Raw genomic sequence first — 72,089 nt, 5'->3', positions numbered from 1 at the left:
TCTTTATACACACACATCCAAATCATGTTAAACTAACATTTTTTAAATGAAATATATAGACTACATATATTCAAACAAGATTGCATGCAAACACAATCTATGTTTAAACCTTTATAAAAATACGTATACAATGTCATAGTTTTTGTTTTTATTTATTTATTTACTTAATTACTTTAAATCAGACATGACATTGAGGCGCTATTACCTAGAACAGTTTACTTACAGAAATAGTGGTATTCACTAATATATTATAAATTTCACAAGACATAGTAAAGATATTTTTTTTTTGCTACAGTTAGTCATTCAATACAATTTGTTCATTAAGAACATATCATATGTACTGAACTGATGCAATGTATCTTATGTAAATAAATTAGTTTAATGGTTTTACAGAAGGCACTAAGGATTTCAATTAAAAAAAATCAATATCTAAATTAAAAATAGAGCTATATACAAACAAAGTTACTAATTTGAAGCTTTTACAATTGCAGTGAAGACCAGTTTCCTGAAAAGAAGCAGCTGAATTCGAAGAAGAAAGAAAAACTAAGAAGTTACCTGTTAATTTAAAAAAAAAGTAAGTAAAATATCACCATAATATTTGTATTATTAATCAAATATACTATAACATTAATACAAGCTATTTTGGTTTCTAAAAATAGAGATTTTGTACCATTTTGTCCAAAAATGTCCATGTCTTAAACAGTAATTTACAGCCAGAATGGCCCACAAATTTCTATTTTTGGACACACAAATTACCCAACTGAACCGCTACAATTTTCATATTATAGAACAAACAACTGTTTTAATTGTATACATTAGATTTACTATTTGTACTTTTCCACACCACTAGCTTACTTTTTTTTTGTCATCTGAACCCCAGTTTAGTAACACATAAATTCAAGAATACCTATCCCTACTAGTTTTAGTTCCCAATGCACAATCACACACCATTACATTCATCTTTATCATCTTACTCAAACACTCATGCACACAGCACACATACATTCCAGAACACCCCAACCCATATCTTCTTTATTTTTTTCAACAGACCCTAAAGAATGCCTACCAAAAGTCAAGTCCGTAGAAAGCAACGCAAAAGTAGAGCAAATGAAAATAAAGGTGTCCAACATAAGCATCCATCTCTAGCAGAATTTGTCAAAAAAGTTGAAACAAAACAGCTAATACAATCATTTAGTGAAACACAAGAAGTTTCACGTACAACAACTTCGCTTCCTCTATCAAAATGTAAAAGAAACCAAAAAACAATTAACAGAAAATCAGCTATCAGTACAGATAAAACATATAGTGCAAAGTAAGCATACCAAGAAAAGTATTTTAGCCAAAATATACCGTCAAAAAGTCCTTCAAAATCTTATAAAAACAGGAGAGAAATCAGGTTCAAAGCTTAAAACCTATTGTAGGAAATTAATCTTAGAAGCATTGATGGACAGTGCAATTCTTCTCAAAAGAAATTTATTTATTTTACTGTTAAACAAAATAAAACCACTAACAAAACTAATAACTAAATTACAAAAAAGACTTCTCAATAAGCGAAATGTCAACAGAAAGAACTTCTTAAGTATCTGCGGAGGTGAATGGAATCACACTATGAGCACAGAACCATATTTTAATGAAGAAGCGTACAAACAAAAGCAAACAAATACAATTGCCATAAATAGCAGTGGTCGAGGTTATGAAAAAGTGAATAATACCATAATGGAACAAGAAGTACTCCTTACAAAAATATGCCCTGAAAACTTAGAATTACCCCTCCATTCAACTGAATCAGAAAGTCTAGTGTACAAATGGCCATGCACGTCAATGTGTAACATTCCCAAACAATGTTTCAAATCTTTACGCCAATTCCTCAATAAATATGTAAAAAGCAAAGACAAAATCAAAATTAAATTACTGCAAAATATAGATACCTGTCCAGTGCGCAAGTACACAGGACTACAAGGACATTCATTGGCCTGCATTACAGGACCTACTTGTAAAACCACTTTCCATGATTTCAAAAGGATATCAACACATCATTCAACTATAAGAAATCTAGTCTATAAACTGTACTATGCTAAAGTCCTGCTTTAGCACTAGCAACGTTAAATAACATCCTTCTACATGGTACAGCAAAAGACCTACTTGAAGAAATTCACTATATCCAGAAAAAATATATTGGAAGTGAAACCCATTTACAGAATGAAATAGCTTTAAACCAATTAAGCAACAATTCTACACATGGCAACCTTTTGCTAAACACATACAAAAAAGAAATACTAAAATTTAAAAGTACATCAGCTGAAGTACCAAACCATGTATGTGTATGTTGCCGTAGAATTTTTTATAAAAGTAACACAAAAACTGTGGACCTATCAAACAAAATAGAAGACAATGAAGATACTAAATGGTTTGAATTAGCTCTCTACCTTGTAGCAGAAAACAAATATGAAATAACTGAGCCCTTAATACTTTGCAGTTATTGCACTACAAAACTTGACAACAACCAAACTCCTACACGTTCTATCACAAATAATTTGGAATTATACCCAGTACCGAAACCTCTACAACAACTTAATTTATATGAGAGCATCATAATTCAAACAGTACACCCATTTCAAACAATAATACGCCTTCAACCAAAAACAGCAAAATTACCTCCCTCTGAATTGGTAAAAGGCATTTGTGGAAAAGTAGTTTATTTACCATTAAATCTAAAAGAAAATGTGCATACTCTAGGAGTGCAACGTCCAATGCAGCAATCTTTAATTATATTAGTAAATGGAGTACCTACAAAAGACAAAAAAATATGGCAACAGCTGGTAGATTTATATAAAGTTAGACAAGCCTTCCAATATCTTAAAGAGAATAGTGAATATTACAAAGAAATTAATATTGAAGAAAACTTGAAAGATACAACTGAAATAATTCAAGAAACACAAGAAGCTGGTCAATTTGAGCTACTAGATCCTGCTACAATATCAAATACTTTATACCATTATACATTTCATCCTTTGCACTGTAATGACACCGTACAAGATGTACTGGAAACTTACCAAATGCGTCAAACAAAAGGATCGCCAATCAGTATATGGGAAAAAAGTATAGAAGCACGTGCTTTTCCTCTACTCTTTCCTACTGGAAAAGGAGGAAGGTATGATGATAGACCTATTCAAATATCAGCTTCAGAATACCGCTCATTACGGATGTATTCTGAAGATCCCAGATTTAGACAAAATGTGGAATACATATTCCACCTACTCTTTGAAAGTGAACTAGCAACTTTATGTTACGGAGTTGCACACATATTAAAATCAGGACCATACTTTCAAAATATGACAGCTACACAATTATTAGAGAAAGTGCAACAAAAGGATGAGGTTTTAACAATCAAATATTACAAATCTATTAGCAAATATGCGTGGTACTAAAGAGTACTGGTTTCGACGTCATGGAGATGTACGTTGTATGATCAGAAACCTTGGCCCACCCACTTGGTTTGTTACATTACGTTGTGCAGAAGATGGGAAGATTTACATGACTTCCTACGCATATCAAATAAAAACAAAACAAACATAGATATTCTAACACCTGGAGAACTTTGTTCTTTGGATCCTGTTAATGTTTCAAGATATTTTCACCATCGCTTCATTGCTATGCTACATTTTATTTGTAATAAAACTGTTCCTCCACTTGGAGAAGTGCAACACTTCTTTTGGAGAAAAGAATACCAAGCCAGAGGAGCACCACATATCCACATGCTTTTATGGATTAAATACGCTCCTAAATTTGGTCAAGACAGTGATGCCACTGTTTTACAGTTTATTGAAAAATATGTCACTTGTGAAATTCCATCAGAAGCCACAAATAGTGATCTTCATGCACAAATTTTACAATTTCAAAGACACAAATGTGGAAAATATTGTCGTCGCAAATACAAAAACAAAGGCAAATACTACAACAAATGCCGATTTGGTTTCCCTAGACCAGTTACAAATACAGGTCAAGTAAACAACCTCATGTCTTCAGTTAGACATAGTGTTAAAGGTAAGTCACCTAAAAATACATATTACATAAAAAGAAAAGAAGAAGAAAAATATATCAATGATTATAATGCAATCATTGCCCACTTATGGAATGCAAACATAGATGTGCAGTACATTGCAGACAATTCTACTGCAGTTGCACGATATGTCACAGCATACTTAACTAAAGCAGAAAAGACAGAGCTCCAAGATCTCTGGAATGACCTGTCATCAGATAAAACAGTATCTCAGAAATTATACAGCTTGGACATAAAAATGCTCACCCATAGAGAATGTGGATCTTATGAAGCAGCTGATCGTTTAACTGGTACTTCATTGTATGGTAAATCTGAAAATATAGTATAGCTAAGTCTTGGTCCAGCTAAATCTAGAAAAAGAGTTCTAAAATCATATGAAGATATAGAAACAATAGCCAAACATGATCCCAACAGCCAAGACATTTTAAAAAACAATTTATTGGACACATACTACCCAAACAGAAGTATTACTTTGCAAAACATGTGTCTATACCAAATAGCCCAAAACTACACATACAAAAATAATATGAAACCTGATGAAAAAAAAGGTAAATATAGAGTGACAGACTGTGAAGGCAGCTTAGTTAAACTCACTAAACCAAATTTAATTAATCATATCAAATTGTCATTGAAGACTCCTCAACATAAAGAAGTATATTACATGTCCCTGCTACAACTCTTCAAACCATGGAGAAAAGAAGAACAATTACTAGATAACTATGACTCATATGAGGATGCTTTCAAAGAAAATGAAAGCACTATAACTGATGCAAACTTTACACAGTACAAAACAATGTTGCACAATGAACAGCAACATGAAGAAGAACTCCAAGCCCAACTAGATAAGGACACTCCTGACAGTAGTCAACCTTCTGTAACAGGAAGCCAAGAACCACTGGGAGAACCACTAATAATAAATGAGGCAGAATTAGCTATGATAGAAGTAGAAAACACCATGTGTCAGTATGAAGATAAAGAAGACTTAACTATACTACAATCAAAACTAAACAATGAGCAAAGTAGCATTTTTCAAGAAGTAACAAAACACATTGCACATGGTGTAAAACATGAAAATAAAGAATGTTCCTGCCATAATTATAAACCTATACTACTGTACGTCAGTGGTGAAGCTGGTTCTGGCAAAACATTCCTAATCAAAATCATTAGTAAATTCCTTCAACAATTGACAAACAACAAACTGTCAGCTGTTGTCACTGCCCCCACAGGTTTAGCTGCCTACAACATAGGTGGTGTTACATAACACCGATTACTATTATTACCAGTAGAACACAAGAACAAATTAGACTATTACAAACTTTCTGCAAAGCAGCAATGGAATTACGCAGAGTATTGAAACAAATGAAAATGCTACTAATAGATGAAGTGAGCATGGTCTCCAACCTGATGTTAGCTTTGATTCACCTCAGATTACAAGAAGTACTCAAAACAGACTATGAAGATCTCTTTGCAGGAAAACACATTATTGTTTTTGGAGATCTGCTTCAATTAACACCAGTAAAAGGTGAACCTATTTTTAAAACATTACGGCACAAACTCTGCCGTAAAACTGTTGGCAGCATTGGAAATGTCAGCCTATTAACAGAATTAACAGAAAACATGTGCCAATCTGCAGATCTAACTTATGCCAACATTTTAAAAAGTTTGAGAGTTGGTATACTTTCTAAAGAAGCAGAAGCAACATTGAAAACCCGGCACATTAATGCACTTTATGGCGATAATGCATGTGCTACATATGTTATGGAACAATTTGCCCACAAAAATGTCAATTGTATGGCCTTAATGCCAACTCTTGCAAGCTGTCTCAAATTCAATGAAATAATGTTAAGTAAAGAAATGCAACCAATAATGGAAATTAGCGCCACAGACAAACTAGATGTACATGGTATGACACTACCCATGTGTGACCAAGCCACAACAAGACTAAATAATTTAGAAAAATCAATCTCAAACACAGCAGGCTTAGAAAAGATGTTAAAATGATTCTTAAATTGCGGAGTAATGCTTAAACATAACCTTGACGTGGACCAAGGACTAGTTAATGGAGCACTGGGTACAGTTGTTGGCTTTCAAACATACCCACGTGACAACAAAATTCAGTTTGCCAATATACTCTTTGACAAACTTTCAGAAGTAAAACGGATAGGACGCTCAACAGCTAGATTCCTTCTCTTCAAAGATATGTATGTACGCAGAGAACAATTTTCTCTAACTCTTGCATACGCAGTCACGATTTATAAATCACAAGGTCTTACCCTAGACAAAGCAATGATAGATATTGGTAACACAGTCTTTAAAGAAGGCATGAGCTACGTAGCATTATCACGCTTACGTACACTTGACGATCTATTTCTAATTAACTTTGATGCAAGTAAAGTAAACACGGATATTCCTTGCATTTTAGAATATAATAGACTTCGCTCACTATACACTCCCCATCTAAACACATATTCTGTTCCACAAAAACTAAAACGTTGTAAAAGAAAACTAAATCAAACAGAAATGCAACAGGACGTCACTGCAAATCCTCCAAAGAGAGTAAAAGAAACCAATACTTCATCATGTACCACAAACAAAAAAGAATCAATTAGAGAAAGTAAACCAAGTACTTCTTTAAAGAAGGAAGACAAACTCCAAAAACAGCAGTTAGATACAGAACTACCTGGACCATTTAAATTCTCAAATATAGTTGGTGTAAGTTGCTATGCAAATATAGCAATGAATATTCTATTTCAATTACCACCAATTGTTGACAACATTTACTTACACAGTACAGACCGTTTGTGTTTGCAAATGTTAGTACTTCACAGAAATGCAGCAAACAATCCTGACAACACATATAGAGTTTTTGGAATAAGACGACAATTGGACTACTGTGCTGGAATGGTGAAATTCACTATAAACTCACAGGAAGATCCACAAGAATTTCTAATGTACTTACTATTAGTACTGGAAAACAAAAACATTCCTATAAATGAAATCTTCCAGATTTCATACATGTGGAAACATACATGCACTCTGTGCAACAATGTGACACAAGAAGAAATTCCCAATGAACGCTTCATATATATATATCAATACCAAATTGTGAATCCATTCCATTTCAGCAACTTGTACAAAATGCAAACCATGGTAGATTATGCTCTACCTGCAATTCAGATAATTGCTCCACGTTAGTAATACAAACACATAGTAAATACGTAATACTAATGCTTCTACGTTACAATGCAAATGGTACCAAAAACAACTGCAAGCTGACTGGATTCACACATAGTCAAATATCACTTGGTAAGAAAACCTTCACAACTGTATTTGTATTTGTATTTTATTTATAACGCGCAAACCAACAGGCCCGGAGGCATCAGGGCGCAATTTGTACAAGGTTACAGAGATGCAGGTATAACAGAGAATCATTAAACATTTACACATGGGATCAGATATGCAGGTATAACAAAGAAACATTATATACATTTACAAGAGGATCTTATATACATATGTACAGTAGTTTCAGTGCCGATAGGTGATAGTAGCGGTCGGCAAGTCAGGGTAGGTCAGGAAGAAGCGCGAAGCCAGCCTTAAAGCTGGTTGAAAAGCCAAGATCTAGTATTGGCTTTGAAGGTATTGAAAGAGTCTTCCGCTCTAATTGTAACAGGGAGGGAGTTCCATAACTTGGAAGCTAAGACGGGGAAACTTGAGCCCCCTGCTTTTTGCAATTTAAATCTGGGGATCGCTAGACAGTGGGATTGGGCTGTTCTTAGAGGTCGGGAGGTAGAATGGCGCGACAGTCGACTACCAAGGTAGATCGGGGCTTTGTTGGCTAGGCATTTGTGCGTAAGGGCGAGTGTTTTGAGTGAAATTCTCTGTTTGACAGGTAGCCAATTTAACTTACTTCTGGTTTCTGTGATGTGGTGGTGTCGGGGAATGTTTAAAGCGGCACGAATGGCGTTGTTTTGTGTCGTTTGAAGTCTGTTCAGGTTCTCTTGGCTGGTGCCAAGATAAAGAGCACTACAGTAATCAATTTTAGCCATAATAAGGGTTCTCGCTAGCGTAACGCTGTTAGACGTAGTGAGGAATGGTCTGCAAGCTGCGATAAGTTTGCATGTGTATGCAGACGCAGATCTGACAGCATTAGTTTGTCGGGTTAATGAGAGTGTGGCATCAAGGTAGAAACCTAACGTTTTGGTATCTTTTGAGACACGAATGATATTACCATCTATGTTGAATGACTGATAGGACGGCTCTAGTTTGCTCAGGCGTTGTGCAGTGCCCAAGATCAGGAGCTCCGTCTTGTCATCATTCAAGCACAACTGATGTTGGGCCATCCAGGCTTGGATGACCAAGTAGACGTCGTTAAGGGCCTTGGTGTCACCTAGATAATCACCAGTGATGGGGATGAGTATCTGGGTGTCGTCCGCATAGTTAGTATAGGAGACACCCAGATAGTCAAGCACATCAAAGAGTGGTTTCGTGAAAATGTTATAGAGTGTAGGTGACACACAAGATCCCTGAGGAACGCCACAGTGAATCGGGGAAGGGTCCGCGGCTGCGGATGGGGCAAAGACTCTCATGGATCTGTTGCTCAGGAAAGATTTGATCCAAGCCGCAGCCGAGGAAGAGAAGTTGGCAGCGGAATGGAGGTGCTCGCACAGGATCTGATGGTTGACCAGATCGAATGCGGCTGAAAGGTCGAGAAGTAGTAGCATTGCTAGTTTGCTTTGATCCTTTAGAACCTCGATTTGAGTTTTAAGGTCTAATAATGCGGTCTCTGTCCCGTGTCTGGGGCGGAAACCAGATTGTCTGTCCCGTGTCTGGGGCGGAAACAATAGATATAATCTACCACGCAGGAGCCACAACCATTTCAGGGCGCTACACGGCATATATAAAAAAGAAATGTGGATGGTTTGAATGTAATGATAGTACCATTACTCTAAAGCAGAGATTACCAGCAAATCTTAAAAACGCTTATTTGATGTTCTTAAAACCAAAATTTGATAAATAAACTGTATTTAAACCTTTAAGTAAATTTGTGTTAAAAAAATATAAACTGTTAGAATACTCCAAAAGCTATCTAACTGCTCAAAGATTCTACAACAACTAATCAGATAAATGAATACCACTAAATTAGACCAAAAAATAAACAGTTAGAATACGCCAATTGGTATCTAACTGTCCCAAAATTATAAATTTGTGTTAAAATAATATAAACTGTTAGAATACTTCAAAAGCTATCTAACAGCTCAAAGATTCTACAACAACTAATCAGATAAATGAATACCACTAAATTAGGCCAAAAAATACACAGTTAGAATACGCCAATTGGTATCTAACTGTCCCAAAATTTAACAATATCCAAATAGATAAATCAAAACCACTAAAATATATTTAAAAAATAGACAGTTAGAATACGCCAATTGGTATCTAACTGCTCCAAAATTTTATAATAGCAAAACAAATGAAGAATCTGTTACTGCTCCAAAAAAAATACAACAAAGCAAAATATAAAGCATTAGCCAGACACAACAAGTGAACACTGAAAACAAACAAACAAATAAACTGTAGCATAACAGAAAAAGGTTTTTTTTTTAATCCAACATGGATTTTTTTTTCTCCCACAGACCAAATGATTTTATCAACAAATACAGAAACTGGGCAAATTGCACAGTACTCTGATTTGTACTCTACTAAATATGAGGGTCGAAAAAAAATAAAAGTATATTGCTTATACAATGTAATAAGTCATTACAAAATACTAATACTAACATGCTATTTTCTTTTATCACAGAAATGAAGAAGAAAAACATAGACTCCCATTACGAGACCAAACAGTAAGTATACAATAATAAGGACAACCATAGCAGCATATCACATCCATAGTATCTAATACCTTTGTTCCTTATACATTTGTTTTTCACCCAAAGTTATAAGCAAATATGAATGTGATATGCTGTGGTGGTTGTTGCCAGGCACCCAAGACTCTATGCCCTGGCAACAACCACCACAGCATATCACATCCATAGAGTCAAACATTTCAACTATGATCTATGGGAAACTTTTAATGTCCGCAAACAATGTGAGTGTTCTTAGAACACTTTGAACTTGCCAGCGAACAATACGACCACCGTTTTCAGGACACCCCCTACGAACATTTCAGAACAACGCGATAGTTCTTAGAACACTTTCAACTTAACAACGAACAATACAGACAGCGTCCTAAGGACACCCCCTACGAACATTCCAGGACACCGGGAGTGTTCTCAAAACGTCTTCAGAACACCACCATCTTGTTTATTTGCGAACATTTCAGGACACTGCAAGTGTTCTTAGGACACATTCAACTTGACAGAGAACAATACGGACAGCATCCTCAGGACACCCCCTACGAACATTCCAGGACACCGGGAGTGTTCTTAGAAGCTTCTTCAGAACACCACCATCTTGTTTAGTTGCAAACATTTCAGGACACCGCGAGTGTTCTTAGGACACATTCAACTTGACAGAGAACAATACGGACAGCGTCCTCAGGACACCCCCTACGAACACTCCCCGGACACCGCGAGTGTTCTTAGAAGTGTCTTCAGAACACCACCATCTTGTTTATTTGCGAATATTTCAGGACACCGCGAGTGTTCTTAGGACACATTCAACTTGACAGAGAACAATACGGACAGCGTCCTCAGGACACCCCCTACGAACACTCCCCGGACACTGCAATTGTTCTTAGAAGCATCTTCAGAACACCCCCATTTTGTTTATTTGCGAACATTTCAGGACACCGCAAGTGTTCTTAGGACACATTCAACTAGACAGAGAACAATACGGACAGCGTCCTCAGGACACCCCCTACGAACACTCCCCGGACACCGCGAGTGTTCTTAGAAGCGTCTTCAGAACACCACCATCTTGTTTATTTGCGAACATTTCAGGACACCGCAAGTGTTCTTAGGACACATTCAACTTGACAGAGAACAATATGGGCAGCGTCCTCAGGACACCCCCTACGAACACTCCCCGGACACCGCGAGTGTTCTTAGAAGCGTCTTCAGAACACCACCATCTTGTTTATTTGCGAACATTTCAGGACACCGCAAGTGTTCTTAGAACACATTCAACTTGACAGAGAACAATACGGACAGCGTCCTCAGGACACCCCCTACGAACATTTCAACACACCGGGAGTGTTCTCAAAAACGTCTTCAGAACACCCCCATTTTGTTTATTTGCGAACATTTCAGGACACCGCGGGTGTTCTTAGAACACATTCAACTTGACAGAGAACAATACGGACAGCGTCCTCAGGACACCCCCTACAAACATTTCAGGACACCGGGAGTGTTCTCAAAAACGTCTTCAGAACACCCCCATTTTGTTTATTTGCGAACATTTAAGGACACCCCGGGTGTTCTTAGAACACATTCAACTTGACAAAGAACAATACGGACAGCGTCCTCAGGACACCCCCTACGAACACTCCCCGGACACCGCGAGTGTTCTTAGAACAGTTTCACTTTGCTTGCGAACAAAACGGACACATATTGAGTCTTTAACACCCCCCAGTCAGTTTATTTAGAACATTTCAGAACACCCGTGATGTCCGCAAACAAATCAAACACAAAAAGAACGTCTAACACATAAAAAACACAACTTTCATCCTATCTCATACACTCCCACCCTCCCCAAACACTCCCCAAAACACTCCTACACAACAACACACTCTACAAAATACACATTTTGAACAAAGTTTCACCGCGCTGTCCGCGGACGTCCGCGAATCCAAGATGGCGGGCGCTACCGAAAAATCTGACGCGCTTCACGCTCCACGCCATCCAATCAGCGAACACGTTGCATGTCCGCGAACATCACGCAAGACGATTGGCCAATCAGGTCACTGTCCGCGGAACGAACAGGGAAGTGTGTCCGCGAACCGAACACAGATATCACACATTTTTTTTTACCTACTTTTTGGTCATTTTAAAAAAAACTACTGGACAGATTTTCACTAAATTAGCAAAAGCACGCTTTCGGGACCAAGCCGCTGCTCCTGGTCCAAATTTGGTGGAAATCCGTCCAGCGGTTTGGGCTGTAGGCGCGAGCAACATTTTTTTCCCATTCAGTCTATGGGAAAAAAAATGTTTAGGGACCCCCCCTATAACTTTGCCCCCCTGGATGAATCCTCACCAAACTTTGCAAGTGACCCAAATACTTTTTTTGCAAAGTTTGGTGAGGATCCGTCCAGGGAGAGCGAAGTTATAAGCCACCCAAAAAGTGCTCTTCCTATGGAAACAGCAACTTAACCATAACTACATGGCCACTACCGTGGCCATGTAATATATATATAAACGGAAAGCGGTTGGTGTGGAGTTTTATTCCCCCCCCCCTCCTTCGTTTGCTGTTTGGTGGATATTGGGCAAGCGTGGCTTTATGGAGAGTGCAGCTCGACTTGGCTACCCTAAGGTAGAATTGATAATATCTTTAAACGCTGTGATCGTGTCAGCGTGGAGCGGAGCACCAGTGTTAAGGTTGGAGGAGGAGCGCACAGTGTACACGGAGAAATCGACGGTTTGTCCTGTAGCTGCTCGGATTACGGCAATACAACAGAAGCACGGGAATACGGAGGCGGCAGCTGGAAAACCCATGAGCAACGCAGAACCGCAGGTTGAAGGACAGGCGGTAAGGTGGAGCTGGGTGAGTACAGCAGTTGTTTTCTGTAACGTGTAAGCGAACAAAATTTGCATTTGTAATTCTTTTCTACTCGGAAAAAGAACACGACTTGAGAAGTGGATTTAAAACTCTTCTCACTAGTTCCATAATCAAAAAGCCCTCCACTTCTAAATCAGCAAAAACAAAAGGAAAAAACCACACATTTCCACACGGGCAAAGTATTTGGAGTGTATTAAACTCGTGACTACTCTTAAAGGGACACTTGAAAAATATGGCAAACTCCCAGGAGCAGAGAGAAGCAACACGGCGGGCACAGGCCCTTACACTTTTCAATGAAACTTTAAAATCGACCACAAAAAAAGATATACCCACAGAAGCAATACCTAAAAATGACAGCGAGATAGGCCTGCTAAAAGAACTTGAAAAATTACAACGTAAGGAGGTTAGCAAATGGTGGGAGGAGCACTCCCTAAAAAATTATGTAGAAGTTGGGCGAATACCGAGAGGACTGAGGATTTTAACAATTCCATCCTTCGAAGAACAGGACCCACTGATGTTAGAAGAATGGAGTGGGGCCACCAACCAATGTTCAAAAACCTTCCTTCTATTACTTATAAAGTATGCAGGCAGTGATCGCGAGAGGCTACTGGAAAAAATAACAAAAGTGGAAGAAAAATTAAAATTGATTACAGAAACCGGTGATGGGAAGAAATTGAAAGATTCAATGGAAAGAAACTTGCTTGAGTATGAGGAAGAAATAAAACAACGAAAACAAAGAAAGTTTTTAAGAGACAAGGAAGATTATGAAATGGGCAGAGTATACACCTTTGCAAGAAGGTTTGATCAGATGAGATTAACATCTTCCAGAGCAGCACCGATAACCACCGAAACTATACCAACAAGTGCAAGCGAATCCCTTTCAATGTCAGAGTCTGACATAACAGGGAGCGACACAGAAGAACCACAAGTGCGCAGAAATTTTTTAGAAGAAATGCGTTTGCTACGCCAAGATGGCAAAAAGAACAAACAAAAAAGAGGTGGAAGTGCGAATCGTGGCAGAGGAAGAGGCGCCCGAAAAAAACGAGGAGGGGAAAACGGAGCAGGAAATTCCCAGAACAATACTTCGGGCAGATCGCTGCGCTCTGGCAACTGAGCGAGGCTGATATGCAGGAGGATGGCAGTTTTAAAATAATAAATTTGTCTGATCACACCTTAACAACAACTCAACAAAAAGTTCTGAGTTTGGGACTAAACTACTGTCCTTCTGCTAATAATGATTATGTGGACACTAGGATAGATCTGGACCATTTCATAAGGAAGATCCGCCTCAGGAAATTTTTTGCCAACAACATGTGGCAACAAAAGAAAAAGGAAGTACAGACAGGAAAAACAGAGATTATGATTAAGGAAATGGACATACTTACCGATCTTATGGAATTAGAGAAAGGAATGGACATGGAAGAAGAAAACTTATCGACTGATCTTGCAGAGATAGGGATCAGAACTGATTGGATGGCAAAAAGTAATCTGAAATCGAAATCCAAATTCAATCCCACGACAAACGTAGCCAGCACTATTGGTGTATTTCAGAATCTTGTTATAGAGGACTTAAAAAGCTTACGCCGAAAAACTAAAAATGTGAAATTCAAAGATAACCTCACAAGAAATGAAAGAAAAGCATTAAAAGAACTGCAGGAGTTGAAGAACTGCATTATAAAACCCTCAGATAAAGGACACAATATTGTTTTGCAGAAAAAAACAGAATACATTAAAGAGGCGTATAAACAGCTCAATGACACCAAGTGCTACACGAAACTAAAGGATAACCCTATGCCAGCATTAGAACAAACAGTGAAATCCTTCCTAAAGAAATATGAAGAAATGGGTATTATATCGGAAGAAACATATAAATTTCTCTATATCAGTAAAGCCATAACCCCTACTATATATTTTCTACCCAAAGTTCACAAGAATCTGCAACAACCCCCAGGGAGACCAATCGTGTGCCTAATCGGCTCAGCATTGGAAAATATATCGAAATATATTGACGAGGTATTGTTCCCTTTTGTGTGTACACTTCCTTCATACGTAAAAGACACTACTGATTTCCTGTGTAAAATAGAAAATATTCCCTGGGAAAAAGACTTTTTAATGGCCACGATGGATGTTGTCTCCCTCTACACGTCGATAGGACATGAGGATGGGAAAACAGCATGCCTACACTATTTGAACACTAAATCCTTGAATTTCCTGAAACACAACGAGATGGTGATGCAAATGATCAATCTATGCCTTACAAACAATGTCTTCCTCTTTAACAATGAATATTTCAAGCAGATGCAAGGAACGGCGATGGGAACAACTTTCGCGCCTTCATATGCAAACCTCATGATGGGGTCGTGGGAAGAACTTGAGGCTTGGTCAGATGGGAATCAGGTACATACGCAAAATGTGGTTTTATGGTTAAGATACATCGATGACCTGTTTGTTATCTGGAGAGGCACTGCAAAGGGCTGGTTAGAGTACGTAACGGTATTGAACCAAAATAAAAAAAACTTAAGATTTACGGAAACTCACAGCCGGACACTAATCACCTTTCTAGATGTTAATATCAGAATTGTGAATGAGAAAATAACCTGCGAGCTGCATCGAAAGAAGACTGGCTCTAATACTCCTCTACACGCACATAGTGGACATCCTAAACATGTGATCTGGAGTGTGCCCTATGGAGAATTTGTGAGACTCAGAAGAAATAACACCACTTTGGAGTCTTACGATAGAGAAAGCAAATTGACGGCAGCAGGTTTCAAAAGGCAGATGTACCCCAAAAAAGTCATCGAGAGAGCCTTCCTGAAAGCCAGAATAATTGAGAGACACACCTTATTAGCTGGAAATAAGAATAAAGATCGATTAGAAGGAGAAAAGAGCACTCGATGCATTCTTACTTTTGACAACCAGTCAAAAAATATTAAACACATTTTGCAGAAACATTGGAGCATTTTGCTAACTGACCCAGATCTGGCCAAAAGCCTCAAACCCCATCCCGAAGTCACTTTCAGAAGAAATAGGTCCTTTAAAGATATGCTGGTTCCCAGTTTTATGGCCAAGGAAGAAGAAAAGATAGAAGGAAACTGGCTAACAGTGAAAAAGAAAGGCTTTCATAAATGCACACGCTGTAATATATGTAAATTTGCAATTGACGGCGACACTTTTAAACATCCAGTGACAGGACACAAAACAGAGATCAAACAACGGATCACCTGTGAAACAGACTATGTAGTCTATGCCCTCACCTGTGCATGCCATAAATACTACATTGGCAGCACAAAATGCAAATTAAAGATCCGAATACAACAACATGTGCGAGCCATCACACACAACGATGTGAACTACCCCATGGCTAAACATTTCTATGAATGTCACAACAAAGAAATAGACAGTTTTAAATTCTTTGGGGTATACAAAATAGAATTGGGCCCCCGGGGAGGTGACAGGGAGAAGCAATTGAGACAAAAAGAAACAAGGTGTATACTAGATTTTGAAAGTAAACATCCCAACGGGCATAACATTGATGAAGAGTTATACACCTTTTTGGGCAGCTAAAGGAATATTCCTGTCCCTTTCTTTCCTCCTAGTGCTCTGTAACGATATACGAGATCAAATAGTTGGTTTTAAAGTTTTTGTGTTTTAAACAATTTTTTATGATGTTGGTAATGGTGTGTTTGCTTCGGAGCACATTTGTTGCTCTGCACTATTTTTTCTATACATATGGTAATGGGGGAGTAGAGAAGGGGAGAAGAAGAGCAAGGAGAGGCTAATTGGGAAGTAGATTTAACTAGAGAAACATAGTCTGCAAACTGGATATCGATTTACTAGTGTTGTTATGTATTTGGGGATAATCTTCCATTTATGGTTGGATATATCTAGAATGTTATCTCGATTTCAATGATTATGCGGGAATTGGGATTTCCCTTGCACTAAGTACTTCATTAAACAAATAGACAAACAAGTGACCAAGCAGAGATCTAATACTATAAATCATTATACCTGGGACACTAATATTATAGTGACTAAAAGACCTAACTGATTAAGGGTATGCTATAGAGATCCTTGTTTTGGGGTTTTAGATACTCATTAATACCCCACCAAGGTAGTTATAGATGTTTTTAACTATGCACTAGTCACTTTAAAATCGGAAGAAATAAAGTAAAAAACTTGGGTGGTGAATATTCCATACCCCCGCCAGCTGCTAATGCACAATGCACTTTAAATTTACTTCTAGGAACAAAATGCTCATTCGTATGATTGTATGTCTGTTAGGCAAACTCACTAGGCAAAGATGTCTGCCATGGTTTTGCACTAAGTACAGATAAATAAGTGACCAAGCAGAGATCTAATACTATAAATGATTATACCTTGGACACCAATATTATAGTGACTAAAAGACCTAACAGATTAAGGGTGAGCTACAGAGATCCTTGTTTTGGGGTTTTAGATACTCATTAATACCCCACTAAGGTAGTTATAGATGTTTTTAACTATGCACTAGTCACTTTAAAATCGGAAGAAATAAAGTAAAAAACTTGGGTTGTGAATATTCCATAACCCCCCCCCCAGCTGCTAATGCACAACGCACTTTAAATCTATCTTTAGGAACAAAATGCTCATTCGCATGAATGTATGTCTGTGAGGCAAACTCACTAGGCAAAGATGTCTGCCATGGTTTTGGCACGTAATGCAGATCACTAAATGAGGCCTTTTTTGATTTCTATGTTGCCTGCCTGCCCACCCCCTCCTTTCCCTCTCTCCTCCTCCTAGTCTCATGTTTTAAAGTGGTGTATGGTGGAGAGGTTGTTTGTTGTGAAAAAGCGGCGAGTTGGCCGCGAAACGCGTCACGCCTCGAGTGGTGCACTTGGGAGGACCCATATTGGGGCCATACTTTCTATTTTCTGAAATGGATTTCCATGATTTTTAAATATTTTTTCCCGTGTGGATCAATAAAAGAAGAAAATTGACAAAACGGAAAGCGGTTGGTGTGGAGTTTTATTCCCCCCCCCCTCCTTCGTTTGCTGTTTGGTGGATATTGGGCAAGCATGGCTTTATGGAGAGTGCAGCTCGACTTGGCTACCCTAAGGTAGAATTGATAATATATATATATATATATATATATATATATATATATATATATATATATATATATATATATATATATATATGCACAATTAATGAGTTTATTGACAACCAAGCTATTGCCCGGATATGAGGAATAATGATGAGCACTATGCACTTTAGAAATTTCTGGTTTTACTCAAAACCAATGTTTACAGCACTATGCACTTTTAAGTATCATGTTTCCTCTCTGTTTTCTTATATCTACAGGACAAATGCTTAAAGAAAAGGAGATCTCTCATTGAATTTGTTACAGCAGCTTATTCATTTTATCGTTCATTACAGATGGGGAAATCTAGCCGGTTTACTGGCAAGCGAGTTAATAAGATACCGAGCATGCAGTATTTCTTGCTTTGACCACTAGTGTCACAATATTTTTGTTAATATTATTAACAAAAACTGCCGGTTTACCAAAAAATCTGTTATTTGTTATTTAACATCAAACATAACGAGAATGACTTCAAATACAGACCAAAATGGCCGCCTGCAGTTACACAGGAGAGAATCCATATGGATTGAGGAAAAGTCGAAAGAGAAGAGGGACTAATTGTATTGCACAAAACCATAGAGTTTGAAACTTTCTTCTTTGACTGTATTTAAACGCTGTGCAAATCACTCACCTTTATATGTGATCAAGCAACAGGATCGTTGCAAAACGCGTCAGTTCTGTTATGCCTTTAATAAAAATGGATATGGCATAAGAAACCTTGTTGGCGAATGTTGGATTTATTTTGAAGACCATCTTTGACGTCTGACAGCTTTGAGTGCCGTCCTCGCTGGAAAAGTGGAATTACTTTTTCCTTTTGTTTTGAATATATATATACTTTAATTAAACACACCATCACCAATACAACAAAATAGACAACACTTCACAAAAAACCACCTTTGTAGAAGAACAGAGAGGAAGCAACGAATGAAGAAAGTAAGCCTTCTGAGCGCGTGTGTCCAGGGAGGATAGACAAGTACCAACCACGGAAAGGATATGTCTTGGTAAAATAAGGTGAAATAAACAGTCTCCAGTGTCCCAGTGGACAGATGGTGCAGTACATGGTCAATGGCACCTAGTTTTGGTTCTTTAGTGGGCTAACAATGTAGATCCTGTTGTCAAACGTTGATGTGAGTGGATCAAGCTCAGTTCAGGCACATTGGATGGTGTGGGCCCAAACAGCAAGAGTACATCTAGTAGGGACGAATATGGTTGCTCTGTGTGGTTGAAGGGTTGCTCTCAGTGATGCAAGTCATGGAAGAACCAGAATCTCTTCACAGTTGGACTAGGCCGAGTCAGACTTTAGACTCTGAGAGGGGTAGATACATGATTCTCCAGCAGTTCGAGTCTGCGGGCAACAGTCTGCGAAATGGTGATCTGGGGGCATTGATGTGTGAGTAGGTTAGGTGGCTATTCAAGGGATAGCCTGGTCGAGCTATGGTGGTAACCCCTGGTCAGAGTTGCCATTTGATTCTCCTGCAGTTCGGACCAGGTCCCGGCATTGAGCAGTGGATTTGGGCCTAGCATGTGACAGACTCAGCTAGGGCATGATGCAGCGTCAAACTGATTTGAAGTGCAAGCAATAGTTTGGATCAGTGGAGGAACGCAAGAGCCAGTGTTGACGTTGTCTTTTTCATTCAGGAGTGGTGGGTTCAGTGCGGCAGAACAGGGAGATTCAGCTGTTCTGGTCCTTCAGAGGATGTGAGGCACACTTTGAGGAACTCAAGGACATTATGGTCTGTTCAGGGTTTGCTCTCACAGCATTAGGACATTCTGGTACAGATTTGCAGCTCATGACCCCCAGTACAAATTCACCACAAATTTGCCTTGGGAGTGGGAAGGTGACAGATTTCTCTTCTGCCTTGGACGACTCCTTCTTCACCTCTGAGGCTGAGGGTTTTGATAATGATGACTTTTCCAAATGAGTTTCAGCGAGTTCTACTCAGATGTAGTTCAAAGGTGAATTTCCTGAAGGGTGAGAGACCCCCTCTCTAAAAAGCACAAGTCGTCAGTTGATTGGACTAAAGCTAGCCTTCCTAGTGATCCAAACCCATCCCTTCCAAAAAGTGGACTTTGCCCTTCTGACATCATGCCAGAGATGTTTTGCCCCAGAGGAAGTGGAGAGAACAAGAAGGAGAGAATAAAGCAGAATGAAACAAAATGGTGGAAGTCTCCTTCCCATGAACAAATCCCTACTGCCTACTTTAATCCCAACCCCTTCCCTTCCCACTATGAACAAAGGATCTTTGGAGATGAATCACCCTGGTGTGAGGCTACTTCTTTTGAATGGGTGTGCTCCTTTTATGCCTGGGCACAGGACAGCGGCCTGCACACTATGGTTTTTGCATGGAGCCTCCGAAAGGGGGACCTGATCAGTAGATTACCCTTTTGGAGATAGAATTACCTGTATTGTCTAGTAATAAAAATAAAAAAAGACAGGGCTTTGTAGCCTTGCCAGATGGCAATTCCTCACAGAGGCACACACACTCATAAACAGTGATTTCCCTGTGGGCAGCTTGTGAGAGAGTCATGCTTGCTTGGGAGTAAGCAACAGTAAGCAACAGAGATGTTCGACTGTGAGTGACATATTACTGTGATTTGGGAGGGTGGGAGACATATTATTCAAGACCCAGTTGGAGTGTTTGGATGTTCACCATATGTCCAAAAAACAGATTCCACACTACGACTACCCAACTTCTACATGCTCAGATTGTGGGTATCCACATATATACGGTATAGAGAACTGTCATGCATCATTTAGACAGAGGCACAAGGTGCACTAGAAAAAACTTGTTCACATTTTAATCAGCATACACAGTAATTCTACAAAATCAAACCAAAAACATATAAAATACAAGCATTATTTCCAATTAACACAGATGTTTGTCCAATTCATATCTCTACCTCTCTGGGTGGCTGTTGTGATGCATTGCAGGACCCCATCTAACCAACTAACCACATTCAAGCAGCACTGAAAAGGGTCAAGAATTACTGGTTGCAAGAATAACCTATGCCCAGATACTTTTTCCCCCATAGCGAAATTGAAAAGCTGGGACCCTGTATACGCACAGTAAGTGAAAATATCTTAAGGTGAAATATACAAATGTAGTTCAATTGACCTAGAGCATTGGACTTAAAAAAATGTAATGAACACCAGAACAATAACCCAAGCAAGGAAATGTTCCAATACATATGCTGGCAAAGTATACAATATAATCCGTGCTCACCTTTTAAACCCAGCAATCTGAAGTGAAATATTCCCTGGAAAACAAAATCCCAATGTGAGACAAGCATTTGTGGTCCTGTGGGTAAGCATCTGCACTGGGAACATGACAACCTGGGTAAAATCCTGGTAGTCACATACTTGAGCAAGCTTGCCAACCTCAAAATAACCCAAGGTGTTGCATCCACCCTCTGAAAAAACAACCACATGTATACTTTAATTGTGTCCTGAAAAGCAGCAACAATCACGGAAAAATAAATGCACCAGTCTGCAGGATTGCAACCTTTCTTGTCACATCCTCGCAGAAATTCATGACTCATTTGTCCTCTCATCAGTTCCCCTCCTCACCCCCATGTCTGACTTTCAACAATATTCTGCTGTATAAATATAACTTGAAAAGTAGATATACCATAGAAAGGTACGCACACAAATATATGCATCCTTATGGAACTATGTTAGGAAAAAAGTGTACAATTGGGCATTTTTCCTGCCATCTTGACTGGGAGACTACAAATACCAGAATGCAATTCAGCAAAAGGCAACAAAAATTGCCTTTGGGTTTTGAAAGGGTTACATGTTGGTGTTTCTGTGATGGACAAATCCTGGGTTCATCTATGATGAGATGAAAATATTACATTCTGTCAAAAATAAACACTTTTTGGTGTTAAATATGAACATCTGAAAAATAATGTAGTTTGTTATTTTAAAACTGTTCTGTGTGATATCGGCCTGTAGGAGGGTGTAGATTTAGGCAATTAACTTACGCTTCTGTGTGCTTTCAGAATTAAATGTCCATTTACATTCTTCAAATGGAAATGGAATGAGCGCCTTGTCCAAAACATTGAGCCCTTAAAAGAGCCATCATTTATAAATTGCTCCTAATTTAAAAACTCTCCTTGAAGAAAGACAGTGCTAAGCAACAATTGAGGGGCCTGCAACTTCTGATGGGCCGCTGGATGTGGGAGCTCTAGAAATCCACAGGAGGTTGGGGAGTTGGCCTCATGCAAGCCTCATACATTGGCCGCAGGACATGGATTTCCTTTTAAAGCCATCAGGCAGCTGACACTTTTCAACACTCCTCCAGACAGATACACACACACAGGGGGTCTGTGGGCACAAACAGAGATACTTACAAATCCATGTTAAACCATTTCTTGTAAATAAAATAAAAATAAAAATAAAATAAAAGGAATTAAATAAAAATTAAATTATATAAAAAGGAATTTTAGCCAATTTTAAGATGTGAATTGGCAACCACAAAAATGGCTCAAATTTAGCTACAATTCCTCAAACCTGACCACTGACAAATACAAAGAAAACGATCTAACATTGAATGTGCAGTGTTTTTGAATAGGATCAGGGGACAGGAGGGGAAGCAATTGGAGAGAGCAAACAGGCCTACATGCGGGGGCGAAGTAGTGTCCTTTTCCTATTGTCTGCCAAGCCCCCTCTACAGCCACCCCTTCAACCTTCAAATGTACTCCCATTATTGCTCACACATAGGCAACACTAGGATAGGCGGAACAGTGTTTTTCAGTTTAAACCTAGGACACAGTTTTTCTTCGGGGAGTTTGGGGGGGGTTCCGGTGTTTATCAGATTTCACTGAACACAAGAAAGCCTAATTATAATACATCACATGACATCGTCTTGCTGGATTTAACTCCAGTAGGCCTTCAGAGGAAACTAATTGTGCTTGCAAACTATATAAAGAAGAATGGGCTGGAAATAAATGCAAAAAAGACTGAGATCGTACAGTTTTCTGACTTGAAAGGCCAAAAAGGTTCAAAGAAAAACCAACCAAGTTGGAGCCTGGGGAATATTACCCTCAAAAGATCATTACAAGTGACATACTTGGCAGTACAACTGAGTGCTAGCGTCTCAGATGACCCAATGATGAGAAAAATAAAAACAAAAACAATATGTAAAGCCTTGGCTGTTCAAGGAGCGGTGTTACACAAGAAATAAGGAAAATTCTAATACCAACCAGTCGTAACTTTCTATAAAGCGAAAGTCATACCGACCTTGATACATGGAGCCGAGGCGATGCTAGGATGCCCGTTCCACCTTTGGGCACAGTGTGAAAACATTTTTTGGAAAAGGACCTTGAATGTGCCCCAAAGCACACCAAATGCATGTATAAAATACGAGCTAGGCCTTTTGTCAATTAATGCCAGAGTGATATGGAATACACTATCCATCTATAGAAAGATTATAGAAATGGACGGGGCCCCTCAATTTGAAACATTGAAACCAGCACAAATGAGTAATCCAAACAAAGTGCTAGAGATCTGGAAACAGAACTGCTAATTAATCTTGAAACAATTATCAATGAGGAAAGAATTGTTGGAAAAAATCCCAATGCAGTAAAAAAGAAACTCTGATCTATGGACTGGATTGAAACGGTGGAACAGCGAGAACAACACGTGTGTATGAAAGATTGCACATTTGGAAATAAGGCCCAGAATGAATTACCAAGGTACCTAAAAAAATTCCCTTGTCCAAGAAGAAGACAGATCTTTTTAAAACTAAGGTTAAACTTATACCGTACGATGGAGATCAAAAACATGAGGAAAAAGCAGAACGAACATTTTGATACCAACTGTTGCTTCTATAAGAGTGAAACCGAGACACTAAAACACCTCTTGACTGTATGCCCGGACCTGAGAGATCGAAGAACAACATTTCTGGGAACGGAATTAAAAAAATTCTCAACCTGTAGCTCCGAAGAATGGTGGATCAAGATGCAACAAGGGGAAGATGAGAAACTAACCATAGCTCTAACCTTCCTCTTAGAGGAACTGGGCAAAAAATTGAAAGAACTAGAGAAATAAGTTGTAGTGGAGGAAGAAAATGTTGTGTTTTTTTATAAAGTTTGTAAAAATAACTAATAAAATTTAAAAAAAATAATAAATAAAAAATACATCATATTACAGAAGGAGAAGAGGTTTAGTGCTAAAAAACAGTGATACTGAGGTGGAGGATGAGAATGAAAACACGAGAGAGGCTGTAGTATTGTTAGAAATTTGGGTCTGTTTGGCTATGTTTGTCTGGAAGGACAGTCTTCTGTCAATGATGAAGCCTAAGGATTTTGCTGAGTCTGAGATTTGTGGATCATATCCTTCTAGGTGTATATCATTAGGCCTTTGTTGTATAAGTTGTTTTTTTTATCAGGCGGAACAATGAGGACAAATTTAGTCTTCGAAGGGTTTAGTTTGGGATAGGGAGTCGAGATTCAGGACTGGATGATGGCTAGGTAATTGCCAAGTAACCTTTATTTCACTGTCAGCATACTCCACTTCACCTTCTTGTAGCAATGGCACGTTGTGATGCGCAAATGATGGTGTACCCAGCCATGGCGCAGACTGGGTAATCCACACTCAATCATTTATACAGCCTACTTCTCATATCATTATGAACCACTCACACCCCCCATAGGGCTTCAGCAAGAAAGTTATGGAGAGGCCCGAATGACAGGTGAGTGATGATTGCCAGTTTGGCATGTGGTTGTATGTACTGTGTGAGGTGCATTTCAGGCTTGTGTGTTGTAGAGGAGTAGACCACTAAGAGAAATGATATGGGCTTTTAGCCCGTGCACCTATTACCTGACACAACCCTGAGCGGCAAAATGCACAGCTGGCCACTGAGCACAACACCTGAGAAAGTTGGCATGAGGTATTGGACAGCTCTCAGCCTGCCAACAATCATAGCAAGGAAGCTGCAATGGGCATCTGTATTCATTATATTTCAAGCAGCCCATCTATGAAACCATATTCTTACTAAAATCTTATTTTATATATGTACTTGGAAGTGGAAGAGCATTGCAATAATCACCAATATTCTTGCTTCTTTTTTCTTGATTTTTCTGATTATCGCTGCTTATGAGTTAATGTATGATAATTCCATATTGTTAAAGTTTGCTGTAAAACAAAATCCAATAATAATAATAATAATAATAATAATAATAATGAAAAAAGGCTTAATTCTGCATATGACCCTGTCAAAGAATCCCAGAGACCCATCTCAACCTGGGGCAGTTTGTATACCAGGATTATGTAAAACAAGAAATACCCCAGAGGTGGTGTCAGCGACCTGATCCCCCACTGAATCAAGAACCAAATGCAGAGGCTCAGGTCCCAGCATTAGACACTCTGTGTCGCCTGCCAATGGCATTGGCGGCCTTGCCAAAAAAGACGAAGCATACCAAACCTTGCAGGAGCCCCCAATTAGATGATAGGCAGAGCATCCAAAAAGCTTGGTACATGGCCTACTGTGGTCCTGGAGAACAGATCAGCTGATGGAGGAGGTGCCCACAACATCCAAGTTGCTGCTGGCACAAATATCACCTTCCTACCTGATCCGCTAAGAGAAAGACTAGACCCATGGCCTGGCCAAGAGGGGGTGAAACTGAGAAAGCCTCATTGGAACTGGGCTTAACACTCAGGGCAGAGGGAGGCTTTAGCAATCAGATGGGCCCTAAAAACAGGAACAGGAAGTGGGGGGCTATAACATTCCAACAAAGAAACAAGTTAATGTGGATTGTTAGGGTGAGGTTGAAAGAGTTGGTGGAGGTCCAAGAGACCAAAGAGGAGTGTGGATTAGGTGAAGGAAAAGCTGGATGGAGCTATTGGGGGCTCTGGAGAGAGTGAGCGTATGGTACCAGGGAAACTGGGCAAGTTGCAAAATAAATAGAGGCACTGATTTTTGCTGATTGCCCACATTTGAGGGATTGAGAAAGAGAGAAAGAGAGAGCACAAGAAAGAGCAAATGAGTGTATGTTTTGGGTAGAGACAGAAACAGTGAGACATAAGCTCAGGAGAGAATAGAGAGGAGTGAGATGAGGAGTAAGATAAGGTGGGAGGAGAGGCGGAATAAAGAAGAGTGATTGTAGGACTGAGCTTTGGAGTGAGGGGGAGAATAGAAAGGAGGAGTGAGAAATTTGTAAAACCAGGAGGGACAAGGGACGAATAGAGAGCAAGGGTGAGTGAAAGGAAGAGTAAGATCAGGGGAGAGAAGAATAATTGGGAAGTGGAGTGAGATGTGGAGTGACACCGAAATGTAGAGTAGATCACTGGAGAGTAGGGAAGAGTGAAGATAAAAACTGATAACACTTCAGAGTAGAGAAATGATATATCAAGACGAGTACACCAGCCCTGTTTTGGTCACCTAGAAATTCCCAGATTGAGAGAGATATAAGAATAAAACCATTAAGCATCCCAAGGAGAGGGCTAGAATGGACAGCATGGGAACCCTGTCTTTACAATATTAGTTCTAAATTACATTCTGAGAGAGTAGGGAGTCTGCACTAGGGAGATGGTAGCCCCTCCAAGGTACAGGCCATAAGTAAGGAACCAGTCCTAGAGGTGTAACCCAATTCTACTCAATCTGTGCGTTTTACATTAATAAAAATTAAAACATGGATTTTATCACACAGGTTTATTAACAACCATGTCAGACCTCCCACAATACTTAGCATATATCATATGGTAATGAGTAGATTATTTAAACTCCCCCTTTCCATATCAGAGGGAAAGGCAATGTTACTGTTAACATTGAAGTTGGTGCCAATCCATCCAAGAGGAGTTTGCTAAGAAAATCATGGGCCACAACACAAGCGTTGAGATGAAACGAACTAGCACATCACAGATTCATTGTGCCTTTAATAATCCCCTGGAGATATAATGACTGAGAATTTTGGGTTCAAACAGTCTGAGATTCTCGGTATAGTCGACGGACTCAAACCAACACCATGCAGATGGGACCTATGTCACGCAGTATTATTAAGGAATCATGACTCTCATGAGTCCAGGGATTACCAGGATGGTTAACTTATCATTCTTAGAAGGAGTAGTGCCATCCTCTCTCAAGGAGGTTTGGGTAACTCCCCTCCTTAAAAAACAGCTTGCTCGACCCACTGCTAGCAAACAACTACCCTTGCATCACAAATGTCCCCTTTTGCTGAACATTCTGGACAAGGTGGCATATCTTCAGCTGCAGGAATTCTTGGAAAATAACAATATTCTGGGTTTGTATCAGTTTGGCTTCCGAGCGCGACACAGAACTGAGACAGCCATGCTAGATCTCAAGTCTACCCTCGATAGCTTTGTGGATGATGGCCACCCAGCTCTTCTGATGCTGCTGGACTTGTCGGCAGCCTTTGACCTGTTTGACCATTCCATTCTAGTCGACATGTTGAAAAGCTTGGCCAGCTGCACCCAGGGGGCGGCAGACTGGGTGGCATCTTTCCTTGGTCCATGAGTATCAAGAGAGGGCATGGATGGTGCCCAGTCCCTTCCCGACACTCTCAATGCTGGAGTGCCTCAGGGATATTATATTTCACAAGCACTATTTAACATTTACATCAGATTATTAGTGGATTTGCTTGATCATCTGGGTGTCGGTTATACGAACTATGCTGATGACACCCAAATGGTCATTAAACTCCATAGGGACTACAAATTGGACTCTGAGACACTTAACTAAGTATACCCAGCAATTGAGTCCTGGATGATTACAAATTCACTGGCTCTTAACAATAGAAAGACTGAACTTCGTATTGTAGCAATCAGTTATACTTTAAACAAACTTGACACCTCGTACAAGAATTTTACCATTGCCAATAGCCAGATCCCTGTGTCCACCAGTGTTAAAACACTGGGTGTCCACATTGATGCAGAGCTTATTATGAAAGATCATGTATCCCATATTCAGAACTCCTGTAGTTGCGTGATCTAACTCCTTAACCAAATAAGGGCCTATATCTCTATTGAGAACAGATCTAGGCCATTGTCAATTCAAGAGTTGATTAGCTCAATAGCCTCTTGGCAGGGACTACAAAGTAAAATGTCCAGTCCTTGCAGTTGAAATGTGTCCTAGGGATGTGCTTGCTGTGTGGACACCAGTGATCATGGTAGTAGTTCCTCAGGGTCACGCACCTGCGTGGGTACACAGGGAAACATTGAGCAATGCTAGCTACAGTATTGCGCCCCTTCCGTTCTTCCCCCCAGGATTGTACCCCCGATTGGTGAAAGTCCCCAGTTGGCTCACCTTTTAATAGAGTCAGTGGGCACTCCGTCCTGCTACTTCTGGCTGGGGCGCTTAGTGGCCAAGAACCGAGTTCCTTCACTGGTCCCTTGCACCCAGTAGTCCAGTCCAGCTGGGTCCCCCTTTTCCCTACTATTCTCTTCTCCATGACTAACTCACTCACCACTAAAGGTTCCTAACACCTTACACCATTAATGCACATAACTACCACCATGGCAGACTTGGACATTACCATATGGATATCAGTCATGAAATGACTAAGCTCTCCTATCTATCTTTGCCAAAGTCACCATATCATTGGCTATGTTGACTCAAAGAACTGCAGCAGGATCCCCCCATTTGGTAATGTATTCCCTATTACCTCAGTCCGTTGCATAGAAGCAGAACAGCATTCAGGTCTTGGTAATTTGTGACCTGCAACTATAAACAGCAAAGGTTTCACATCAGCCTATAGCTCTAACACTCTCTTCTCCCTCTTTTATTAAGTAGCCATGCACAACAAAGCCAGAGGTATGTAAGACCTGATTCCAGTACTCTGTTGTGATAAATGAGGCCACCATGTACAATAGCAATCACAATACATCTCTGACTGATGTTCTGCTCTACTGCACATGCTTAAGTGCAACCTGACCAATATGGCAAGTGTCTGTGCCTTAGCAGGTGATGCTTATGCAGCAGAAGTTGCAAGGCCCTGAATTAAATCTTGCATGGTGATCAATAGGTAGATGCATTTAAATATAGCATTGAATACCTGCTGGCTTTGATGGTCAACCCGCAGTGTAAATACAAGTTAACCCTTTCATCCACATTTGTTGCAGATGAGGATGTGATGTAAGTATTACACAGAGGAGAGACTGTGAAAATGAGCAATGATGCTTTGCCAAAATGCTTGCATCATACATTGGAGAAAGAAGACACAGATCATGATGAACATCAAAAAACTCTTATTTTGCCAAGTACACTGGGAATGTCAGGCTCAAGATTGGCAGCATCAATGGGAAGTACATACCGTATCTCTGTTGAAAGTTTTGTGAGGGGTGTGTGCACAACCTGCATAGAGGAATTTTTGGAACACCCTCCTCTGTGACTAAGGGTTACTGATTTTTGATGGATCATTAAAGGGGCAGGTAGTGGATCTTCAGACACACAGATGCCTCATACATATCTACTGTACCCTTTAACCATCTTAAGGTATGATGAGCCAATATAGTATTGGTCCAGCCAGTGGTCCACTTGGCCAGCAACTGTAAATTGATGTTGTATCATTAAATGCCCTGCCTCCCAAAAGAGGGATTCTGGTGTTGCGGGGACTATTGTTCCTAACCACAGGAGAAATCTCATAGTGCTGTTGAACAATTGACATTCATACAAATGAACTGTCACTTTATTGTGATGGATTAATCCGTACCAATAGCTAACAAACCACCTCAGATGATGACGATGATTAGTTACCATCTCAGAAAATTAAAACAGGGGAAGGGTTGTATCATTGTTGTGCATACAGTTTGAAAACAGATATCTGTTTTAGTAACTGAAAAGCCCATTACTAGTTGCTTGCTACCACAGGGTGTTGCATATTGTGCAATTAATAGTTCTGAATCCTTGTATTGTTACCTGATCTCTCATAGGAGCAGCCACCCACTAAAGTCTTAGGTACCTTTGGAGACAAGGCCTCCCACTACATTTCTTGTGTTCATTCACAGGGCTCAAAAAGGTTGTGTCCTGTGAATGAACACAAGAAATATAGTACCACATTTTTCATGTTGTCCTACAGCATCGGTCAATGAAGCTCCATGATTCTCCCGGTGACAGGGTCCGGGACCTGACCTTGTCCAGGGTGTATCCGAATCCCTGTCAACCTGGGAGAGAAGGCTTGCTAAAGTGTGTTCCAGTGCCAGTCCTGCCCCAGAGGCAGGGTGAGGGAGTTGGGATAGACCCAGTTTCAGTTGTGTTCCATGTATTTGGCTGAAATTGCAAAACGCTGTTTTTTGTTGCCCCATAGCTGAAAGAAAATGCTGTCCATTGTTTTCTTTTTTCTCCTACAGGCCACTGAGACCATTATGCCTATGGTGGAGACCCAAAAATACAGTTCAACACTGAGAGATGCATTCAAAGAAGAATATATTTGAAATGTAATTTGTTTGGAGAAGGCATTCATTGCAGAACAATGGAGGACCAATACTAAAAAAGCGGCCAAGACTTAATACATGCTTGATTATTTCTTGTCCCTGTATACTGGACACTGGGGGACAGCAAGACAGAGATTGGCCACGGGAGTCAGCTGATGCAAAGGTGTAATGGAAGTGGGAGGAGCATAATAAAAGAGAATAAGAATGTAAAGGGAGTGTGGGTTGTTCAGTTGAAGTCAAGCGAGGAGAAGGTGCACTGAGATACCAGGTGGAAGAAGGCCATTGAAGCAGAGCATGAAGAAGAATTACAGAGAGTGTGTACAAGGGGAAGTATTGGTTGCTGAGAGAAAGTGGCTGAGATAAGTGTGAGAGCAGGGGAGTATGTGGGAGTATGTGAGTAAAAAAGGTGAATATGTGAGTGAAAGGAGGGTGACTGTGTGAGGAAGGTTGAAGTGTAGTATAGTGCAGAGTAGTGGGAGGAGAATGCGCTTAAGAGTAGCAGGATAGATGTGTAGTGGGGAGATTTGGGAGGAGAGTGTTGTAGAGTGTAGGGGGAGTATAATGGAAAGCATTGGCCTGGAAAGTAGCAGAGAAGGGAGTGGAGCATAATGAAGAAGAGAGAGAGTAGCAGTTGATAGAATAACATCAGAGTGACAGAGTGAGGAAGAGAGGGAGGGAGAGGAAGAAAAGGGAGAAGAGTAGGAGGAAGGGAAAGGAAAAAAAGGACATCTAGGAATAACCAAGCATGAGAGGTAATTACCAAGTGAGACCTGATTGATCGGAAGACCCCACTTCTTAAGATACATTTTCTTATGGGCCCCAGTTCAGGATCCACCTAGAAGAACTGCGAGGGAGCAATAGAAATAAGGCAGTTGCCTTTAGGCACTCACCACTAGCCAGGCAGATCTCAAACAGTAGCCGTGACTGATATTTAGTGACCACGTTGGGATATAGGGCAGTCTGGGCAAGGGTGGAGGAAGACTAGGGGTAGACAAACCACAGAGAGGCAACCCTTGATGGAATCCCATTCAAACATTTAAAAACACCCACAAACCATATTCGAAGGTTTGTGTGTTCTTGAGGCCATCTATGATAACTATTGGGCCACAACCATGCCATCAGGTTCTTCCACATGGGCAAGCCACCTATTAAGCTTCTTGGGTTCTCTCAAATGATCCTGCCAGCTGCAAGTTCTTGGGTTTTTATTCATGATGCAACTGCCCACTGTAGTTCTCAGGTTCTCTCAGAGGGTGTAACCAATAATGTTCTCAGGCTCATTCTCATAGCACAGCCACCCATTAAAGTTCTCCAGCATTCACACAGGACACTGCTACTCTCAATGTGTGAAGTTTTGTGAGAAGCCTAGCTTCACCCCCATGGCTGCCTTATTCGATCCTTCTGTCAAAATGTCCTACAGGAGGATGGGTTTGTTGAATCCAAGTGCCTTTTTTAAGTTGGCAATGTACTGTCTAGCCACTTCTGCAAATTAACTTCACACAACAAAGACAATAGGTCCCTTTATGCATTGGGATACATTAGAGTGGGTCCTGGTCAAAGATGGGCACTGTTAGTGATGCACTGCTCTTACCCTCTTGTTGGCGTGGTGTGAGTAACATGTAATATGGGCCTGCCACTGGACACAGGTGTTGGTACCACTGGCACTGATTATGCAGGCTAAGCGAGTACAGAGGTTTTTGCACATAATTCCAGATTGCGTTGAGGCTACACACTGGCTGTAGGAAATGCTATGGCCTCCTTCCTCCTCACCACTGCTGGAGGTGGTAAAGGTGGCAGCCAAGTTTCTAGTGTACTCTGAAGGGAAAGGGCACCCATTTGCTTGGCATATTTCCTTCTGCGATAGGTGAATGGGGTTAGACATTGCTGTCTTCCACAGAGCATGGCCCTTGCCCTTTTCCTTCTGCTAGCACTTCATGCTTTTACTGCAGTCCTCCAATGTGCATCAGATCTCTGTGATGAAATGGCCACTTCAGGTGTACAGGGATGAGTAGTGGATAAGACACCTACTCAGCCCATCACTACTACTGTGCCAGCAGTAATCCCAATCACAAAGGTAGAACATACACAGCCTGATTGGTATACCTCCTTTTCTTCTTGTGGAACATGGACCAGGCGCAGGCTATACTCTAAGGAGTGGTAGGAGGTGATATCAGTAGCAATCCATCCAACCTATGCACAAAAGTCCAACATAAAAGAATGTCCAAGGAAGATCTATATATAGAGGTTTGTATGAAACAGTAAACATGTAGATAAATAACTAAAACACAAACAAGCTAAACCACCCCTGTAAAAGAACACAGAAATATACATTGTGGTCTGTTATGGAACTCTGGCTTCTTGGGTGAGGCAAGCTTTTCAGGCAAATAACTGCATCAATGTCACTGTTCTAAAGTATATGATGGAAACAAGAGATTAAAAAGGGGACTTACATGCAACTAGCTAGGGGCACATAAAGTGGACCAGAGGGACAAGGCCTGTTAACAGTATTTTGCTCCTTTCTTTGGGAGGCTTAATAGCATTAAGCTGGGATTCTTGGTCCAATTCAAGGGAACCCACCTGCGGAGTACCACAAGGATCATCTTTTTACCTACTACTTTTCAACATATACCTGGCACCACTAATGAAGCTCATTAAAAGACACGGGCTGACAAGCTACAACTATGACGACGACACAAATATTCTACAAAATACCAGGCACACAAGAAGAAAACACAACACTGGAATGCTGCCTTCAGAAACTCTACAGCTGGATGAACTCAAAGAACCTCAATTTCAACCTGAGCAAAACAGAAATCTTGATTGAATCCAAAAGCGGAGAAAACAATCAATACATTCGTTGACCAACAGAACTTTGTACCATGCCAGCTCCATCAATGTTTTAAAGAACCTGGGAGTTCTGATAGACTACAAACTAACACTTGAGCCACAAGTAAATGCTATAATCAAGAAATGTTTCTTCCTACACCACACAGTAAAAAGGCAAGCCACCTATTAAGCTTCTTGGGTTCTCTCAAATGATCCTGCCAGCTGCAAGTTCTTGGGTTTTCATTCATGATGCAACTGTCCACTGTAGTTCTCGGGTTCTCTCATAGGTTGCAGCCAATAATGTTCTCAGGCTCATTCTCATAGCACAGCCACCCATTAAAGTTCTCCAGCATTCACACAGGACACTGCTACTCTCAATGTGTGATGTTTTGTGAGAAGGCTACCTTCACCCCCATGGCTGCCTTATTCGATCCTTCTGTCAAAATGCCCTACAGGAGGATGGGTTTGTTGAATCCAAGTGCCTTTTTTAAGTTGTAAATGTACTGTCTAGCCACTTCTTCAAATTAACTTCACACAACAAAGACAATAGGTCCCTTTATGCATTGGGATACATTAGAGCGGGTCCTGGTCAAAGATGGGCACTGTTAGTGATGCACTGCTCTTACCCTCTTGTTGGCGTGGTGTGAGTAACATGTAATATGGGCCTGCCACTGGACACAGGTGTTGGTACCACTGGCACTGAATATGCAGACTGAGCGAGTACAGAGTTTTTTGCACATAATTCCAGATTGCGTTGAGGCTACACACTGGCTGTAGGAAATGCTATGGCCTCCTTCCTCCTCACCACTGCTGGAGGTGGTAAAGGTGGCAGCCAAGTTTCTTGTGTACTCTGCAGGGAAAGGGCACCCATTTGCTTGGCATATTTCCTTCTGCGATAGGTAAATGGGGTTACACATTGCTGTCTTCCACAGAGCATGGCCCTTGCCCTTTTCCTTCTGCTAGCACTTCATGCTTTTACTGCAGTCCTCCAATGTGCATCAGATCTCTGTGATGAAATGGCCACTTCAGGTGTACAGGGATGAGTAGTGGATAAGACACCTACTCAGCCCATCACTACTACTGTGCCAGCAGTAATCCCAATCACAAAGGTAGAACATACACAGCCTGATTGGTATACCTCCTTTTCTTCTTGTGGAACACGGACCAGGTGCAGGCTATACTCTAAGGAGGGGTAGGAGGTGATATCAGTAGCAATCCATCCAACCTATGCACAAAAATCTAACATAAAAGAATGTCCAAGGAAGATCTATATATAGAGATTTGTATGAAACAGTAAACATGTAGATACATAACTAAAACACAGACAAATTAAACCACCCCTGTAAAAGAACACAGAAATGTACATTGTGGTCTGTTATGGAACTCTGGCTTCTTGGGTGAGGCGAGCTTTTCAGGCAAATAACTGCATCAATGTCACTGTTCTAAAGTATATGATGGAAACAAGAGATTAAAAAGGGGACTTACATGCAACTAGCTAGGAGCACATAAAGTGGACCAGAGGGACAGGGCCTGTTAACGGTATCCTGCTCCTTTCTTTGGGAGGCTTAACAGCATTAAGCTGGGATTCTTGGTCCACTTCAAGGGAACCCACCTGCGGAGTACCACAAGGATCATCTTTTTACCTACTACTTTCCAACATATACCTGGCACCACTAATGAAGCTCATTAAAAGACACGGGCTGACAAGCTACAACTATGCCGACGACACAAATATTCTACAAAATACCAGGCACACAAGAAGAAACCACAACACTGGAATGCTGCCTTCAGAAACTCTACAGCTGGATGAACTCAAAGAACCTCAATTTCAACCTGAGCAAAACAGAAATCTTGATTGAATCCAAAAGCGGAGAAAACAATCAATACATTCCTTGACCAACAGAACTTGGTACCATGCCAACTCCATCAATGTTTTAACCTGGGAGTTCTGATGGACTACAAACTAACACTTGAGCCACAAGTAAATGCTATAATCAAGAAATGTTTCTTCCTACACCACACAGTAAAAAGGTTCCTTCATTCCTCTCTTTCACCCACAAAGCACTCACCATTATCGCACTAATCATGTACAAAGTAGACTACGCCAACAGCCTATACCTAGGAATACCAGAATGACTGTCAAAGAAACTCCAGTGCATCCAAAAATGCTGTGGCCAGACTCCTACCTAAACTGTCACTACAAGAACACATTACCCCAGCACTGGCTACCAATAAAACAACAAATAAAGTTCAAATCAATTTACATAACGCACAGAGCAATCCATGGCTAAGGAGCACAGTTCCTAAAACAAACAAATAATTTTTACCTCCCAACAAGACCATTCAGATCAGGCATTGACATCCGCCTAGAACCAAAACCATACAACAAAAGAAAATTCAGAGGATCATATTTCTCCCACCTGGTGCCAATAACCTGTTATGAGATAACAAAAAACATATTCAACACAAGGGAGCGTCTTCAATTCAGAAAAAGATTGAAAACTCTTTGTTCCAGAACCAGAATGAAATTGATTTGGAAGCATATGCGCAGCAGGAAATGAGAATCCCTGGGAGGGAATCCCATCACACCTAACTTAATCTTCCCTAATGGGAGGGCGGTGTAAGGACGCCATGTACACATACCTCCAGCACACAGATGAAACATATATAGGTTAGGACATCACATGAGCAGGGAGGAACCAGGAGGGTAGGGGAAAAGGACACAAGGTCACATACCGCTAGTCTACATGAGAAAGGTAAGGACCCCACACTGGAATTGGCAGGGAGGGACCAGAATCTGCCAACCTAAACATTGCCAACCCCATGTTGGGGGAACATGCCCGCTCCAGCCTGGTACACAAACCACTAAAGTAAAGAGAAGAAAACTGCCACCCATCAACATACCGGCCAACTAGGCAGATTAACGACAATGCAGAAAACAAAAAAAACAGAAAATAAAAATAAAACAAAACTAACCCAACTCTAAAACCTCAATTTCCTCATACACTTCCCATATAGAAATTCACTCAACTACTTCTCTGCACAGAAATCTGCAGGTACTTCACCACACTGCAACAACAGACAAACAAAACATAACCCAGATCAACAGCACATGGTAACTCACACAAACCCAATAACCGCACTCAAGCTCAGCGAATGGTGCAGACCGAACGGAAGTTGCCAAAAGGACATCACAGCTCTCACTCTCCTATTCCCTGTGCACCTTACTAACCCCCTCTGCCCCCTTTTTCACATCCACCAGAGCGCCTGGAGAACACTCCAGTGGTGATGGTGCAATGTACAAATACCTTTAACATTAACATTAATATTAACATTAACATGGGTGAATATAGGCCTTAATGCCCACATTAAACCATTGACTACTAACTCACTGGTTTTGAACATTCTTCTTATAGAAAAAAAACACATAACACTACACTTCTTAAATGCAAGATTTACAATAGAACATATGATTCTGGAGGTACATAGACCCGTATACATCTGGAGGGCTTGTGGAGGAATAGATAAAGTAACATCAAACCCATTTTGCTGATTTTGGGAGATATGAATTTACACATTGAACCCATGAATTAAATTAATAAACAGGTAGAGGCAGAGGAGAACATTTGGGATATTCAACCTCTGACAGAGCCACTCCAGATTAAATATTACAAATGTGGGCTCTCAGCAGCATAGCTCCTTTTTAGAATGGGTGTTCGGGCATGTGTGAAGACTGGAGGGGTTATCTGTACTCCTGCTCTCTATATGGCAGAGGAGAGGCACAGAGCACCCCAGTCAAGATTCTCTATTTGGTAAACGTGGACAAGCAACCAAGGCTTAAGCTCTCAGGAGGTGATGCAGGCTGGTTCCCAAACACCCACAAAGGAATGTCCACACACTATGTCAGTGAAACACAGTTCTTTATATAAAAAAACACTTTGATTATGTACACATACAATACTACACTTTGTGCTCAGGCAATTCTAAAATTCTAAAATGATAAAAAATATACAGTTTCTGTGTGGTACCACTTTAACTTCTTTGAGTCCATTAATATGCATCAACTGTAGACAGTTTCAAAATGGCATACAAATCAATTAATAAAGTCAACCACCAACAGACATAGAAGAAAAACGAGGAGTAAAAGAATTGGCAGAATACAGAGCCCTTACCAACTAGACACAGGTGGGTGTGAGGATCCCTCCACCTGGGTAACCTGTAAATAAAGATATAAAACAAGCCCAGTCCATATATTGTTTATCAGAGTCTTATTTCCTTCTATAAATGTTCTACTACCCTGATGTACCTGGATTAGTAGATTCCGACAACGGGACGACGATGGATCCTTCTCCAAAATACTGTACTTCCCCAATGTACCTGCTTTAGCAGATTCTGATGACGGGTCATCGATGAATCCTTTGTTGAAAGGTCTACTAACCCAATGTACTTGGTTTGCAGATTCCGACAATGAGTCATCAACAGATCCTTCTTGTTTTGAACTCCCTTTAAGGCAGAAGGCATGGATCATCGAGATTCCTCGTCAGAAGGGTGAACAATGGCATTGAGGCAGCAGCTTTGGTCCTGGTGGTGCTTATCGACGATTGGTCGTGGATGTCCTGCGAGGGTGAGGAGTGCAGTGCACCTCGACGATGAGAGTTTGTTGCCACACAGAGTCAATGAAGAACTTTGGCCCATCAAGCGCATCGGGTCCTCATTGTCAGCGATCGGGACTCGATCACAGCTGGCCATCAGATCTTCGTCGTCGTCTGTGGGGTCTTCGGGTGGTGGGAAACCCACCGGCCAATTTGCCTCGGTTGGTCGGAGACCTTGACTTTCTCCAGCGGGACAAAAACGGTCGACGGTGATGAACAAGGGAGTCCTTGATTTAAATGTCTTAGGCACTGGAGCGGTGTGGCTCCAGTCATCGGCAGCTCTTTGTCACACGTTCCCTGCTTCTGGGCAACAGGGCTTTGACAGACTTCCAGTGGTTACGGCGGTCCTCTGCACCCTGTTCGATGATGGTGGATGGAATGTCCGGGCGCTTCTCTTCAGTTTCCTCAGCGGTCCCCATCTCCGGTCGACAGTCTTTCGTAGGCTGACTTCCAGGGAAACTTGGTAAAGGTTAGCTGGTGCACAATGGTCCCTCATAGCTCGGGAAGAGGTCTCCTAGCCAGGAACTCTCTTGGCTCAGTTCTTGCAAAGACAGCTTTCGAATTGCGATGAAGGAAAGCAGCAGAAAAGCCTTTGTCTTCCAGCTGGGTTTTAAGGTTAAGCATCAAGTATCGACTTCAGCTTCTGAACGATTTCCGTCAGTGACAGGTCCCCAGTTATACTGTTTGGTCTCTCATTCATTCTGCTGTGTCACACTCAGGCAACCAATCATCAGAAGGGTATTCAGGCGGGCAGGCAGCCAATAAGGCTCACAGTGCATTCAAGCCATTCTCCTCCCTCCAGACACTCACACCAAGGAATGTCGATAGAGACACGCACCGAGCCATTCAGCACTCCACACTGAATTCATACCAGTTTCGGGCAGGGCTGTCTCAGTCTTTGTGTCACATACCAGAAACCAGATACCCATAACATGCAGTGTATATTGGTCACTCACTCCATTCACCCAGGTCCACCCCAAGGGTGTACCCACAACATACAGCCATTTGGAAGGCTCCAGCCAATCGGGCCTGGACTTCCCCACAATAACTTATATGGAACTTCCACCCAACAGCCAGTCAGGGGAAGGGACAGAGTCAGGGCTTCCCAGGACTTTGGGAAAACAAGGTAACATGCAATAGAAAGCAAGAAGCAACATGGGCCATCTTGTCTTCTATCAGGAATCAACTGATTCCAATGGCAGGGCCTGGGTATCCAAAAATGGAAGATACCGGGAGGACCTGGGCCACACACAGGTGCCAAAAACATACACTAGCGGTACAGGGTTGTACCCCCACCCATGGGTGCCATAAGGGTATCCCAAGGGTCTGTGCACCAAACCAAAAAGAGGAAGCGCTGCAATGCCAGGAGTCCCATATGCACTCCTGTGCAGAACATAACACAGAACACACATGATAAAATGACTACAGGATAAGGACATTGAGGCCCTGTCTCTCCAATGCATTTCACGCATCACAGCATGTAACATGTGTATACAGCTTGACACACACTCTATCCTCAAGATTATTTATTGCGTATGAACCCAGCCACATTGACAACTTTTTATGTGATCTAGCTAGCTGGAAAAACACATCACCATATAAATCTTTGTAAACATTTGCCACCGCACTACACATTTCTTGGACTACAATAAGTATTTGACCTTCCACATACAAAAAAAGTCCAAGAAGTACAGAAAATAGAAGACTGGAAGGCCCTGGAAGAAATGCAGGGCATTCCAATACAAGCGACCCCTGTGCATCCCTCAGCCACAGTCTCTGGACAGGCCAGGGAACATGGATTTGGGAACACAGGAGAACCTCTAACCCTCTGTCATAGGATTTCTCTCTCACTGGCAGCCTTTTGACTCACTTGCAGCTTCTCAAACCTGTAGTCCAAAGACTCACAGTCACGTTTCCATCCGTCAGCAAGAATCAGTGTGAGCCACTGGTGTCTAGACAGGCTAGATTTACTGGGTGTAGGGAGTTTAGCTAAAACCATTGGCTAACATAGACCCAGTCCTTCAAGACAACAGGGGTAATCACTAAACCTGATCCCAGCAGTAAGGCCAATAAGTGATAAAGGTATAACACAACAGACTCTGCCTCAGTGGCCATTATCAGTGAGGCCTTGGGATCCTAGGCACAGCAGACTTGGGACATATGACTGTGTATGTGTGTCCCACTTGGGGTAAAAGTTGCAAAAACAGAAAGATGATGGGTGGAAGGTGTCGCATTAATCTACACCACTGCTAAAACAGGCTAAAATAGTGGTGTGGTAGGTCAACCGCAGTGCCATTGGTTAAGATTACTTCTTAACCTTCCCCACATCATATTTGTTGGTTATCGATAGACACCCTGTGTAAGAGATACCTTTGCTCACTTCAACATGGGAAAACAAGCTTCTCCTCACTGATCAGGACCAAAAAGGCTCATCTTTATCTGGGGTGTGAAGAGAAGGAGCCATGTACCCCAGCCTCAATAGACCCACCCCTTTTATCTGAATGCTGGAAACCAGAGTATGAGATGTATACAGACTGCTGAATCGACAAAGGTTAGAATATGGACTCAGTCCAGTGCCAATGAAAGGGCCAGTACCTAAGAGAATCTGGGAGCCAAGGTACCCATTGAGAAAACCTTATCTGCATACAAAGAAATATGATGGCCATCTGAATAAGATCCCTGAAGAAGCAGAGCCAATAAACAGCAGGGATGAATGGTAGTATTACTGGTCATTGCCAATTATATTTTATATGGAGCTGAAGATGAAGTACATAAAAAGATGCAGTGATCAGAGAATGCAGATATTCTATAAGGCATCAAGAAAGCAATAAGGATAAGTGACATCATGGGCTCAAGGTGAAGAAACGTATGCCACAGAAACATATGAAGATAATAAATCATTTTACACGTGTACAGATGCAGAAGAATCGCAAGCAGCAAAGTAATCGCAAAGCTAGCTCGAAACTTATAGTAAAATATATTGTGGCAAGTGCCAACATATACATACATAGTAATGAAAGAATTATGGATGTTTCCACTAAACATATTAAAGCAGGTTGGACATTAGCAAAAAGGCCTCAGTTCAGTGTGTCACAGTTAAAAACGCAGGCATTGATTTACAGAAGCAGAGTTCAGAAAGGTGGGGTTAGATGAACCCCAGAAAGCCAAGGTCTTATCAGACTGGAGCTAACTGACTTTGTATACAAATCGTGTGAAAGAACAAACCTCCTGTCCAGAAGGAGTGAACATAACAAGGAACACATCAGAGGCCTATTGGAATAATATATTAAATCCACGATGAGGCTTGATTTTATGGTCTCTAGTCACATGAAAGCATGAAGTTGGATGAACGAGATGATCGCACCTACGCATGGAGGCAGACTGTGCTGCTCACTCCCTAAATTTCTCAGAGATAAAAACACTCTCAAGGACGAAGTTCAAAGGCCTAAATGACAATAGACCACTGAGGTGATGATGGATGGATATGCTAACTGGTGGGAAGCTAAAGTTAAGGCAACCTCACCAGCATCTGGACGGCCAGCCTGCAGGCTGCTAACGTAGGTGGAAAAGTACTGAAGATGGATAGAGTGCCAACCAATTGTAGAGGACTTGCATATCCAGGGGTCCTATAGTGTGTAAACCAATGGGACGTAGTGTATTTAGTGACGTTGATAGTGGTCATTTTTAGAGGAGGGCTTAGTTGCCCACCTTATGTTAGGTAACCAATCACATAGTTACACTTTTTGGACTAGGATGGATTGTATACTTAGATGTTCACTCAGAGCCAATCACTCCCTCCGATAGGTTTTTGTGGTTTGCCACTTAGGGTGACATTGGTAGTGACATAGGTCAGTGATGACACATTTTACATATAAAAGTACTGTTATTTCTTAAGTGTTTTGAGTTTGAAGATCGAGCGTTTGCGTTGATGTTTGTTATGCTCCCTGTTTTAGATAATTGACATTAAAACAGTCTTTCTTTTTTCAACTTCCTGAGTCGGCTCTATTATTTGGTGTATGAGTAAGATGTGCATCCCCATCCATCTCATGGGCAATTGATGCTCATCAAAGGGGCTGGACTATCCAGTTCAGTTGGTAGCAGAGATAGGATGGTTTAAGAGCCATGATCTGAGTAAACTTCAAGGTTTTGACAATATCGTATGACTTTTGCCATTCGGCTGAAAGAACGTGAAGCTCCCCATAGATAGTGGGTAGTGTAAAACCAAACAAGTGACTTGCAGGTCCAGGTGTGACGGGTCCCTTACTTTCAGATAGAATCCCCTCCCACGTCTACATGAAGCAGATCGATTGGAAGGTTGAAGAGGCGATAAAAAAGGCAGACAATCCCGAGATTCAGAAGAGGAAAACATGATATCGGTGACTAAAAAACTGAGTGAGCAGACAAAAGCATAGGTGATGAGTGAAGAAAAACAGAGTAACGGAGGGAGGCAGGATAAAATATAACGTGAGAGAAAGTGTATAATATATGTGGGGAATGAGATATTGACTCCAGTGTGGCCGAGCAATGATATATATTGTGAGAAAGGCCATGATAAGAGAATATGCCCTGGACTGCGTTTTTTATCACGTAACAGAAGAGGTTTGAACCCAAAATTCCATAGCGGACTATTAGGAGACGATCCCGGTTAAGGATGGGACAGAAGGGGTAACTTAAAATCCAGTCAGAGTATTTTTTAGAGGGCTAACAAGTACTAAGAAGAGAATTGTAGGAAGTCTATGTGATCGGTTGAGTTTGTTTGTTTATTTTATGTGGATTTTGTGCATTGTGACGTCAACAGTAGACAAAATTGTTAAATTGTTTAGAATTGAACCTGATGGTTGTTTTTTGAAAAATTCAAGTAACAATTGTGAGTAGTGGGATTGGAGCTTGTGACTATTGGTGCTCGCTCATATTATGTTATTTTTTTTAAACATGTTTTTAAAAATCTGTGATTAAAAATCAAATGAAGTGCCACACAAAGCTAAGAGTAGACGAGTTAAGAATTGAGGATATTACTCCACTTGTGCATCTCTGTAAGCAGTTACCGAAACATGCACTTAAGCTTAAACAGTATAGTGCTTAATGGTTTAAGGGAACCGTGGATAACTTTTTTATGCCGTGGCCACAAGGAGGCTCGCTATGAAAGGCAGTTTTTCAGCATATGATGACCTATTTGCATGCAGCATACACAGGAAATAAGCTAGAAAAGTGATTAGCTAATTTAGAACTTTAGAAGATGTATCAACAAGAGAAGGAGAAAGAACCTCCCATAGATTGGATACTTAATACATGCAGAGAGAGGGGTGAGGAGCCTTCTGCTCCCTTTGCCCCAGCTGAAACAGGAGACAAGAGTAAGAAAGACGATGAGTTATATCCATTAAGGGATCTTAAAGCAGCAACAGAATATAGTAACCCGGCATACGAGTCACCTACGCAAAGCAGTGATGAAAGCACAGAGAAAAATACTGAGAAAGATGTAATCTCTAAGATCCCAAAGGACAAAGAGAGACGCGATAAGAAAAGGAGTGATTGAGCAAGTGCATCTCTAGATATAAGAAGAGAGATTAAATGATGGAAATGAGAAAGAGACAAAGCTGATGAGATAGCGCTTTTACAGAATGAATGGATGTGTGGTCAGATTTTATTAAAACGCGATGGTAGGAGCATTGAGGATGTAAGACAATGGGGAGATCAAGACAACCAAGACAAAGAAGATAAGGAAAGAGAGGAGCAATTGAAAGATGAAGGAGCAATAAAGAAAGGATATACTGAAATTAGAGCAGTTGTACCAAGAAGACCAGTCAAGAAAACAAGAGAGAGAAGAAGAGCAAAGAAAATGTGATAATAGACAGAGAGCGATCGATGAGCAGGAAAGATTAGAACAGACAAGAATAGAAGCAGAGGAACAGAAGATAAGGGAAAAAAGAATACAAAGGAGAAAGGATGAGGAGATACGCAGGGCAAGTGAGAGACGGGATATGAAGAAAAAGGAGGAAGACAGAGAAGAGAAGAAGCGAGGAAACAAAAAGAATTTGATGATGATCTAGAATGTAAAAGAAGCCCGAAAGCATGCAATCTCGATTGCCTGGAAAAGGAGATAAGAGATCCTGAGCCAGACGTAGCATGGGATGATATAGAGGAATTTTTTCCAGAGTACGAGTCATTACCAGAGTATATCTGGAAGACACGTTTGACTCAATGACCATTGGGGAAGTGATTGATAAGGAATATCATGAAATGAAAGCCCAGAAAGAGTTAAAGGGCAAGGGAAAAAACTATCGACTCGAGAGTACTCAGTTGAATGACAGAGAGGGAGCCTCATGTAGAACGAGGCTGAAGAAATTGTCTTTAGATAGACTGACTCTGAGCAGAAATGATTATGAGAGAAGTTGCACAAGTTGGGCACAGGAAATGTCGGACGAAGACAGAGACACCATCCATGTGGAAGGAAGAAGATGTTTTTCAATGGAGAAACAAGTCAGATGGTCAGATTTAAACTCACCTGTAACCAGGACGCCAGAGCGATCAGTCAGATCGACCTAAGGGGCAGTTCCACAGTGAAAGGGGAGAATCGCTGCCTTATGTGAGCAGATTAAGATCGCTACCTGGTAGAAGGCGATGTGGTAATATCGTTCCTGCATTAGACAGACAAATGATGAGAGAAGATAATGAGTTTGGGTCTTCGCAGTTTACCTTATTGGAAAAAGGAGGGGCCAGACCACAATATATACTGTAGCCCCACATGGATAAGGACAACTTAAGGTGTAAGCTCCTGAGCTTAACTTCGGGTGCTGGGAAATGGATACATGATTTAGAGAAAATGTCGGGAGGAAACACGTTGGCCATAGGGGACATTAAAGGTCTCCTCATCGCTATACTTGGTGAGAGAGCTGATGACATATGGTTGAGGGCAGGATACCCTCGTGTGACTATAGTTAACACTGCTCATGATGGAGCACCATGCAATAACTGTAGGGCAGCGGTCTGGAAGGCACTCAGAGTACTATATCCAGACATGTCCGATATGGGAGCTATAATGATGGAAAAAGATGAAGGACGGAGATGATCCGTTGCTCTACATTCAAACTTTTCAGGAATCTTGGGCTTTGGAAATGCATGAGTCTTGGAAGAAATCTATAAACGTATTTTATCATTTATTATGCCAGGGGCTACCAGAACCTGTACAGAAGCAGCTGAAGAAATTAGTGGGTATTGAAGCCAAACCATGGTCAGAGATTCAGCTGAAATTGTGCACTATTGCAGGATCTTGCCTGAGAAGAATCGCAAAAAGGATGTTGCCCAGAAAGGGGAAGAGGCATAATTATTGCAGAAAAAGCTGTCCAACTATGCAATTGAAGGAGCGATGTTGACGATTGTAGATGGACCGAATCCAGAGCAGAATGCGAGTCTGACACAGGTGAATAACCAGAAGCAGTTTGACCAGAGTAATAATGGGTTTACTCTGTGTGGAAGGGGTGGATTTCTAGGAAAAGGTTTTGAGAATAATCAAGGTAATTGGCAGAATAATTGGGGAGGTTTTCAGAACAATCACAGTGGTTTTCAATACATGCAGAAGGATGGTCAGAACATACAGAATGGGCAGGTTAGGAAGCCACCCCTATGTTGGAAATGCGGAATGAAAGGGCATTTTGCTTGCATGTGTAGAAGTCAAGGGTTTGTGCAAAACTACCAATTTCCAAAAGGGGGGTTTTCAAACCCGCCTGCATATTCGCAGCAGCATAATGATGGGTTTGCTCACAATCAAACGATGCAACAGCAGCAAGCGCTGAGTGTGCAGCAAGGCTTGCAGACACAGCATTTAGCAGCGGCTCCACCACAAGGGCAGTTGCAGTAAGCGCCTATGCATATTCAACAGAGTACATGTACAGGACAGTTAACAACACCTAGGATAGGGAGTTTCACAGTTATTGGAGGGAATCTGTTTTCAGGTAACAGAATTAGTCTGTACCTGCAATAGGACAGCTCACTGGGGGATTTGCTGTGTTCAGTCCTATCGGTGATGCCAAATCCTCATGAGGAACCAAGTGTAGACGTCACTCTGGGGGCAAATTGTTTCCGTTTTTAGGAGACACGGGTGCAATGCGCTCATGTATACGTGAGGGAACATTTTTAATGTATGGCACCACCATGAATATTCAAGGCTTTTCAGGAGCTACAAGTTGAGTTACTTTCACAGAAGAATTACCAGTTTCTATAGGAGAATGTGACATGAAGGTGCTTCTGCTATATTCTAGGCAGGCACCTGTCAATATATTGGGTCAAGATTTGATGACAAAGCTTAATATGACCATCTTGTTTACGATGAAGGAATAGTGTGTTCAACTCCAGGGATGCATTATCTAAACGTGTGTGAAATTATTGGAGCATTTGCAGGACAAGTAGCCATGAGAACAATACCTTTAGAGCCAGAACTTTTTCATTATGGAGTGCATGTTCTATTGGCATATTTTCAAGGCCTAGCAGGCAGGGCATTGAGAATACCTGATGAATTTCTGTTTAGACCAAAGATACCTATGTGCAAAGAAGAAGTGTGCATATTTCCCTTGGAATTGCAAGTAGCCATAGTGTGAGGTGAAATGGCTTTGCTTGATGGGAATGATGACAAAGGCAGACAATGGTGTGCAGTGATTGAAGGTTACAGATTAACTGACATCACTGATGAGGACTTGTTTGGTGATCATCTATCTGATGTTGAAGTAGTATTTGAGATGAGTATTACTTATTGGGTAAGAGCAATGAAACAAGAGGTACCTCAGAAAATGATGTTGGCACAGCAACGTCCTGAGTATTTTGAGGAAGATATGGCAAAAGTGCCAGCTTCATTATGGACCAGAGGCCCTTATGATGTAGGCATTTGAAGGGGATTGGAGAAATGAAGATTAAACTGAAACCAATAGCAATTTTAACTTGAGCACGACAGTATCCAATGTCTCTAGAGGCAGATGAAGGTATTTTCAAAACAATTTCTGCCATGATGGATCAGGGCATCTTAGTGATGTCAGAGTCACTGTGAAATACTGCTGTGTATCCTATCAAAAAATCTAAGGGGGGGTGGGGGGTCATGGCGTTTAATTAAAGATCTTAGACCGATACACCAGATTATAGAAGACGAGTTCCCTCTGGTCCCTAACCTGTCCACAATTCTATGTAATATACATGTTGGAGCATGATATTTCACTGTGATTGATTTTTCTCAATCCCATTGCACAAAGTCTCACTGGATCTGATGTCATTTACGTTCAGACAAACACGACTGAAAAGTACTCGGCTGCCCCTGGGGTATTGCGAGTCTCCATCGATTTTCAATAGTGTCCTGCAGATGGACTTGAACAATATTGATTTGAAAAGGGTTGTTCTGCAATACGTAGATGACATATTAGTTTGGAGCACTACAGAGGAAGAGTGCAGACGTGATTCTGTCCAGCTGATGATAATACTTGCTGATAAAGGATATAAGGTTGACAAAGAACATTTACAGTATTGTCAACAAGTGTTGCATATTGGCCAATTGATTTCACATGAAGGAAAGAAGGTTACTCCTGAGAGGGCTGCAGCTATTTTGAAAACCGTGAAACCACACACGATAAAACACATGCAGAGGTTTTTGGGATTATGCAATAATGTCACAGCATGGGTCTTTCATTACAGTTCATATAGAAGGACTTTACTACAGGCTTTAAAGAAAGCACAGGTGACACAGCAAATAATCGCATGGACTGAGTAAATGGAGGAAGCATTTGAAGAGCTGAAAAAAGCAATTTGTACAGCTCCAGTTTTAGGGATTCCTAATTATGCTGAGGAATTATTTTTATTCTCGCACAGAGATGGCACTGTTATGACAGCAGGCCTCATGCAGAGAACCACGTTGGGGTACAGGCCCCTTGCATATTACAGTGCGATTTGAGATCAAGTAATGGGAGGTCACTTCCTGTGTGAAAAGTGTTTGGCTGCCGCCGCATTCGCCATAGAGAAAGCTGCAAGCATAGTGATGGGATGTTCCATGAAATTATTTGTAGAGCATGCACTATTTGCTATTCTAGAGAAACCTAAGGGCACATTGACTTCTCAGAGGGCTTCTGCCTACAAGGTAGTTATATCAAATCCAGCGATTAAAATAGTTTGATGCAAAGTAGTGAATCCTGCCATGTTTGTAGCTGAACCACTGGCAGAGGATGAATATGCGCACAAGTGTTCGAACTATAAAGAATTCTATGATGAAATGCCAAGAGTAAAAGAAAATGCCTTGCCAGGTGTAGAAATTGTTTTTATTGACGGTTCTTCGAGAATCGATCAAAATGATGGACAGAGATATACAGGTGCCGCTTTGGTAAAATACACAGCCGATCACGAGTTTCAGACATTGATAAGTGCACGACTACCATCTCAATATTCAGCACAAGGTGCAGAATTAGTGGCTCGAGAATCATGCAGACGAGGAACAAACAGTGTACAGAAACTCTGCCTAAGTGACGTCAATGGTGCATACAGGGTTAGCATGTTGGAAAAGGAGCGGCTACCTCCGAGCAGATGGCACGCCAGTGCAGCACACAGCCTTAATGAATTGGTTTATCAAGGCACCACAACTCCCAGTGTCCATCGCGGTCGTTAAATGCGCAGCTCACACTAAAAAGACAGACTTTATTTCACTCGGAAACCAAGCAGCAGGCAATGATCACTGCATGTTAAGAGAGTATAATGTCCTTTGAAACACTTGATGTAAAAGGAAAAATGGTTGTGTTGATGAATGTGGTTGAAAAATATAGTGATTTGTCAAAGACGCAGTTTATGGAGATTCAGCGGGAAGCACCTCAAGATGAGAAGGATTTGTGGACAGGTAGAGGGTATTCTTTAAACCCCTCTGTAAGCATTGTGGTGACAGGACAGCACTGGTAAACCGGTGAAGCCTGTAGCCTTACTGAGGGTGGCACTGGAACAGCTACACTACCCTGAGCACACAAATAGAGGCAAACTTGCTGCAACGATTGTTGAAGATTGGTTTGCACCAAATCTTTTAGAGCAAAACTGAATAATTTGCCAAAAATTCACAGCTGGGTATACACTGTTCACAGTTAGGGTGGTTATCCCAAGACCCATTGCCCCCTTTCAGCATTTGCACATCAACAACTTCGATATGATTCAAGTATGACGTGGGTATAGATACATGATTGTTTTGGTATGTCCCTTTTCAAGGTGGATTGAGGCAGGTCCTTTTATGCATCCATACTCCACCTGTGCAGCTAAGTGTTTGGTGCGGGAAGGGTTTCCTAGATGGGGAGTATGCGAGGTTATAAGGTCAAACAATGTTCCGCATTTTGTGAACCAAACATTTGAGCAGATCAGCTTGTTGCTTGGTATAAAGCACATGTTTTCCTTGGCTTATCATCTGCAAGGACATGGGATATGTGAGAGGCTCAATGGCTTGCTTAAGGAAAGGATAGCCAAGTGGATGCTTACTCTGAAGAAAGGGTGGTTGCATTGCCTACCACTGGTCTACCACTGGCATTATATGCTTTGAGGAACCAACCAGGTTCTGACTACCATCTTACGCCTCATGAAATTGTGACTGGGAGGTGGATGAGAGCACCCCTAATGCCTCCATCTAGCGTTAGAAGTGATGCTCAGTCAACTGCAGATTTGTTTGGAATGGAAATGCATGATTATTTGAACTGTATGACTTCCAGTATTTCTGTCATTTCAGGACAACTGCAGAGACAAGGGTGCAGGGCAGTACAGAACACAGAAAGGAGATGCTTCAACAAATCAACCTCAAGAATTTCATCTTCTCAAATTATTTGCGGGAGATGAGATCCTAATTCGGAACCACACGAGAAAAAGGACGGACAAACCTCGTTTCAACGGCCCATTCATAGTAGAAGACGTCACACCATCTGCTGTCAAAGTGCAAGGCACGCATGCTTGGATTTTTATTGGAGACGTCAAGATTTTTGCTGGAAAAACCACTATGCCCTCCGCACCCCACCAAGAAGCAAGTACAAGCATCCGGGAAGAACCACAGCACGTGCAGATAAGATCTATGATGAGTAAAAAGGATGCAGAAGGTGACAAATAAGAAAGATAAAAAGTGTTGGACTGTTTCTTGATTCGGGACACTCCTTTTTACTGGCTTTGAAAAAAGTTAAGGGAAGAAAATTAGAACACTGCAAATCTGTTGCAGGGTTAAGGGAAGATATATATCCTTAAAGCCACAGTAGCTTATTGACTTTGGACTGAGGAATGCTTAAGCCTTGATAAGAAGAGAAATATGCCAGATTCTGATTGTGGTTTTACTAACTGGAAGAGAGTGCAGTATCCTGATTCGTTCCATACTGAGTTCTTGTTAGGATTTTCCCACAGTGTATCCAATGACAATGTTACAAGGATTATATTAGAAGTTTTTTTCTATGTGATGCACTCATATCCAGCGATTGTGGGCAGAACTTCTAATATACGTACATTTTTGCAAGATCCTGAAAATGGCCGATAGTAGGGAGACTACTTGCAGCAATTCTCGAGCAAGTGTTGCAGTTGCCTGAGTATAGTGGGGATAGCACAAATTCCTCTGTCACCTGAGGCTGCACACAGACTTGTTGGAAGGGATTTTTTTTGTCTGATTGTAGAATACCCACATCTTGTTTGCAGACACACACATATGCTCAGATTCCTAAGGGATCACAGTAACACTAAAAATCTGGCTGAGATCTTGAAGAGAATAATTATCCAAGAAAGCCTATATTTCGAGAGAACCCACAGGACTGTGGTGTGAAACTTTCCTTTGAGGGACAGATTGAAAAGGATGCTAGCAAATACTGACATTTTGTTTTATGCTGAAAGCGTTTCATCATGTCGTCTGGCTTAAAGCAGATTCGAGGAGTGGACTGGGAGTTGGTATTTATTGTGGGTATATATTGTGGAACTGATCTAGACATATTAAGAGCAGCTTTCTTCTTATTGGAGACATTTATATTTTGCATGGTTAGAAACTGGTTCCAGGAAAATAAAGATCTAGAGTTCATTCCTGTTATTCAGCAAGCAGACCAGTGGATCAAGGACGAAGGTGCCAAGGCAGGACAGCAACTTCCAGGAGTAGTGTGTAATGTTGATGTATTAAAAAAATACTTTTTCCTTCCTTAGGCAATACAAAATGGGTACTACTAGTAGCAACTTCGAGATCCCGGATGTAGAAAGACATTCACGTATGTTGTCCACGGAATAGGTGTTGTACATCAACATACCTTTGGCTTATTTATGGTTACATTTTGTTTATAATCATACTGCTCTCACTCACAGTTTGCACATCCTACTACCTTGACATACATGGAGCTAAGACTCCAGTGAATCTTCCTGAGCAAAAGGAAGTAGCAATTGTGGCAACTACTAGATACCCAAGGCCCTATGTAGTTATTCCTGTTCCAAAGAAAGATGACCAATTACCTGAGTCTGAGATAAGCACCCTTAGCAATCATTCACATTCAAGAAAGGTTGTAGAAACTTCGGTTGGACACAAGAAACAGGTCTAGCAAAATCGGCAAGATGAGAGGTTGCCAGACAATGTGCTTGTACAAATAATGTATGCAAATATACTTGCTCCTGTGGTGAAGAACCCAAAGGTAAATCCTAGAAGACAGATATATATGGAGTTTATGCGAGACATTTGTATGCCTCAATGGACATCTGAGCAAAGGAAGCTCTCTGAACTTTCTCCTACCAGGGCAACATTAACAGATGTACCTTGTCCACTGACAGATGTACCTATCATCTAACCAGAAAGAAGGAGTTATGCTGGTACACTTGATTCCGGAAGGTCACATGAGGAGAATGAGAACTAAAACAAACAAAAAAACACCCGACATTTGGGAAATAACATTTGGTACCAGCATATGAAAGAACAGGAAGAAGGACCTCAAATGAGGAGTGCTTTGTGTGTGCACTCATGCAATATAGTATGGGAAAGTCTAAAATCTTCATAGCTATCAAAACAGACGCCCAAACAGGCCTCCTTACGAGTCCGGCGGTAACCGCGGCGGTAAAACCGCCTGGTTACCGCCGGACTCGTATTACCATTCCGCCTCAGTGATATCCGGAATTACCGGGGCATTACAACCCCGGTTTTCCGGGAATCACGGAGGCGGAATGGTGTTAATCCCCATTCCCATTGAGTCCTATAGGACTCAATGGGAATGGGGATCATGGAAACACCGGCAGCATCTCGTAATGCTGCCGGTGTTTCCTCGTCCGCCTGCAGGCGGGCGTTGTTAAACCTGCCAGGTCAAACCTGGCGGGAACATCCCCTCCCGCCTGCAGGAGTTGTGATCGTCCGGCATGGAAACAACGGTGGCGGCGGGTTTACCGCCACCGTTGTTTCCATACCGGGCGATTTGTAATGAGACCCATTGTCTTTCCCACATAGCACTTTGCAAAGCCATAGGCCAGTTCATCGGTCGAAATGCCTCCCTCAAATGGCCAACTAAATGGACAGATCCAGATGAAGATGACTATGTGCAAGATACCAAGACAAGGAACAAAGCCCACACTAAGAATCATGTAATCAGATATGAGAAGCCTGGAGTTAAAGGAGCTGTAATCAGATGGGAAGTGAATAAGAAATTGGAGGTTGCAGGAAAATCTGCAGAGGACTCTCGAAGATGGAAGAATACAGGTCAAATGCAGATCTGGGGATCTGTGTTACCACCCGATGTATGGGAAGAAGGAGTGGTTGTCTGCAGTGCCTGGGTGATCATTGAATGCTATAAACCAGTCATTGACATTGTGCAGAATGGCTGTAAGCCATTATGGCCAGGAATTGCTAAATTACAGACTTGGGTTGAAGACAGAGGAGGACCTCTGTAGATTGTGCCATTGGAAAGTTCAAAGCCGTGCATCAGAAATAATAGCACAAGAAAAGTTGGAGAAAATAAGAATTCATTGATTGATTGATTGATTGATTGTTTATTTGTATAGCGCCTATACACAATGTGTTTTCAAGGAGGGGGGGAACAAGGGAGAATACAGTTACATTCTTTCAGGTCCTTGAAACAAATTAGAATGTGAAAAATAACTATCATATCATAACAGATAGTACAAGTGCATGGAACAGTAAAGGGTAGAAAGGGAAGGGATAAAGGAGAACAAAACAAGCAGTAGCATTACTATGCCTGGCGACAATTGTTGCAGTGCAAGAGTTACAGGAGGAGGGGAAGGGGCAGGGTGAAGTGGAGAGAGTGAGGAGGAGAGGAAACAAACTGGAGACTACAAGAAGGTCGGAAGACAGTTCAGAGTAGTATAGGGAGGGAGGGGGCGAGAGGAACAAGGAGGGAAAGGCGGGTCGGACAAGCTGCTATCAGAAGTCAGGGGCCAATGATATTAGTAAGTGCTATCGGAAAGAGAAGTGGTGAAGGAGAGAGGGAGGAGGGGAGAGGGGAGAGGGAGGGGCAAGTGGCTGAAAGAGCAGGCGCTAAGAATTACTATGCCGGACGGCAATTGGGGTAGAGCCAGACTTTAGACAGGAGGAGGGTAAAGGGATGAGGGGGATAAGGGGCAACCAAGATAGTCAGAGTGGGAAGTGGAGTAGTGCAGAGAGAAAAGTTAAGATAGAGAAGCAGGGGGTTTAGGAGGGGGGGGTAATATCACAGCACAGAGGCAAGGGGGGGTAAGGGCTTTGGAGGGAGGGGAGAAACATGACAATTTCCGGGGGGCATGGGGGCAGCAGAGACATTCACGGGGGAGGGAGGGGAGCAGGGAGAGAAACAAACACGGGGTGGGGGAGCGAGGGGAGACATGACACAGGGTCACAGGGGGGAGTGGGGAACAGAGACAGTCATGTGGGAGGGGGGAGCTAGGAGAGACATGACACAGGGTCAAGGGGGAGCGACGCACAGAGACAGTCAAGGGGGGAGAGGGAGCGAGGGGAGACATGACACAGGGTCACGGGGGAGTGGGGCACAGGGACAGTCATGGGGGGAGGGGGGAATGAGGAGAGGCATGACACAGGGTCACGAGGGGAGTGGGGCACAGAGACAGTCATGGGGGAGGAGAGACATGACACAGGGTCAAAGGGGGGTGGGGCACAGAGACAGTCAAGGGGGGAGGGGGGAGCAAGGAGAGACATGACACAGGGTCACGAGGGGAGTGGGGCACAGAGACAGTCAAGGGGTGAGAGGGGAGCGAGGAGAGATATGACACAGGGTCACGAGGGGAGTGGGGCACAGAGACAGTCATGGGGGAGAGACATGACACAGGTGGGAGGGGGGAGCAAGGGGATACATGACACAGGGGGAGGGGTGAGCGAGGGGAGACATGGCGCGGGGGTTGGGGGAGCGAGGGGAGACATGACACAGGGGGAGGGGGGAGCGAGGGGAGACATGACACAGGGGGAGGTGGGCATACCGTGGTGGACAGGGGTAGACAGAGCCTTTGTTGTGGGCCTTAGACGGTGTGGCCGGCTCCCGTCTCCCGGTTGCTGCCATTGGCTTAAGGGGCCAAGGCGACCAATGGGAGAGGGAGGCAGGAGCTGGCCCAGAAGGAAGGAAGCAAACAACAGATAACACATGGGAGACGGCCATCTTAGAAAGGCCTAAGGCAGGGAAGGCATCATGCATAATAAATAATCAAAAGTGAAATTCTGAAGTGGGGAGAGCGCGGAGCGCAACATGCTGAATTCTCCAGGCCAAATAAGCATGCACAGTTCAAATAGTGATATTTCAATAAAAACGATGGTCGCTCGCCGCATCCTCTCAAAATGTCCCACAATTTCAAAGTCCTCACCCCCAGCATTGTGCAGCAGTGGTAGAGGTCCAGGGCAGATGGAGGGTGCTGGGGAGCAGAGGGAAAGGGCTCCATCCGAAATGGCAGTAAGGGAGGAATAGAGTGTGGATGGAGGCGGGCCTGGTTGTGGGCCTTCGACGGTGTGGCTGGCTCCCGCCTCACGGTTGCTGCCATTGGCTTAAGGGGCCAAGGCGACCAATGGGAGAGGGAGGCAGGAGCTGGCCGAGAAGGAAGGAAGCAAACAACAGATAACACAAGGGAGACGGCCATCTTAGAAAGGCCTAAGGCAGGGAAGGCATCAGGCATATTAAATAATCAAAGGTGAAATTCCCAAGTGGGGAGAGCGCGGAGCGCAACATGCTGAATTCTCCAGGTCAATTAAGCACACATAGTTCGAATATTGCTATTTCAATAAAAACGAAGGTCGCTCGCCGCATCGTGTGAAAATCTCCCACAATGTCAAAGTCCTTACCCCCAGCATTGTGCAGCAGTGGTAGAGGTCCAGCGCAGATGGAGATTGAGGTTGGATCTTTGATGTTCCAGGAATGGTACATGGTACATCAGTGATCATGGATCATTATTGGGCTTGTGCAGCTAGAGCCTATATCAGATTGCCTGCAGATTGGGGAGGAATATGCACACTAGGGAATGTCCATGTTCCAGCTGTAGTGATTCCAAAGGGTGATCTACACATTCAGAATTTCCCAAAGGCAGATGCTCACCTGAGGAAAAAGAGATCTGTGGAGCTGATAAAGAGGATGAATAGAGAGAACTACTTATCAGCTAAATCAATAGAAGCCTTTGGTGCCATACCATATGAGCACAGACTGTTTAGCCAGACCTAATCTGTGTTCATGTTGATCTTCATGCCGGCTGTTCAGGTTGGAACTAACACCAAGTGGCTACAAATCACCAGGTGGGAATTGCTGCAGACAATGAACACTACAATAAAAGGAGTCAATGCGATCAGAGAAGAGATGAGAGCCATACGATTGATGACTCTTCATAACAGATATGTCTTGGACATGATCACTGCAATGGATGGAGGTGTTTGAGCAAAAATCGGAGAGTCATGTTTAACATTTATACCTTCTCATGATGACGAGAATGGAACATTGACAGAGGCCATAAATTATGCTGACAAAACTCCATGGCCAGATGATAGAGGAAGTAGAAGACATTGCTGATGACAGCTGGTTTGGATAACTTTTCTCTTTGGTCCCACAATGGATGGCAGACATTTTCAAGTTCCTTGGAGCCCTGATAGTGATGATATTGCTTGGATTTTGTGTGATTGAGATAATAAACTGACAATGCAAGAAGACAGCAAAGAAAGTCATAGGGATGAAGATCATGATCGATGTCGAATCAGGATGGAAGCCCACAGACCTGACAGATGAAGAGATCAGAGACTGTGAAAGCCAGTATCCATGCATCTGAGGGGACAAAGTTCCTGTATCCAAAGAATCATAAGAAATATGTGGGAAGATGGATCTACTGCAGTCCAAGTGGAAAGTGCCATCTTATGACATGGAATACGGATGAACATGGAAACACAGCAGGATGCCTGAAGGGAGTCATAAAGATATGGGTACCAAAGAAGTTGTTCTTCAGACCAAGCTGCGTGGATGTGAAGGATGATGTGGGAGTGGTTGATGAATCGTGTAGAGAAGGAGCCAAGTACACCGACCTCAATCGACCCGCCCCTTTTACCTGTATGCTGGAAACCAGAGAATGAGACATATGCAGAACAGCTGAATTGACAAAGAGTAGAATATGGACTCAGTCCAGTGCCAGTGAAAGGGCCAGGACATAAGAGAATCTGGGAGCCAAGGTACCCATTGATAAAACCTTATCTGTGAAAGAAATATGATGGCCATCTGAATGAGATCCCTGAAGAAGCAGAGCCAATAAACGGCAAGAATGAATGGTAGTATTACTAGCCATTGCTAAATATATGTTCTATGGAGCTGAAGATGAAGTACATAAAAAGATGCAGTGATAAGAGAATGTGGATATTCTATAAGGCATCAAGAAAGCAATAAGGATAAGTCACATCTTGGGCTCAAGGTGAAGAAACTTATGCCACAGAAACAGATGAAGATATTAAATCATGGTACATGTGTACAGATGCAGAAAAAACGCAAGCAGCAAAGTAATCGTGAAGCTAGATCTAAGCTTATAGTAAAATAGATTGCGGCAACCCCCAACATATACATAATTAGGAATGAGAGAATTATGGATGTTTCCTCTAAACGTATTAAAGCAGGTTTGACATTAGCAAAAATGCCTCAGTTCAGTGTGTCGCAGTTAAAAATGCAGACATTGAAATTCAGAAAGGCGAGGTTGGATGAGCCCCAAGAAGCCAAGGGGCCTCATTACACGGTAGGCGGTGGACCAAGGTGCTATTAGCCGGTAAAATACCGGCACCGCCTTGGTGGAAAGGGGAATTACCGCCCTATTCCAAGGTTGGCTGGGCGGTAATTCCCCCTTCTACCATTGCCCTTCCCCATTCCCATTTTTCCTCCATAGGGCATAATGGGAATGGGGAAGGTGCTAATTACGGTACCGCAAATTTGCGGTGCCGTAATTAGCACCAAGGTCCCTTGGGTTGGTTGGTTTTTAACGCCTGCTAAAAGCAGGCGTTAAAGTACCAACCCGCTAAGGGACCTCGTAGTAAGGCGGTAAGGGTTAACGGTCTCCGGTACCATTACCGGTGACCGTTAACCCTTACCGCCTACCGTGTAATGAGGCCTAAGGTCTTATCAAACTGGAGTAAACTGACTTTGGATACAAAGGGGCCATTTCATGGAACAAATGTGCACCGAAAATCATGGCGCAAGCTGGCGCAAATTCATGGAAGGCCCTGCGCGTGTTTTCCTTGGGATGTGCGCCAAACCCGTGCGTTGCGCACACGGGCGCAAACGTCATTGCAACATCCAGAATGCCATGCGCGATGCGCATAGCGAAACTGCACAATGTGTAGCGCACACACCAAAAGGGGGTGGAACACGGGGTGGAACACACGGAATGGGGAACAACGCATGAAAATGAGGGCGTGACTGGGGAAGTACTGCTAGGAAATACACGGAACGCCCACATGCAAGTGAACTAAACGTATTCATTGAATCGGAGAGGGGGAACATGCGCACACCAATAGACACGCACAAGCCTAAACCCGTCCGCCACACAAAGGCAGGCGGAAGCGTCACTGTGCAGTACAAAAGTGTGCACAAATAACAAACAGGTATATCCAGCTACATGAATGTCCCATTCTGTGGCCCGTAAGGAGAAATGACGTGTTACGCTATGCTCAGGCATCCCAAAAAAGCAAGAAAAAGAGTTACGTGACCCCTGTAGTCCACGTGCGTGTAATAAAACACACACAGTACTCTATGGCAGCCAGAAACACAAAATATGCGTACACGCTGGCTAGTGTGACCACAAAAAAGGGGTACGCGACTAACAGGGGCACCTGCAGTAGGAAAAATAGCGTGTGCTACTCAACGCCTGCCTTGCGTGTAGAAGAAGAATGCGTAGCCAACACCCACGCTAAAAGAAGAAGTATGCACTGTAGCCGCTGTAAAGTAATCACGTGTGAACCCCAATGCCTGGAAAACACACGCACTGCTTTCCACAAAAAACACATACAGAGCGATGGAAACCCATGTGGGCCCTTCAGCCCGTGCCAGGGAAACGCCTACGTGCGCGTTACGTCATCTATGTGCTTACGCGCCAAGGGCTTTTCCTCGGAATTCATGCAAACATGCTGTTTTTCACGTTCCAAATCACTCCATATCAAGCTGGCCACGCAAAAACACATGGAAGACCACGCTCCTGCCCGGTAAGCCGAATTACTGCTACCCAGAACCCCGAGCAGCCTCCCACAAGCCATCTGCTGCTGCCTGCCTGTCTGCTGCCACAGTGCCCTGGCATTTGGTGCCTGCACATCTGCCATCTGCAGGGGTCCAGTTGCTGTGACCACCCCTGCTGGAACAGAAGACTCCCAACTGGTGTTCCATCACTCAACAGCCCAGCCTCAGGACCCAGTTGCCCACCCACACCTGCCTCGGGTGTTGCCATGTCCGACACAACACCTTCCGGCACCAGTAGCAATCCCCCAGCAGAGAGGCAGAGGACTACCAGCTTCAGTGAAAAGGAAGTTGGGATCCTGCTGGAGCAAGTTCTGGGGCATTATGATGCCCTCTTCACACCATTGCACGCTGACAAGGAAGGACGGAAGAGGATCTGGAAGGACATAGTGGGTGCCATCAACGCGGAGTGGGTGGCACCCCGTGACATCAAACACGTCCAGAAGCGCTGGGAGGACTACAAGTCCAGGCCCTGCTTACCACCCAGCAGATGAGGGTCCTGAAGAGCATTCGCCCAGTGCTTCACCACCAGATCCTCAGGATGCAGGCCTGTCTGGGGTCGAGCGGTAAGTGGCCATGCAGTCACATTTAAAACAGTGCATGTTGCAGTGTGCTGGTAGTTAGCTACCTGGCTGCATGTGTGACATGGGTCATGTATGTATGTGTGTGTGCAGGGATATGATGGCGCTGCATGTGAGTCCAGTCAGGCGTGACCCACATGGATGGTGTATGTGTTACAATGCATCATGCAGAGCAGCATGCGGAATGCACACGTGTATGCAAGCCTGTGTCTGTACTTTGAAATGTTTGGGGTGTGAGAGATGTGCGCTGCTGTCATGGACATTCATGATGTACATGTCTGTGTGTCTGAGTAGTGTGTGCGCCATGGATGCATGACACATGTCTGTGACGATGTGTTGATTCACTGATACAGCCTACTCATCCTTGTATCCACTGTATCTGTGGGTATACAGGGCCAGATGCATGACCCTCCGGTGATGTGTGTGCATGTGATGAGCATGTCCCATGATGTATGTGAATTTCAGCCCACCATTGGATGTTACTACGGTGTGGTGGACATGGATGCAAATGTTTGTTGCATGTGCCATGCCGGTTCCTGCATGTGTGTTGCCTGCACTGACCCATGTGTTGTTGGGAGACATGATGGAGGTGACGTTTGACAGTGCCACTCATGTGCTATTGTTTTCTGTCTAGGGGACTATTGTACTGTACCCTGATGCTTGTGTTCAATGTCTCCCTTCACACAGCGGCGAGTGAAGAAGAAGGCGGAAACGGTGCTCTGGAGGAAAGCGGCAGGGATGCCTCCATCGGCCGGCGACGCAAGGCCCAGTCACCCTCCCAAGAAATTCCATCATCCAGGAGCGAGGGGACTGGTGCCGCGTCTGCCACTACGGCTGCAGCGGAAGGGGTGGATGAGCCCCCACAGGGGCTTGCAATGACCGAAGACGGTGCAGAGCCATCCAGGTTGGTGGTGTGTATAGAGGAGGAGGAGGCAGCTACAGAGCCGCACATGGGGCCTGGTGGGGGTGGTACCACTGGTGCAAGTGGTGCAGTCCAGGAGCAGGGGCAGGAGGCAGCACAGGTCACCACGGAGGTGACTCTGCATGTCTCTGTCCCTGACAATGTGACTGCATCACCATGCACCAGCAGGGATGCCCCGTCCCAGGCCCGTTCACAGGTAGGGGGGAGGTTCACGTCATCTGGCACTCCTCTACCTGCGGTTAAGCGACCCATGACCAGATGGAGTCCATCCTGATTGGTGTTGGGTTGCGCACACGTGACATTCGTGATGATGTGCATGCTCCCTGGGGGGACCACGCATGTCATCACAAAGAGCTGTGTGCCAACCTGGCCCAATTGGGAGGGTCCATGTTCGGGGGTTTCCTTCATGTGTCGGCCAGTCTTGCGGCCCTCTCCTCCTCTGTGCACACTATATGCCAGTCGTTCTCTGTGCTGTCTTCCGGCCCAGATGCCACCAGGGACCCCTGTGGATCTGCCCCAACCAAAGAAGCTAGCCAGGTGGAGATCCCATCCCTGCCACAGTAGGGAGTCATAGGTCCAGTAGGTTTGGCAACCCCACCAACTGGACCCCAGCGGATGGTGGATGTGCCGGCATCATCGGGCAGGGCATGTGCACAATGGTGCTGGGGGATTCCATCAGCCCAGATGCCGTTGTGGTGGCAGAAGCAGTTGCGTGGGAGGCAGCAGCAGGCTCAGCGTGGGAGGCATCATGGTTCGGGCCATCAACACCCCGGGGGCAGGCATCTGCTGAGGGGCAGGAGGACCCCGGACTGGGAGTGTCTTCCGTGTGGCAGCGGTTGGGCTGGCAAATAGATGCAGAGGTGCGGGGGCGGAGAGGGCACGGCTCAGGATGGTCAGGGCGGAGAACCCCATGCACCGGGCTTTGAGGCGTGCGTGCAGAGGGCCTCGAGGAAACCCGCATGGAGTTGAGGGATTCCATGGCTGTATCCCTGCGAGACCTCGAGTCCAGTGAACAGGCCCGCCTCCGGAACATCGACATGGAGTTCAATGATGCCTTGGGCCGGAACATCAAACAGTGAGATGTGGTACTAGCCCGCCGCCTTTGTAAATAGTTATGTAGTTTTCCTTTATTTATTTTTTCCTTTTGGGCACATGGACTATGCCCCTCCTTTTTGTAAATAGTTATTTATTAGGTAGGTTTTTTCTTAGGTTTCCTTTGGATTGTTGGGCACATGGACCCTTAATTTTTACATTGTATGTAGTTATGGACCTGATTTTACATATCTTTTTTTACCATGGAGGAATGGTTTTGTTTTTATTTTGACTTTGGATTTGGTGTTATGGACGGACACTTGGGAGGCATTTTTCTTTGCATTTTATTCATTTCACCATTCATATTCTTTCCTTCATTTCAGACATCCTTTTATTTATCATTTTATTCTTGTGTAATTTCGTTTCATTCATTCATTTTTGTATATAATACATTTTTTTTTTACTTCATTTGTGTGGTCTTCTCTCATTGGTTTTGTGTATGTCACAATGTGGGTTTTCTCAGTCATGTGTCGCTGTTGTGTGGGTCTGACGGACTTGTACTCATGCACATACTGGTTATTTGGGATCTATCATGACATGGGGATTTCAATTTGGAGTAGAAGGAATGCTTGGTTGGGTGTTTGGACTGGGGTGGCGTGGGGTGGGATTTGGGAGGCCATAAGGGCCATGGATCTGGATTGTGATGACGTGTTGGGTGGGAGACATAAGTCAGGGCCTGCTGGCAGGTGCCCATCACTGGGGGTGGGGTGGGGACATAAGTCAGGGCCTTCTGCAGGTGCCCGTCACAGGCTGTGGGGTGGGGACACAAGTCGGGGCCTGCTGGCAGGTGCTGTTCACTGGGGGTGGGGACATGAGTCGGGGCTCCCAAGTGCATGGTGCCATTTGGCCTGCCTGCGGGTCATGTTCAAGGATGATGGGCTGCCTGTGGGGCATGGGGAGGGGAGGAGGGGCACACCCGAGAGGGCCAACACTGTAAAATCGTGTGTATGTAAAAACTCCCTGCGCACCCCTCGGAATACACGCACCCCACTCGCGCCAGCGAAAATGCGTGTACAACTCCCTGCGCACCTCTCGGTATACACGTACCCTCCTCGCGACAGCGAAATCGCGTGTAAAACTTCACACGCACCCGTTGGAATACACGTAACCCAATCACGCCAGGCCTATCGCGTGTGGAATTGCATGTGCACCCCTGGAATACGCGCGGGCAGCCCTTTCACCCTCCCCACACCCTGCAGGCAGCCCATCACACCTGGACATGCCCCGCAGGCAGCCCACTCTACAGGGGGGACTTTTTCCAAGTTTTTTCGCTGGCACGAGTGGTGTACGTGTATTCCGAGGGGTGCGTGTGAAGTTTTACAGGTGATTTTGCTGGCTCGAGCGAGGAACGTGTATTCCGAGGGGAGCGCAGGGAGTTTTACATGCGATAGGCCTGACGCGAGCGGGGTGCGTGTATTCTGGGGGTGCGTCTGAAGTTTTACACGCGATAGGCCTGGTGCGAGGAGAGTACGTGTATCCGAGGGGTGCGTGTGAAGTTTTACATGTGATAGGCCTGGCGCGAGCGGGGTGTGTGTATTCCGAGGGGTGTGGGTGAAGTTTTACACGCGATAGGCCTAGCGCGAGCGGGCTACATGTATTCCAGGGGTGCGTGTGAAGTTTTACACGCGATAGGCCTGGCGCAAGCAGGGTACGTGTATTCCGAGGGGTGCTTGTGAAGTTTTACACGTGATAGGCCTGGCGCGAGCGGGGTATGTGTATTCCGGGGGTGTGTGTGAAGTTTTACACATGATTTTGCTGGCGCGAGCGGGGTATGTCTTTTCCGAGGGGTGCGCAGGGAGTTTTACATGCATTTTCGCTGGCGCGAGTGGGGTACATGTATTCCGAGGGGTTCGCAGGGAGTTTTACATGCGTTTTCGTGGTTGAGGGCTGTATGCTGGTCCACTGGCCTTTGCGCTGTGTACTGGATTTGTGCAATGTTTTTGGCGCATGGGGCGGGGTTGGGGGCGTAACTGGCGCTGCTGCAGGGTCGCTCCACCACTCTGCACCATGGCTGCTTATGGATGTATAAATCCATGTATACGATGTGCGCCTAAATGAGTTTTGGCGCACGCGGCTGGTTCAGGCTGCCACAGGCGCACTCTGTGCTTAACCGCGTGTGCCACTTGTGTGCTGAATTCTATGAATTACCCTCAAAATTGTTTGAAAGAACAAGCCTCCTGTCCAGAACGAATGAACATAACAAGGAAGACGTCAGAGGCCTATTGGAATAAAATATTAAATACACAAAAAGGCTTGATTTTATGGTCTCTAGTCACATGGAAGCATGAAGTTGGATGAACAAGATGATCGCTCCTACGAATGGAGGAAGACTGTGCTGCTCACTCCCTAATTTTCTCAGAGCTAAGAACACTCTCAAGGATGAAGTTCAAAGGCCTAGTTGACAGTAGACCACTGAGGTGATGATGGATTGATATCTGATGATGATATTGCTAACTGGTGGGAAGCTAAAGTTAAGGCAACCTCATCAGCATCTGGACGACCAGCCTGCAGGCTGCTAACGTAGGTCAAAAAGTACAGAAGATGGATAGAGTGCCAACCAATTGTAGAGGACCTGCATATCCAGGAGCCCTATAGTGTGTAAACCAATTGGATGTCATGTATTTAGTGACGTTCATAGTGGTCATTTTTAGAGGAGGGATTAGTTGCACACCTGATGTTAAGTAACCAATCACATACACTTTTTTAGACGAGTATGGATCGTATACTTAGATATCTACTCAGAACCAATCACTCTCTCTGGTTTTTCTAGTTTGCCACGTAAGGTGACATTAGCAGTGACGTAGGTCAACGTCAGTGAAGACACATTTTACTTATAAAAGTACTGTTTTTTCTTAAATGTTTTGAGTTTGAAGATCGAGCGTTTGCGTTGATGTTTGTTATGCTCCCTGTTTTAGATAATTGTCATTAAATCAGTCTTCCTTTTGTCAACTCCCTGGGTCGGCTTTATTATTTATTGTATGAGTAAGATCTGCATCCCCATCCATCTCAAGGGTAATTGCAGCTCATCAAAGGGACTGGACTATCCAGTTCAGGTTATTTCTGTTTCTGGGCAGAGGGGACATGGTCTGGCAATTTCAGAAGGAGTGCTCCTAATATTGATTTGCATATAGCTGCCGTCGGTCTGCAATGGAGCAGTCAGAATAAATGACATTGGTTTGGAAAGTTGCCTAGAACTGCACGTCATTAAGAATGCTCCAACCATCATTGTTTGTGTTTTTTTCCTCGATATTTGAGCATGTATTTTTTCTTAATTTAGATTATTAACATTAGAACTTGCTTTCTTCTTTCTCTAACCAGAAAGTATAAAATTCAGACTATATTCACCAATTGAAGATGGCATTCAATGCATCTCCATTATTCTTCCGATTGTTTACAGCTCTCTAACCCATCAATAAGCTTGAAATTGAGGCTCTAACTGCTTGTAAAAGGTTGTGTTTCTAGCTTCCCTTTGTGATGTGAATATACTGGACTGAAGGGTTTTAAGTGGGGTGAGAAATCGAAGGGGGGCTCTCATTTGGGGGCGTGACTTGTGGGATGGGTGTGGCCTAAAATGTATGCAAACCTGTAATGGCTTGCAAAGTACACAAACCATAGTAAGGTACGCACACACATATATAACATTTACATATATTCGTGTGCATACCTTATGGTTTGTGTACTTTTCAAGCCATCTTTTAAAAACATTTCTATGTTTATAAAAGATGGCTTGAAAAGTACATAATTCAATCTATCTTTTATAAAGCTTTCACGACAGCCTGAGGCATCTTTGTCTGTCGGCAAAGCTTTAGAAAAGATGGCTTGAATTGTGTACTTTTCAAGCCATCTTTTATAAACCTTGAAATATGTGGAGGATTCCCTAGTTTCACCAAGGGTTAAAGACACCCTGGGACCTGGGGAGGGTGGTGAGGAAACAAAGGACAGTAAGTTCCTCTGGTGACCCCACGCGAGGGGTCACCAGAGGAATTTACAGTAGCTGGCACTTCTGTTAGCTTGCCTGATTAAGGACGAGCTCATCTCCCGCCGTGGCTGCGGCAGGATAATGTGTCCCGCCAATGTTGTGGTGGGACCAGGGGGCCCCTGCAGTGCCCCGGCTCAGCCCCCCTTTTTGGAGACGGCCTGGGCCCGACCCTGGCTGGCCCCTGCCCACTTAAACCACTGGTGAACTGGTAAAACAGAAATGTATAAGCTCATCCCAGAAAAAGGACATTGTTTGCCTTGTTTCCCCTTGCAAAATATTGAATATTATCAGAGCCCTTACCTTGTTAGAGGACTTCGCTTTTAGCTCAGGACCACTAATTTGGGCAGCAGTCACCTACACAATAGAGCCCTCTGTTGTGGGCCCTACTCGTCATGTATGACACTGTAATCACATGTGTTTAATCAGATGCATAGGCATATAAAATAGCTTGTACATGAAAAGCAGGTACCTCGGAAAAGTGCATTTAAGCTAGTGCTCTTTTTTCGACCAATTTTCCAGCTTCATTTTCATTAGCAGCATATTTTGCATTTCCCACCCGCACTGAGACTGGTGCGTGCAGAAACGATAATATGGCACTAATCTAGACATTTTAACACATATGGTCTGCATTGATTTAGACAATCATTCATCATGAATTAATTAAAACTGTCTTTTTCCTGTTTAATTATCGGTCTCTGATGATATTAGATGAAGACAACACGCTTCTCAAAAAAAAAAAAAACGACAAGAGAGCGCTCTCTGCCAGCGGTGAGAGCTGTCATGGATTTAGCAGTTTCAATTTTCTTTCAGAATTATGCAAAAGAAAGCACTTCTGAAACGCCTTGAGAAAAATAAAAATAAAAAAACACAGTGAACATCTGCTGGTATTGATTCTGTGATTCTGAAACTTTATGAAAGCGTGGTGGGATAGCAGGTGAACCATGTTTGACAAGTATTTCCCTGGATCCGTTTCAGGCTAAAACAAACAACATCTGGCAATATTGATTTAGGGGGCAGCGGCATTAAGGTTCTGACAACAGCACATCAGCAAGTGATTGGAAAATGTGCAAAGAACAACTACAATGCCCACGTCGGCAGCATTTCATCTCCTTCATGTCTAAGAAATTACGAACACATGTTAATGTGTATTATTGAAACACCCATGTAGAGACAGACATACATAGATATACTTTTTTAAACAAAACTTTTAGTAAAATGAAACATATCAAAGCTGGATACTAATGTTTTACTCTTTGAGGCTCATGAAAAAATTGCAATTTTAAGAAACAATTATGTAAAATGAAAGACTGATAAAATTCCAAATACCGTTGGACTAGACCCAAAGCTTTTGGGGTATGTGAATCCTTGCTGCTTACACTACAGTATCTAACTCGGGAGCTTTGAAGCTGTACTGTGAAACAGCAGTTGGTATATACTTCCATCGAGCTGTATTGTATTACCTAATTAAAGCAGACTGCTTGAATACAGATCTTAAAAAATAAAAAAAATAAAAATCTTTATGCTATTCTACACACATCACTATTTGTAAAACTCTCCCCGAATCTTGTGATGTTGCAGAGTGATACTTAAATGTACTTTGTTTGTATCACTGCACTCACGATCAAAAAGCAGCATTGTTTTCAATTGGATTAACATGGTTTTATTATTGATGTGCCTTGTTTTTGTTGTCCAATTTCCGCACTCACTTTCCTCGGGAGGCTCCTCTATTCTCTGTCATGCAGCCCCTCCTTAAAACCCCTTATGATCACTTACATTATACCCCCAGTCTCACTATCCCCAAACCCTTTACTCTCTCCCACACCCCCCCCCCATTTTGCTTGCACCTGCTGCAACTTTGTTCTCCCAGCCTCTGAACCTCCGTTCCTGCTGCAAAATCTATACTTCACTCTTTGTTCAGTGTGACCTGGGAAGCGCTTCATGTGCATGACATGGGAAAGCTGCTGCATAAAAATGACCTGGTCCCAAACATTCCAAGATGTTTTTCAAAATATGTCTTTCATATGTGCCATAATTGTAAGGCAGGCCTCTAGACAACCCGGCAAAGAAAAAACAATATTGTAAGGAAAAAAGCTCAGTGCAACTCTTTGCAAGGAAAACAAGATTTAATTGTGTATACAAAAAAGAAAAAGTGACAGAGGGTCCCATAGAACCCAACTGCCATGGAGCTCACTGTTAGTTTGAAGCAAAACACACTAGGGCAAGACATTGATACTGCTAACACACACAATTTACAGTGTTCATCCGCCACCCTCATTGGCTACCACCTATTTACATATTACTGTTAGGCAGAATCCTGTGCAGTTCCCTTAGGGAGCACTACACAAGATTAGGACTACAGGTGAGAGCAATAAATCCCCTTTGGTATCAGTCTGTACCACAAAGATTTAGTTGGTAGCTGTGGCTGAGCAGGCAGACTTATCTCAAGAGGGAGATGAGCAGTATTCAGGATTTAAACAATAGGCCTACAGCACTATGGTTCTATATTTTTTTATACACTTCTGATAAAACACATGTATCACAGTCATCAAGCAAGTTAAATTAAGTCAAAGGAAAATATACACACTCCCAAGTTAAATTGCAGACCCAGTGAACCAGAGTGAAAACTGAGCAAAATGGCACAGTGACAACTACACACAAGGAATACTCTAACAATTCCTCACAAGGGGGGGAAAGCACAAGTTATATAGAAATAGGTTCTTACACATCCTAGCAACACGTCACATAAGTTTGTGGACCAATTTAGGCACGACAGTGCATCAGCATAGGCAATACTTAAATGAAAATTGAGCAAAATGGCATTTCACAAGTTTTAAAATTGTGAAGGAAAGGGTAGTTAAAAGAAATAGGTGCACCACACAGTTCTAGCTGAGAGTCAATCTAAAGAAGGCAGATCTAACAAACGTGACCAGAGTCAGTAGGCCTGTGCCAAAGTCAGTTGGTACGGGGCAAGGGCCCAGGGGCAAAATGTTCTTGTAGCTGCAGTCAAGTCTTTGGTTAACGAAGTAGAAGAGGTGGATGCAGAGGTTGAAAAGACAATGTTAAGAAAGAGGGGCAGCCAACCCAACAGGTAGGTAAAGGAGTTAAAACATACTTAGTGCTACCGCAAAGAAATGGCGGCCTGGCAGAACAATGTACCTTTAAATGAAGAAGTGTCTCCTGTGGTGGCGATTGTTCCTGGTAGTTCCTGCAGTTCGGGTGATCCAGCAGAGGAAGAGAGCCTCTCGTGGTGGAGGAAGGTTCGAGTTACTGCACTACCAAGGGTTGAAACCAGCCGTGGTGCTGCCCGACAAATAAAAGGTACGCTCCTTTAAATCGTGGTCCGGGTGGAATGGTGCCTAGCTATCCGGCCTCCGAGTACAGGGTACGGGAGATTCGAACACGGCAGGTCCGTGAAGGCGATTGGCAAACTGGTTGGCCCCACCAGCTCAAGGGAAGAAGGCTCTTGCAGATGAAGATCTTCTCTCGTTGTGTGGAGAAAAGTGGTGAGATGCTGCAGCAGGGCTTCACCTGTGGTTCAGTTGTTGCAGATGTCTTTGGCTCTTCCAGTCCTCAGGACCCTGCTTTTATGAAAAAAGATCCCCATTCATACAGCCTAGCTGTCACTCACACAGTGGAGTGGTCATCTTGGTGGGAGACCCTCCAGCCTATCAGGATAGAGTGCGACATGGGTTGCTGAGGGAACCCTGTCCAGGGGTCCTACTCCCCCTCCCACACAATGGACCCACCCCAGACTCAATGGCACTGAAAGGAGGGCTTCTCGGAAGAAGCCCAGCAAAAGGACAAACAAAGGATCCCCAACCTGGTTTAGGAGTCTAGAGGAAGACACGAGAAAGAAGTTATATTAAAGTTCTGCCAATAAAACCCTACCGGAGTAAAGTTAATATTAAAATACACCGGCGGTATGTTAGAGGCTCTCAGAAAAAGTGGTAGCCTCGAACAATGGGAAAATCCCATAGGGAAATATTTGCGGTTGAATATTTACGGTAGTAACCACTGCCACCAGCCAGAAACTTTTGAGAGAGGGAGTGTTCGGTACCCTCTCGGAAATGAACATAAGGGAAAGACTATCAACCCTTTCCAGTACCTCCATAGTAAGATGGTTTTTACTGGTTTAGTTCATAAAAAATGACTAGTAAAGTCAATGGGGACTTTACATGCCCTGGGAGACAGTAGTCAGTCCCAGGGTGTGGAGTCTATGTTTGGGGGTCGCTACGACACCCCTGTGTCACTGCACTGAGGGTGCTGTGTAACACATGTGAGTAAAGATGGTTTCTATGGGGATGACAAAATCCCATAGACATTAAACACAAAAATAGCCTAGAACACACATAGCAAAAACGCCTAAGAGTGGGGAAAAAGAGTCTCACTCTTAGCAGGAAAAAGAAACAAACCCTTCAAATCCAGCAAAGCTGCTGGGGGACTCTATAGGTAAGGGAAATTAGCCATAGAATGAGAATTCTCCCTAACAATTACCAGTCCCCCATAGTCCCTCGGCCGATTGGCCACATCCAAATCTACCTCTGTCCTCTAACACATGGTCCTCTACTCCATCACCTTTGGTGTCTGCTACCTGATTGACAGAGTCCCTAGAATGTTACTCTCCCCAAGGGCCTAGTCACATAGTGTGTACCTGGACGTTAACATGACCTCAGTGGATACCTCTGAGGTCAAACTGGCCCTTGAAAATAAAAGAGTGCTTCTCTTGATACCAGACATGCGGGCGCCTTCACTTTGTCTCCCCGTTGTAGTACTACATTTGTTTGCATCACCTCTTGCTCCTCATGACACAAATCACAGAATGCTTCACACCTGGCTCCCCCCCTTATGAGCTGGCCCACCCCAGAACTTCTCCTGGGCTTCTCCTGTTTTATATGTGTCTGGTAGTACACATGGAATGTCCATACTTCTGGGGGGTGCTAGTGCTCCAAATCTAGGCCGGACCTTTTGACAGCTCAAGACCTTTACCTTGGCTCTCACGAGATTGTCCTTCGGGATGGGACCAGCCCTGCCTTTGCTTGGCCATTCCCATTCCTTTCAGTTTTCGCATCCCCATAGCACGATACAATTACATTTGTGAAGGCCTCTGTGTTCGGGTTTGCTGCTGGGGCTTGGCATGGGAAGGTGATTCAAAACTCATTAACACACTGTTCTGCTATCTTCAACAGGGCCTGCAAGTAACTCGGCCTCACTTCAAATTTGGTGGTGCTTCAGCATTTCTCATGTTGGGGAACAGGGCTTATGTTTATATACTTGTACATCAAACTTCAACTACTATGCTTCAATATCACTTGTGCCCTTTAACTGGGCCTGTGTGTATGTGCAAGACTGTTAAAAAACAACTATGGTAGTTATTCCTACTTTACATGTTCCACCCCCCTGCAGCCCTGCATGTTCACTCTCTTGCATATAAATATATTTTCCTGAGCCGGAATCGTTTTGGAGTGCATGGGAGCTGGCCCTGCATCCCAACATCCCCCCTTTAGTTAATACTTCATTAACTAACCCAGCTACTTCTTTTTTATGTCAGTTTCATCTTTGGCTTCCCATGTCCGACACACATGAATATGGCTTCCCCCACCCTGGGCATACTGTTCTGTGGTACAGAGAAGAAAGAGGACGTCCCCATCTGCCGGCTAGGTGAATCCAGTAATCTATATAATTTTCAGGGTTTTGTATAGGTTTATATTCCAGTCCCAGTGGGATGCAGGGGCCGATCAATTGGTACCATACATCATTTATTAGGATTCTCTGTTTGGACATGCCTTTTTTTATGATAGGAGGAGCTCAACCTGCCCTTATCTAAACCATCAACATGACACTGTTTGGAGTAGTTTTTGTACAGCACTGGAGTATCATTTGGCACACACAGAGCATCACAAGCAGAAACACCACAATAGGAATCAGAGTTATCACTGCTGCTCTTAGCCATGTTGTTGTCCAAAAGAACAATGGTGGTCATTACGACCCGGGCGCAAAGGGATACAGGGCAACGGTAATGACACTGGTGCCGGTAATCCCTTTGCACCCTATTCCGAGGTCCCTTTGCGAGTCCTTCCTTACCGCCTGGTTTTAGCAGCGGGACCCGCAAAGGGGCTTCAGAGCTAATAACGGTACCGTAATTTACGGTACAGTTATTAGGACCCTCCCCATTGAGCCCTATGGGGGCTCAAATGGGAATGGGGATTGACATTTTCAATGGGGACTTACCGGTCCCGCAAAGGTTGGACTAGACTGGTAAGTCCCCATTGAACCAGGGCTGACACGGTACCGGTAATGGTGCTAGTCATGGTGCTAATAGCGTCATGACTATCACCAACCTCGGAATGAGGCCCATTGTGTCAAAACAGTCTTTCGCCCCCACTCCTGCTTCATTCTCCATGCCTGTTTTCAGCTTTTAGAGGTCCCCAATGATGTGCGACAGGGACCCATACTCTGCATAATTTGTGGTTGTGTATGTGCAACATGACAATCTGATCTTCTTGCACATGCCCCCACCCCAATCCATGGATATCGGCAGGTCCTGAACGTATATGTTTTGGAGGGCCATCAGCCGGATCACCCACTTCTCACTGTTGATCGAATTCAATCCTTGTTCTGTGTCATTTGCCAACTGGATCATTTCCCATCACACAATTCAAAGCCATTTGGCATTGGCTGCAGTCTGGACCACTGGTAGTAAAAAAGAGGCACATACTATGTATATTTTGGTGTACAGGTGATGATTATCTGGAATTGATTTTAGCAGTTTAGAGTAGTCTTCGGATAGATAGTTTGACCACTTTGTCATTTTCTTCTGAGCGAACACTACTTCCTCTTTGCTTGTAGGGGTTGTGCTGGCAGTGGGTTTGCCACGGGTGTGGTGCTAGCAGCAGGTGTGTGTGATAGGAACAAGTGGGCATCAGTAACCACTAGAATGGCCAAGTGCAAGGTTGCTAATGAGCATATTCCTCTCCATGATCGTGGAAGATGATGTATGGCCGCCAGCTGCACACCCACATTTTTTTCCATGAGGGCTGCTTTGCCTTTATTGAGATCAGGGAAGAATAATGTGTTGTTACACATGCTGTTGCTTCCCACATG

Source organism: Ambystoma mexicanum, chromosome 5p (genome assembly GCF_040938575.1).
Source record: "Ambystoma mexicanum isolate Mex_15411 chromosome 5p, UKY_AmexF1_1, whole genome shotgun sequence".
NCBI classification, from domain to species: Eukaryota; Metazoa; Chordata; class Amphibia; order Caudata; family Ambystomatidae; genus Ambystoma; species Ambystoma mexicanum.
Note: the sequence above shows the minus strand (reverse complement) of the source record.